Source organism: Phascolarctos cinereus, unplaced genomic scaffold (assembly GCF_003287225.1).
Source record: "Phascolarctos cinereus isolate Bilbo 61053 unplaced genomic scaffold, phaCin_HiC Scaffold_4;HRSCAF=312, whole genome shotgun sequence".
Classification (NCBI taxonomy): domain Eukaryota; kingdom Metazoa; phylum Chordata; class Mammalia; order Diprotodontia; family Phascolarctidae; genus Phascolarctos; species Phascolarctos cinereus.
The window spans coordinates 45,998,293-46,070,381 of NW_027555847.1; the positions used below are offsets into that span (position 1 = coordinate 45,998,293).

Sequence of the window (72,089 nt, forward strand, 5' to 3'; positions counted from 1 at the left end):
GATTGTATAATTCTTAGATCTCCATAGAAAGGCCAATATTTCTCATTCCAGAAACCTCAAGCAAGGTCACATAATAAATTCATTTGTGGTGTCAAGATGACAATATTCCATTACAGTGATAGTGTCGATTTAAAAAACCTAATCCCCCACAAATTAGGAAGGATTTTCAAGGTAAGAAAATGCTTAGTGTGAAAGTTACCGATGGTCATAGCTGTAACATGAATTTCAATTATAAAGGCATCTCAAGCTAAGAGATTAACAGTTACTGTGGATTTTCTAAAATATATGTATATAACTGCATCTTGAGAATTCTGAAATCTAGATTTCAATTAGGAGTAATTAGGTTTCCAGATTCTTTGATTATAGTTTCTCATGAAATGACAAACTTACATCCTCAGAATATTGATCAGCTTCTATTATCCCAACATCCTCGCTCCCTTAAATTCCATCTCCCCTTTTTTATTCTTCACATGAATCAAGCCAATGGACTGCCACCAATTACAACATTTTTCAGAGGACGGTTCAGATTCCAAAGGGGCAGCCCAAACCAGAAATTCCTACAGATAATTCTAATGTGTAATCTAATCCCATGAACTGCAGAATACATCAAGATAGAAAGTTAGACCCCCATCTTCACCTTCAGGTACTTTTCCCTACACCAAGCAGTGATCCAGAAAAAAACATGACTCTGGGGTTAAAACACTTTTAAAAAGAATACAGAATGATGGGAAGCAGAGTCACACAGTAAGAATGCCTTGATTCAAAGGAATTGGGTTAAAATCCCAGCTCTGTAACTTAATATGTGGGCGATCTTGGTCAACTCTTAAAATACTCATCTCATTTTGTAATATGAAGATTTGGTTTTTTTCCAATTCTATGATCATATTATACTATCCTTCTAAAGAAAAAGACAAAAGCCTGTGCCTGGTACTCAGGGATCTCTACCTTGCCAGTCTTATACCCTCTTCATGTATTCTCCATTACAAAGTGGCTGGCTAGCAGTTCTGCCTAAAGGTCATTGAATCTCCCACCTCTGAATTTTTGTATTTCCTCATGCCTAGAATGCCTTCCCTCCTTGCGTCTCACTTTGAGAATCCTTAGCTTCCTTCATGGCACAGCTTGGTGGGAAAATTAGTGAATGGAAGGTTAAAGAAATTAGGTCTCCAATTTCCTTTTATATACCAAGAACATAAGTTGGAAAGATCCTAAGAAAATTGCCAGGCTCCTTTTTCCTATTAACTTGCCTTCTTCTCTCTCCTTTCCCAGTGAACCTATCCCCGTCCTCTGACACATCTGTCTATATTCCTTGGAGGCAGGGAAGGAGATGAAGGCATGTTCTGAAACCATCTCACTGAATAGTAATGCATTTAACTTGTTCTTATACCACTAACTCTGTTTATTCTTTTCTAGCCACCATCATACCAGATGCCAAGTGAGCTCCTTGACTTTGATGGAACTTCCCAGACCCCCCCCTCTTTCCTTACAGTTTGTCTACATCTCTTTATTAATAATACTTACTAGCATTTATATAGTATTCTGCACACACAATCACATTTGATCTTTACAACCACCCTGTGAGGTAGACACTTTTTTTTTTGAGGTAGCAAATAATGAACTGGACTTATAGAAACACCCAAGCCACTGGGGGCAGCGAGGTGGCACAGGAGATAGAGCACTGGTCCTGAAGTCAGGAGGACCTGAGTTCAAATCCCGCCTCAGACACATAACACTTACTAGCTATGTGATTCTGAGCAAAGTCACTTAACTTCAACTGCCTTATCAAAAAAAAAAAAAAAAAGACTCAAGCTTGAGACCTATCTCTGACATTTGCTTACTCTGTGGCTCTGGGCAATTTACCTAACTTCTTAATCTCAGTTTTCTCGCCTGTAAAATAGGGATAATATTAACCTCTACCTCATAGGATCTTTGTGAGGATTAAATTATTTACATCCAGTGCTTTGCAAACCTTAAAGTGTCATATAAATGCTATTATTATTGCTTTGAACCAGACTTGTGACTTAATTTGTATATGGAACTCCAAAAAATAAAATTCCCTCTTCCAATACAGATAAGCACTTATTCTAGAACTATAGTCTTAGAGAAAAGCTTGGAACATTGAAAGATTAAGTGATTTGGCCAGTCATATAGCTAGTATGTATCAAAGATAGACTTGACCCTAGGTTGCCCAGATTTCAAGGTCAGTTCTTTACCACCACATAAACTGCCTTCCACTAAGACAGATAGGCACTATAGATTTTAGGAACCCCATTTCATAGAAAAGAAAGCTGAGTTTTGGCAAGAGTAAGTAACTTAAAATCATAGGATCATAGCTTTAGAGCTGAAAGGGGCCTCTAAAGTCACAGATTCCAATCTCTTCATTTTACAAATGAGGAAACTGAGGCCCACAGAGGTTAAATAACTTGCCCAAGGATACACACATAGTAAGTGGCAGAGTTCGGATTTGGATTTACATCTTCTAGCTCTAAATCCACCTCTCTTTCTTTGCCTTCAGAAGGCTTTAATATGCAGATTGCTTTTGGGGCAAAGACTGATCTTCCAAAGGCATTTATATCATCATCCTCATCATCACTACTTCCAACCCTTTTATTTAATCTCCAAGTCTATCAAGCAGCATCTGCCAATCTATTCTGTATATAGAAAACAGCTTGTCCAGTTTTCAAATCACTTAAATAATTATTGGAAAGGTCTCCTTGTAGGTGCTGGTATTATGGCATGGTGAAATCAGTATTGGCTTTGAAGTCAAGAGATCTGGGTTCAAATCATCACTGAGAACAATAAACAAATGCACATAATGCATACGTTAAATGTACATTTTCTCTGATACGTATGTATCTATATATCTATATGTGTGTTTGTATGTTTACATACGGCTTACAGCATCATGAGAAGTGTCTGTTGGTTTGTTTTGAAAGCCAAGTGCCAAGTCCCTTGCTGACAATTCGTGCTCTGACATATGTATGTTTTCCTATATGTTTCAAAGTGTTTTTTTTTTTAAACAATACATCTTGACCTCTGAGCCAAAAAGTTCTTCCCCAGGAACAGCCGATCTGGCCTCGTGTTCGTTCTCGTTCGTTCTCGTTCTCTCTCTCTCTCTCTCTCTCTCTCTCTCTCTCTCTCTCTCTCTCTCTCTCTCTCTCTCTCTCTCTCTCTCTCTCTCTCTCAAGTGCCTTCCGCTTCACCACCCCCTCCGCCCCTGACTCAGTACCCTTCCCCAAGAGCCGGTACCCCGAACAAAAAGAGTAGCTCACTGCTCTCACCCCATAGGCGACCAAGCTTGGCCAGCCCTCCGCAGGCAGGGCCAACCGGGCGCGCTCCCTTTGTTACCAGCCCCTCCGTACAGATGGTGCCCTGCCCGGGTCTCTGATGTGAGCGAATGGGAAGGTGGAAGGGGGCGCTGAGACTAGGAAGGGGGGGGGGGAGGCAAGGGGCGGGGGACTGGGGGCACAAGGACGGAGGGGGGGGAGCGGCGGAGCAGCCAATCAGCCCTCAGCCCATCAGCTGACCTGTTTTGCTTACACCAGGTGCACGCTGGCTGCGGGCAGCACAAAGCCGAGGGAGAAAGCGAACGAGCGAGCGCACGGGTGGGCAGGCAGACCGAGGCGGCAGCCGCGGCCCCGTCAGCACCAGCGCCAGCCTGGGCATAAGGACCGGGGGCCGGCAGCACCAGCAGCATACGACAGTCACATCCCCGCCACCGCGGGCACCCCATCCAAGGAGCCTGCGGCTAGACTTGGCCGTCACCTAACTGGGGGAAGGAAGCAGCTGTGTCCGCGGAGCCCCACCCCCTCCAGCCCTGCACTTCCCCCCCCAAGACAGCCAGTTCTGGCTCCCCAGCCCTGTCCCCTCGGCTCCAGGAGTCCCTGTGCAGCAGCTGTTGAATGTGTCGCTGCTCCCCGGAGCCCTGCCATCCCCCGGGCTCCCTGCCTCTGGTGCCGGGGTCGGGTGCGCGCTGTTGCTGCGGACTGGGTGGCTCAGCTCAGTCCAGCCTCCGTCAGTCCTCCCCCGCCACTCTCCAAACCCCCCCCCCATCCCTCCACGCACACCCGGCGCCGGGTCGGGCCGGGCTCCTCTGCGCCGGGCCTCTCTGGGTAAGTGCGACGTCCCCTTGGGGACCCGGGGAGGGAAGTCGCGGTAAACTTAGCTGAATGTACCGCAGGAGTCCGGAGGCTCCGGGGACGTGGGTCCTGCTGAGGGATGCAGAGGAGGTGAAAAGAAGAGTGGTACGCCGGGGGTGGCGGGGGGAAAGGGAGAACGAACGGAGGAGGGGTGAGAGGGGTTCTAGATAGAGAATACCCATAAGATTAGAGAGAAGGAAAATGTATGGGGGTAGGGGGAGTGAGAAGAGAGGAGAAAAGATCCCAGCAAAGAAAAGGAGAGCGTTGCGAGTTAAAGAAGAGAAAGGGGGAGAGTGGAACCGGAGAGAAGAAAAGAAAGAGGCAGAGAATAGGGAAGAGGAAGACTGGGTTTCAGGGATGGGGGAGGGAAATATCAGGGGATAAGGAGAAAAGGGGGATGCTGGGATGTGAAGAAGGCAGCAGAGGATGGAGAAGAAAGGAAAAGATGGAGAGAAAGGGAATTAGTTGAAGAGGGAAGAACTACTAAGAAATATGAACTGAGAAAAGGAAAGAGACGGAAGGATGAGGGAAGGAAAGACCGGCGTTTGAAGAAGGGGAGGTCATTATTACAGCCCTAGTTAACACGGGGGAAGAAGGTGCTGAGATGGGGAGGGAAGAGGTTCTCAGCTACGAAACAGCTCAGGATCGGAACAGGCACACCTGAAAATATTCTGAGTATGTTGGAGTGCATTTTTCTCTGTCCTTAATATCTAAACCTAAAAAGGGTAGTTGGGGAGCCCACAGTCTAGGGATGCCTGTGATTTTAGGGAAGCATCTTCTAAAGGAGCTGCATGGACACTGCTGCCAACCCCACTCCATCAGGGAAGTCAGTAAGGAAAGTTTGCCAGCAAGTGTCCTTTGTACTGCCTGGAGAGAAGTGCATAGGAGAGAATGCCAAAGAGCCAAATGAGCATCCCTCCTTTCTTTTCTCTCCAATTCCTTCTCTAAAGAACTGTTTGTCTGGGTGGGATTAGGTATCACAATGTCTCTGCATTGTAAAAAAAAAAAAAAAAGGAGTTCAGCAATAAATGTCATCCACTGGGTCTGTCTGAGGGTCTATGATTACCAAGAAAGTGGGGGGGGGGCGCTGGTGGCTCAGCTTAGTACCTCGGACTGACTCGTATATTAGATCTCAGCGAAGGGTTAACAGTGAAGCCTTACACTCATGATGCCAGTGCATCGGCTTAGACCACAATATAATAGCTGAGACAAACTCACCTGATAAAGTGGGCAAGACTTGGAGAGAAACATTTCTTTTTCTAATTTCAATAACAGAAACTACTCTGCTGAAATAACTTTTTACATGTAGTTTTCTGGAGAAAAAGAAGACTTTTGTTTTTCGTTTAGCCATTATATTCTCACGATTTCACATCATCTGCTTATGCTAGAGAGCTTAGCCACCATACTAGTTTGTATTTTTTTTAAAGAATTAGTTCATCGTGAGAATAGTAAGTTCAGGAACGAAGTCTGAACACCATAAATATAGAGTAGAAGTGATGTTTGGCTACCAGGACCATGTGTGTCCCTAAGTCTCTGATTTGCATGCAAATGTGAGTGTATCCTGGCAGATGTCTTGCCTCATCCATTCACATGAAGGAATTTTAAAAGACAAGGAGTCTTCAGTCAACAATGGTCCTTAAGAAAAGGGAATAAAGGCTCAGTGTGAGTTTTTCTGTTTGGGAATTGTATGGCTTGCTGTCACCTTTATTCAGGAGCCAAATTCTTTGAGTGCTATTGTATTAAAAGCTCAAAAGTAAAGCTCACTCCCTACCTGGCTGAATGTATCTCATGTAATATTTAGACATTACTTTCTGGATCAGTAAATATGGATTTTTATGAAGCAATGTGCACTTAAAGCTGCTTTTGATGCTGGGAAGTGGTTTCATAAACCTGCTTTTTCAGATTAGTTAAATGTATTGTACAAGTATTTAAGTGCATGCTATGTGTAAGGCACTGTCCCAGGTGCTGGGAATGCAATGATCATTCATTATAAGGAAATTGAGCATCCAGGGGGTGTGGTATGAGATCAAACAAGGTTTTATGGAAAAAAAAAGGCAACATTTAGGACGTTCTACCATCCCTACATATACACTCAATAGATAGATAGACAGACAGACGGACACGTGGAAAGATCCCTATTTTGTATAGTTGTGTAGTTACTAACATTGCTGGTGACCTCCCTGGAAACATTAACCATCTGGCTAAAAGAATCTTGCCTCTAGCTTCTCCCGAAGTACAGCTCATGTCCTGCTTGCCAGGTCCTTCCTATAGGGGGCCTTTCCTGATTGCACTACTGCCTTAACCCACCCCAGTTATTAGCACTTCCTCCCTCTTGAAATTGCTGTGTGTGTGTGTGTGTGTGTGTGTGTGTGTGTGTGTGTGTGTGTGTATGTGTATGTGTATCTTCCCTAACCCACAGGCTCCCAATAGTCTGTAAGCCCCATAAGGACAGGTTACCCCCAGGACCTTATATGAACTTAATAAACGTTTGCTGAATGAATGCCTGACTGCCTGATCTGTAGAATAGGTAGTGATATACAATCGCCACACTCTCAGGTCCCTTGGCCATTGTATGTGTCTAGGTGTAAGCACCATAGATTGTAGAAGTTTGTTAAGAATTATGCAATTCAGAGGGACGACAAAGCAAAAGCTTCCCTCCATCTTTGCTAACATTAGCTTGATAGACAACACTCGGTGCACTGTTCACCTCCTGGTATTGTGTAACATCGGGTACAAAGGGTTTGCAGCATGGGCTGCACGTGAGGCTGGATGAATACACCTAGTAATGTGCCAGCACCAGTTGCCTCTTCCTTTGTCGGGTCTCAAACAGTGTCCAAGAGTAAAAGGACCTATTCTATTCATGAAGAAGGGGTTTGCTTCACTATTCTATAGCTTCATTGAAAGGACATTAAAAAAAAAGAAGACAGCATTGTGTTGGAGGGTTCAGTGTTATGAGGGGGAAAAAACAACAGATGTTAGTCTGCTATTCTACATTTCCTTAAAATATTTTGTGCTGGTTCAGTGCCTTTTACCCATAAGACAGGGTTCTCTCAGAGAAAAAAAAATAAAAATTAATCTGATTTAAACAAGAAAAAGTTATAGTCCACAAATGCTCAATCATCTAAGAAAGTGTACATTTGGAGGGAGGTGGGTATCTTAGAGATGTCATGTATAATTTTTAAAAATCAGACTAGATTGCTCATAGGGAAAATAGGGACTACATTCCTTACAGACTGAAAAGATACATGAAATAAACTTGACATTTCTAAACTAAATGATAAGCTTTTTTTGTTGAATACCAAAAAATGGAGGTGTTTGTGAAATAACTCTAGTAGCTTTAAAAACTACCCAAACCCCCTAATTTAAATGAGAACCTGCTTCTAGGATTTAGCCTTACAGAGCAGTTAGGTGATGATGCTGGACTTGAGGCAAGGAAGACATGGATTCAAATTCCAGGCTTATAATAGTCATGTGACCCTGGGCAAGTCACTTAGGTTTCAGTCTCCTTATCTATAGAATAAGGGTAATCATGCCACCCACCTTATGGCAGTTTTATGAGGATCAAATGAGCTCACAGATATAAAATGCTTTATAAATGTGAACTGTGATTACTACCCATTTTCTAGAAACCATTTCTTTAATAGATGTAATTAAGTAAAAAAAGAAGTTCAAAAATCTGACCTTGGTAAGTTGTTAAAGGTAAAACAATGTTAGAAAAGTCACCCCACAAAGCAGAAGAGGATTTATGAAACTAGATCCATCCATTGGCCCTACTTCAGAATCATAATTACAGATAACAATGGCCAGGCCAGAGATTCTGAAAAATCAAGGGACATAGGCAGAACTGAGAGCACCTTGTTGTTGAGGCTAGTCACTTTTTTTTAACCTCACCAGCTATAGTAATTAATGCTGAGTTGTTTAATTGCAGCAATTCTTAACTTTTTTTGTGTTGTGGACCTCTTGGGAAATCTGATGAAGTCTATGGACCCTTTCTCAGAATAATCATTTTAAATGCACAAAATGCATGGGATTACAAAGGAAACCAATCATATTACAGTACAGTTATTGAGTATTAATGATAAACAAGTCCATGGACCATAGGTTGAGAATTCTTCTTTTAGGATCATAGGATTTCAAACCAGAATGGACCTTAGGGATCACTGAATCCAAATTATTCATTTTATAGATGAGGAAATTAAGGGCCAGAGAGATGAAGCAATTTGCCTAAAGTACACACACAAGTAACAGAGCCAGGTTTTGAACCCAAGGTCGTTGACTCCTTAGAAGAAGGGTCATTAAATTCAATAGAATTTTTCTGCAGTTTCACAAAGTTGGCTGGTAAAATAAATTTGTTGATTATAAATGCCAGTGAGGAATCTTACGGTCATGAAGAAAAATATGGTAAATTATAAGGCATGAAATTCATTTCTTTAGACTTTCATAAAGCATTCTTAAAATTACATTTTCAAGTCATGAAATAATAGGCTTTCTCTGATTCGTTTTGAAATTTAATATAAGGTTGTTCAAATATTGTATTTAACATTTTTTAAAATGGTGCTGAACATCTATTTTTGGTGTAAGCCAATCTGGAGATAAAACATTCCATTTTAGAATCATATTTCAGCTCCTAGAAACAATGGAACCATCTTTAACCAGTGAATAGAACTTTGATTAATATTTACTTAGGGTAAGGTTTAGCATATGAAGTTGAAATTACATTTAAGCAGTTAAAATCATGCAAAGCTAAATATGTTTGGTCTCATTTGCCTCAAAGCAGCATAGAAAGAAGATGCCATTTAAGTCTTATGCTTAAAACCTAAATACTTTAGGGATTCAGGGGGAAAATTGCCCACTCTAATGATGGTAAAAGCTGGTCTCACTTAATTTCTCTGTACATGTTTTGATTGAAAGTAATTCATCAGTATACTTCTTCTATGTCTCTAGTAGTACAATTAAACTTATTCCCAGGTATTTTCAGATAATTTTGGTTTTTTCCTGGACCTTTTCCTCAGTGTCTACATAATCATTTTTCAGGAATTTGTGGTTGAGGTACTGCTAGATAACCATTCCTGTCCCTTCCAGATCAGGGATCCTATACTTTATTATTTACCAAAACAATTAACATAATACCTTAATGAATCCATTATGGTTTTAACTTTTTAAATAGTTTTCTAAAGCTTTCTGGAAAGATGTAAGATGTCTAGTTTAAAATTTGGTAAATACCAGGTGTTAGAAGAAAGAACATTGACCCGGGAGCCAGGAATCTTCCATTTAGTACTGAATATGCCCCTACTTAGCTATATGACCTTGGGTGCATCATTGAATCCTATAAATCAGGGGGAAAAAAATGAAGAGATTGGACTAAGTTATCTTACAGGTCTTCCAGATCTAATATTCAGAGATGATGATAAAATATTTCTGGAAATGGAACTTTTAGTAATGTGACTAATATCAAAGTTTAATTTGGAGAGGAGGGAATGGATTTAATACCCTTAAAAATCACTACTGAGATGAATGTATGAAGCCAAACCCAGAAAACGAAATTATGAAATTCAGTATCTACGCGGGGTCCCGGCAACTTTGACTTTGGAACACTCTAGTAAAATGTTCCTGCAACTGCTGAGGGTGCTTATTTTGAATGCTATTGCCTAAAAATTATCCTCCTAATGTTATGTTCCTTTCCATTTCCATTTTGTAGCTCAGAGCCTGGGATGCTATGTGAAAGCTCTGATTAATATAAATGAGTTGTAATTTTCTGACCCAGGCCATCCCTGTTCACATCTATTATTCTATTGGCAGACATGTGGACTCCACAGCTGTCCCCTCATTTGTGTATGAAATGGACACACTGGTGGCATTTGTAGGGTTACCATAGTTACACTAACAATACACGTGTGACACTACAGCCTTCTAAAGCTAAAGATTTTTTTTTATTTATTTTTTTTGTGGCAGACATTTTGTGGACCTCACACTCAAGAAAATCTATTTAAAGTTTGAGGGGGTATATAAATTAGTCTCCATTTGGGAGTAGAAAATTTTAATAGTAGAGGGATAGGCTAGCAGTGCAAATGTAGAGACCAATGAAGGTTAATCATAAGGCTTTAGTTGACTAAGATTTCCAAGGGGTCATCTTTAGAGATGCTTAGCCTCTACAGGATACTATTCATTGAACATTCATTTAAAAAAAATTTGACTTCATATTTATGACTGCCCTTTCTGGAATCATATATTAACATAGCCTTTTAAAATTCAAATAAGGAAAGTGGGAAGTATTAATGCAGCACCTATCACAACATCGCCTAAGAGACAAAGCATCCTCTCCCTCCATTAAACAATAAGCACAAAAAGGGAATCTTCCTGGGGGTGTGGAGGAAGAGCCTTTACCAAGAAAGAAAGGTCGTTTAATTGGTTTCATGTCTATAATTTTCCCCTTTAGAAAAAAAAGTTAGAGTAATAAAGAATATCATTGACCTGCATTGTTATTTCACTATAGTATTGTCTTAATTTGCATTCAAAATAATCACTATAATCAACTCTTGTGTAGAGAGTTAAGATGACTTGAAATCCATGGATTTCTGTCCTGGGTTTTGTTCCAAGCTCTAGCGCATCAGCCTATGACCTTCAGCCTGTCCCTTTAAATCTTATGACTTTAGTTTTCCCCATCTGCAAAATGGGTATTTCTAAACAAAAAGAAAACCTAACAACCTTTGCCTTCCTAGAGAAGTTTTGGAAGGATTCATGGGAGCTGTTAGATACTTTCAACATTATGGCTTCCAAAAGTTTTAATTGTTTGCCACCTGGTATGTTCATCCATAAGCTGGAGGGGAAAAGGATGTCACACAACTGTGATGCTGTTTTTCATACACACACATACATGTATATACACACGTGTATATAAACATGTATATGTATATGCATGTATATATACACACATTTTCTCCATATATACATACATTTTCCCATACATATGTATGTATGTGTGTGTATTTATATTTATATGTGTATATGGATATGTATAGCATCAATAATAGAAAACTGGTCTCTTTTTTTTTTTGCAGGGGAGGGGGATTAGGCAATGAGAGAGAGCTGGTCTCAAAGTCAGGAAGATATTAGTTCAAGTTCCATCTCAGATACATACTAGCTGTATAATTGGCTATGTATTTACACATGTGTACACATCTATGAACACAAGTGTTTATCTTCTTGTGTGTGAATATATACACTCAACACATATGTGTATATTACATAAAAAGTAACTCAACTGCTATGTTAAAAAAACAAAGAACTCTCAACTGCCCTGTTCCCTGTCCCCCAATCAGTAGTACTTCAGGTGATTTATCCAAGAGTAATGATCTCAGTAAACCCCTAGCTGATCCCTATTGAGATCAAAGGCATCCCTTTGTAAGGTGGCTGATTGGAAATAGCTTGTTAAGAACAACAGTTCATATAGCAATCAAGAGCTTGACAAGCGTTTGCAATATTTAATTCAGATCTTTCCAGCAACCTTGTGATGGACACAGGGCAGGTATTTTTATCTCCTTTTTACAGAAGAAGAAGCCAGAACCCAGAGAGAGCTCAACCTCATCAGAGTCACACAGGGAGTCAGTGATCATTCAGTTTCCTCATTCTAAATTCAGCTCTATTTCCACTATGTCACACCCCCATCTCTGCTGGGTCTCTGCTGGGATACACATCCATGAAACACAGGAATGTTAATTTTGGGGGGGGGTGTGATTCGACTCTCAATCCTTCGCTGATGCCAAATAGAGACATGCTGAATCCTAAATGTCAGAGTGGTGCTTATAATAATAGCTGGTATTTACACAGTGCTTTAAAATTTGCAAAGTTTTATACATATGTTATCTTATTTACTCATCACAACAGCTCTGTGAAGTAAGTGTCCCCTAGGACCTACTAGGTGCTAGTATTGTCCCCATTTAGTACCTTGGCCAGAGTCGCACTCCTAGTAAGTGTCAAAGACAGGATTTAAACCTAGGTCTTCCTCTCTCCAGATGCAACATTCTAGCCTCTGTGACATTAGGCTACCTAGAAGACACACAAAAGTTTTTTAGCAGAAGTCAATCTTGAGCTCACTGTTAATTAACTTGAATGCTGTGGATAGCAAAATAGATTCCTTAGGTTGATCAGTCTAGAAAATAAAGAAAGGAATAGGGGAGTAGGGGAAGAAAAAAGTGGAAAGGAACTAAATATCTTTCTTTAATTTGCTTCATATGAATGCTGACAAACTCTTTGTGGAAAGGCATGAGCTTAGATATAAAGGAAATATTTCTTGATATTAAAGAGTGATTCATAATGTCATTGAAAAAGACTGAACTTGGCATTAGAAAACCTGAATTCAAATCTTGGAACTACTATTGACTAATTTCATGACTTTGGGCAAGATATTACTATTCTATGCCTCAGTTTCCATATCTGTCCAATTAGAATATTAATATTTTTATAACTCGATTTAAAGGGTTGGTGTGAGCAAAGCACTAGAGGTGAAAATAAGCTACTTTTATCATAAGGAATTACCTAGTGAAGTCAAATAACAGCTTTTTCTGGATATCTTTAAAGGTGGATTAGAATTTTATTTATCTCAGTTAATAAAAGTGACTCCCTGCTTAGATGGAGGACCATAGGTTGTCAGAACAGAAAGGAGCCTTAGAGATAATCTCATTCAGCAGTCCCCATAATAGAGATCAGAAGATTGATATTAGGTGCATTGAGAAGTTAAATTCCGATGACCTTTCCAGGTTCTTTTAATTCCCATAGTTTTGTAATTCAAGATGATAAGCCACAACATTCCAAAGCTTCAGCAGTGGCATAGTACTTTGGGGATCTGCCTTAAATCTTTCAGAACACTGAAATCACATGCAGCAATTAAATGACCATTAACTTGAGCGTCTATAGTCAGTTAGGTCAGGGGCTGAGAACGCAATGTAAAGAGGCCCAGATCTCTGCATTCCACCTCCCACCAAAGGGCCTGTGAGTCCCTACTTGGCAGATTGTACCAGCAAACCCAGCTAGTCATCCCACAGATTCATGTATGCATTAGGTTTCAAAGGACCAAGTAAAATGGATAGATCACTGCACACCCATTCTCAATATGAGGAAAACTCATAGGTGATGCAGTGGATAGAATGAAGTCCAGTGTGTTTGAATCCCACCTTGTCAGGAACTTACAAGATGTGTAACCCTGAGAAAGTCATTTCATCCTTCTCAGCCTCAGTTTCCTCATCTGTAAAATGGGAATAATAATAGCACCTATGTTGCCAAGCTATATAAGAAGGATCAAATTAGATAATATAATAAAGTACTTTGCCAATATTAAATACTATATAAATCCATTTGTTGTTGCAATTACCGCTCATCAAAAATGTCTTCGTTATATGTGAACTGTCATTTAACTAAATGTCCATCTTTTGATTGTGCATTTCTAAGGAGCACTCATGACTGTGATAGATGAATCCATTGGAAGACTGGCTTGATACAAGATGTTTTAAGATATGTGGGGAAAGGGCTTCTATAAACAAAACAAAAAAATAGAGTCTAAAGAACCCTGGAGCAGGAGTCAGCAAATCTCAAGGTTGTCTCCAACTCCACCATGAACTTACTCTATGACCTTGGGCAGTTTCTTTAGGAGACTAGGTGATCTCTAAGGTCCCTTCCAGCTCTGAACTTCCAGTATTCAATTATTAAGATCTAGTTCTATAAAACAGACCAGCATGTCATGTTATCACTATTAACTTTGGGGTCCACTTATTATTCTTATAACCAATAACGTTATTGAATCACCCTTTAAATTTTTCGAAGGAATCATTTAAGTAATAGAATGCTTTTTTTTTCAATCACATCTCAGCCAAGTAATTTAAATTACATTTTTCTAACCATTGTCATGATACTTCAAATTCATTTATGTAGCTCTTGCCTAAAAGTATCTTTAAATATATAAATCTCATAGTTTATTTTTTTCATTAAACAAGAAACAAGTACCATTCTTCCAAGATTATTGTCTTTAATAATTGCAAAGATAAAACAGATGGCCTCTTTTTTTTTTTTAAAGCAGGAGGTATTGGGGTGGGGTGGAGTTTATGGACCTGTGATTTCGTTGTCATAAGGAACTTCTCAGCCAATGCTGATTAGCAATTCTTCTGTAAATTATGGTCTTAGAGAGTGAAAAGAAAACCCTAAGAAAATGAAATATATAATTTAATTCTTATTATTATCTTTATTTTATTTCACAGGTTATTTTTCAGAGTAGAAAAGAGCTCATTTACCTTTTATATGGTACAATTACCTTTCCTCAGAAGAAAATACTAAATACTTTATGGGGCAAGACTGCTAAGTTCCTACAGCATCATTTGCAATTTCAGAAAGGAATATCTGTGCCTACTGAAAAGTTATATGAAGAAGAACACAATATATAAGAACATCTTACTTTGCTATCATTCTCCTGCCCAGTCTCCTGCCAGAGACAGTTGAGATTCTTTAGCTCTGGCATTCAGGGCTCTGTAGTCTGATACTACTCCACCTTTCCAGTCTTCTCTTCATGTGATCTGGCAGCTGGTGGCACAGCCCATAGAGTACCTGGCCTGCAGTCAGGAAGACCTGAATACAAAAACAGCATCAGGCATTTACTAGCAGTGTGACCCTGGGACAGTCACTTAGCCTCCGTTTCCTCAACTGTAAAATGGGGATAATAATAGTACCTACCTCCCAACGTTATTGCGAGGATCAAATGAGATAATAGTTGTAAAAGAATTTAGCATAGTGCCTGGCACATAGTAGGAGCTTAATAAGTGTTTGTTCCCTTCCACAATCTGGGCCAGCCTGATCCCCATCCCCCTTTCATATCTACTCCATTCACATCTGTGCCTGTCTTCATGCAGTCCCCTGTGTTTGGATGGCTCTTCCTTCCCCCTGATTCCAAAACACTGACTTCCTACTCATCTTTTTTTACCTTTGAAGTCCAGGTCAAATGCTTCTTCCCCCATGAAGCCTTCTCTGATTTCTGCCCCAAGCCAGCCCTAGAGGCTTAGCGCTTTCTACTTCCCATTCATATATAATGTATCCATCTGTATCATAGTTATTTCTGTATGTGGCTCTACCTGTGTGACCTTGGGCAGGTCACTTAACTGATTTGAGCCTCAGTTTCCTCATCTGTACAACAAGGGAGTTGGGCTAAAAGAGAAGGCTCTGAGACCCTTCCAGCTCTAATTCTTTGGTTCTGTGAGCCTCTATTGCCCTAATAGACTGTAATCTCAATGAAGGCAGGGACTGTACAGGTAAGGCAGTCTTTGCATCTGTCCCTGTACCTCTCCCCTTACATACATAGAACATACACATAAACACACATATGTGCATACATGCTTATGTACATATACATGTACATATGTATATAAAGATATATGTATAGACAGGGGAAGCACTAGTAGCTGGAGAGATCAAGAAAGACTTTCTGGGGAAGATGGCACTTGAGCTGAGGCTCAGTTACAAGAGAAGATGGTGAAGAGGGCTTACATTTCCAGGAAGGGGGCTGCCTTTACAAATATTATCTCCTGTGATCCTTACAAGAGCTCCGTGAAGTGGATGTTATTATTTATCCCTGGTTTACAGTTGAGGAAACTGAGGCAGACAGAAGTTATTTGATTTACCCAAGGTCACACAGCTAATATGTTTCTGAAGCCAAATTTGAACTCGGGTCTTCCTGACCCCAAACCCTAGGCCAGAGGTGTAGAACCTGTGGCCTCGAGGCCATATGTGGCCCTCTAAGTCCTCAAGTGTGGTCCTTTGCCTACATTCAAACATCACAGAACAAATCCCCTTAATAAAAGGATTTGTTCTGTAAAACTTGGACTCAGTCAAAAGGCTGCACCCAAGGACCTAGAAGGCCACATGTGGCCTTGAGGCTACAGGTTCCCCACCCCTGCTGTAGGTGCTACATCACCTAGTAGCTGCCCTGTGAGAATCCTCTACTGGACTTCTGGTTTGAGGTCTTGAGTTAGCTGATATACTTCCAAAGAAGAGAATATAGGGAATTCACTCAGAAGTTCTGTGTCTCTATAGCCAATGTTTTTTTCCCAATAAAAAAAAATTCAATTTCCTTACACACTAGGATTATAGATTTCAAGCTGGAAAGGATCTTAGAGGCCTTCTGGTCCAAAAACTGTTCCCCCCCCCTTATTTCACAGAGGAGGAAACTGAAGGCCAGAGATGGAGCACCCAGGTAGTAAGCAGCAGAAGTGAGGTCTGAACCCGGGCCTCCTGACTTCAAATCCAGCATCCTTTCCATTTAACCAACATGCTATATGGGCATGTAAATGTGTGTGTTACATATGTGTGTATATACATATATATGATCTATGACACGTAGACAATTATATCTAATGAATACATATAAAGTATAGCATATAAGCACATGTATGATATACACATATGTACATACATAAAATAAAACCTAGATCATCATAGATGATGAATATATGTAATGTATGTGTCATATGGATTGTCTATAAAATCTATAAATAGAATTATCTGTATAATTCATTATATATATGTAATTAATATGATCATCTATATAATCACACACACACATATATTCATTATATATGATTGCCTAAGTTTTATAGATTATATATAAAACCTGGACCATATATGTGTATATTGGTAATGCACATATTTATACATATATGTATATATGCCTGTGTATGTGTTTACAGACATCTATATTGTATATGTCCATTATGCTTGTACATATATGTTTGTATATTACATATATAGTCTAGATCTTATATATGATTTATCTATAAAACCTAGATAACATAGATAATATATGTGTGAATATATGAAGATGTATATATATAAGTGTATCATCCATATATGTCTATATGTGTCCTACACAATTCTATATATTATAAACCCCAATTCACATATTCTACACTTCTAATAATACCCCTAGAACATAACTGCTATGATTTCACAAAGTCAAAACGGGGTTAGGGATTGACAGTTTTGTCCTCATCACCAGTGGCATCGAGAAGTTTCACTTCACGTTGGTTTAAATTGCCCTTGTCAACAACTTAATCCTTTTCCTGATGTGCCATTCCCCATATTGTGGGTGGGGGTGGGAATTTTGAGAAGTGAGATTGACATCAGAAAATGAGTGCAGAAAGCAATAAAGCCAGGGAAACATGATGATCTCTTGACTTAGTAAATCACAGGATCTCAGAGTTGGAAGGGAACCAAGCAGCCATCTGGGACCAACCTCTCATTTTTACAAATGAGGGTCCTGAAGCCAGCCCAGAGGTGTGTAATGACCCACCCAAGGTCATTCTTCTGTCTTTGATGCGACATGATGCATTGCATTAGCACTTGGCTAGAATGGTTGGTTTTACTTTTGCTTTCATAAAAGTGTGAAATAAAGAGAAGGAATAGGATAAACTGTGACTTCCAGCACCTTCTGTCATTTTAATGTTCTCAGCTGTTGTATTTGAACTGTTTGATTCCACAAGAGCTAAACTACATAACCAAAGTCTACGTTACTAATGCTGGTGTAGGATTTATGGTGCTCAGATCTTGGGCAAGCTAAGCCCTGATAGCATTGGTTTGTTGGTTTCAAATGTACAAATACCAATGTGGAGGGAGAACAGAAGCCTCAAGAAATCATTCCCAAATTTCACTTGATTTTGCCTCTAGGTGTACTAAAACCTCAGTTAACCAGAACTCAGTATCTGAGAAGCCTCCAGCTAATTGAAATTTTACATACTCTACTTTGAATTGAAAATGATGAATTATAAGAAAATAAGCTTATATCAGGGAACTTTTTTTAGTATATAGCATGATCCAGGGATTGTGTATTCAGCCCAGTCTTCCACATCTCCTATATATCAGAGGCCACTAGGTAGCACAGCAGATAAAGTGCTGGACCTGGAGGAAGGAAGATCTGTATTCAAATTCTGCCTCAGACATTCCCTAGCTCTATGGCTTTGAGCGAGTCACTTACCAGCTGTCAGCCTCAGTTTCCTCATCTGTAAAATGAAGATAATAGATAGCACTGACATCCCGGGGTTGTTTTGGAGATCAAATGAGATATTTGTAAAGCACCTAGCAATGTGTGGACTCAGGCCCAAAGGTATATGAACAGTACATATAAACAGATGTCCTCTTTATCACACCCTCTTTGGAAGTTATTTGCAGGCTTGCTCTGGGCGAGATGTGCTATCCCAAGGGGAAGAAAACCAAATGCATTCAGTATTCTAAAGGAACCAATGTTCAAAGGAAAATGACTTAAGAAAGAACCTTAAAGCCAAGTTGATTATTCTGAGGTAGACATGAATCCGAAAATAAATAATATTTCCAAAAAGTTAACATGGTATATTTCTGTTAAAACAATAGTGGTAGTGTGGTGGAGTGGAAAGATGGCATGCTTTTGAATTAGGAAGACCTGAGTTGAAGCCCTGTTTCTGAAACATCCTGGCTCAGTTACCCTGCACAAGACACTTAACCTCTACTCAACAGTCTGATCACTAAAAGGGGCCAGACTTTTAGGGAAGCACTAAAGGTACATAAGGATCCCTGCAGGTCACATATTGACTTAGAAAACCACGCTTTTTCCCCATTAATACATCAGCACATTGAAACCAGCTAAGAAACACATTTTAAATTCGTTTGGGCTGCACTTCAGAAGTATTATGGGCTGGGTTGCATGTTCAATGCCTCTGCTGTAAGCCATTCTCTAAGATTTTAAGTTGTAAAGCAGGCACAGACTCACATTGGTAGAGAGAGTTTCCTCACTGTGAATTTCCTAAAACAAAAACTAGGCAAGTTTATTATAGAGAAATATATTTTGTGTTCATTGGCATAGTGCCAGGGAAAGAAAAAAATAGCAAATAGTATGCTTCGATCTGCGTTCAAACTCCATTGTTCTTTCTCTGGATGTGGATAGCATTTTCCATCATGAGAATTTTGGAAATGTCTAAGATCCTTGCATTGCTGAAAAGAGCTAAGTCTATCAAAGTTAGTCATTGTACAAAGTGGCTGTTACTGTGTACAATGTTCTCCTGGTTCTGCATAGATCTACTTTTGATACTTTCTCAGTCTAAAGTTTAAGCCATCCTTAATCTTCCATTTAACATATTCTGTAAAGAATTATTACCAAATCTAGGCTGAAAGAAAAGGCTCTCATTTTAAAGAGATGGAACATTTTTATATATTTTTTAAATAAGTGTTTTCTTAAAACACTAGATATTTACTCAGATTATCAGTGATTTAAAAAAAAATAACCAGGTGATGCAGAACACTTTCATAGAAAAGCACCAAAATAAGATATGAAATTCCTCCAAAAATATTCCTCCAAAATAAGATATGAAAATATGGTCACTATTATATTAGTGAAACTAACTCTTAATCAATATAAACTATCATATAATTCCTTCTGGAAGCCAAAACAATATGACTCTGCTTAGTGGAACTTGAAGTGGTTGGCTTCCAAATCCATAGCTTTATATTAACAGAGTCTGTCCACTGAAATTTTCAGTGTCTTCCATTGTGAATCTATTTTTATTGGGGTATTTGTACCCCAGGACATTGTATACTTGAATAATTAGAAGCTCTCTTAGTAACTGGTACAATATGACATTTTATTAATATACCATGGAAATCCTACACTTGGAGCACAAATGTTCAGCAGTAGGCTGTGTGGTACCTAAAATGAAGTAATAAAAAGAGGCCTCATAGGCAGATGCTGGTTGTCAAAATAAAGATTTAGCTTTTGTTTAATGTTTAATCATGCTAGTAATTACAAAGTAATTACTTCATATAGACATCTTAGGGAAAGAGAATTAAAACTACAGAAAACGTGATTAAAATTAATTGATTTTACTATTAAGTATACTACCTTACTTGTTGAGACAAAAATTAATAAATATGAGGAAATTATATATATATATATGCTTTTTCATTTCATTTTCTTCTTATTTTTGTCCTTGTTTTCAAATTTTCAATCATGTGAATTTCAATGTCTATTTTGAAATTCCATGATGGCAAATAATTTATTTCTTTTTTGCTCTTAAAAAAAAAAGAGGGGGAAAAATGGTCCTTAGATCTGCTCCTTTAAAAATTATTTTTCTGTGTTGATTCCACTTGGCCTCTGGAATCAACTTCTCTTTGTGCTATATATAGTACATTCTTCCCAGCCAGGGAAAATCTGGCCACATCACCAAATTTCAGTTTTGGGCCAAACTTATGGACTATATCCCATAGAAAAACATTCTTTCTCCCCTAATACTGCTAAGCAGAAAAGCAAAATATCTTACATCAACAGTTTTTCATTGGGTAATTATATTACTGATGGGAATACCAGAGCCTATGGAGAAAAACTACAATTAAGATCTCTTACTTGGGTTATAGACTGACATAAAGGAAAGAGGGCTTCCCTGGTATTTAGGAGATCGGATTCAGGAGGTCAAATCTAGGGACATCTTACTACCTGGGTGATTTTGAGCAAGGGACTTGACTGCTCAGAGATAAGGCTTGGTAGCAAAAGATTATTGGGAAAACCAAATGACTTAATGTCTCTGAAAAATTCTTTGTGAACAAAATCCAGTATATAAATGTTAGCTATTGTTGATTATTTCTCCCCCTGATTTTAACATATAGGTGAGGGGTCTAATAGGACCCTGAAGGGATTCTCTAGTTCTGTCTACTGCCTTTATATGCCTAAGTCTTCTAAGGCAAAGCTTATTCTTCTCTTTCAATTCCAAGTACAACAGTTTCATAAGCTTTTTTGGATAGTCTTTTCAATATGTTCCTCAATCCTTCAAAGAGGTTCATTGATCTTAAATGCAATTCTCCTACTGAAACTTAAGCCCCACAATTCTCTTGTTCTATCTCAAGTGAAGAAGGAAAATAACAGGTAACATTTCTCATGGTGCTGTTGCATGTGTATGTCTTTAAATCCTCGTAGAATGATAAAACATAGAATGTCAGAGCTTTAAAAGAACATGAGAGATCCCCCCTAGTCCAACACTCTCATTTGATGCAAAGGAAAACTAAGAGCTAGGCAGGTGAAATAATACCACCAAAGTTACTGGACCAGGATGAGAACCCAGGGCACCTGCTTCTCAAGTCTGGTATTCTCGCCTCCGCATTACCTCAAAAGTTACTAGATTTCTTAGCTACTCTTTCACAGTTTTCCTTTTTAGGCTAAGGAGTTCCAGCTTCCAAGTTAGAATTTCCAAGTTGGGATTCATCACTTTTTGTCAGGCAATATTTGAACCCCACCACAATGGAGAGAACATTAAGCTCTATAATGGTTGTTCAGTTGTGTCTACATGACCACATGGATTTTGTACATGGGGTTTTCTTGGCAAAGATACTGGAGGAGTTTGCCATTTCCTTCTCCATTGCCCCATTTTACAGGTGAGGAACTGAGGCAAAGAGGGTTTAAGTGACTTGGTCAGAGTTACACAGTTAGTAAGGTCTCAGACTGGATTTGAACTCAGATCTTCCTGTCTCCACGCCTGTTACTCTCTCCACTGTACCACCTAAATGCCCCTAAGCTCTATGATAGTATAATAGATATAGAGCCGGATGGGATTTCAGAGATGTTATAGTCCAACCACCTTACTTTACTGATGAGGAAACTGAGGACCGTGGAAGTTAAATGATTTGTTCAAGGTCACAAAAGTAGGAAGCATTAGAGGCAGGAACTGAATGCAGATCTTCTGATTCTATAGCCTTATTTTTCATTCTACAGTGTTTATGGAAGAAGCTTAACCAATGAAGAATGTCAGGAATGCATTATTGACTCTCCATGTTTTATGAAAACAGGCCACATGACAGTAAATAATATATTGCTGATTCCTTTTCAAGTGTGGGTCCACCATGTTGCTATAATAAGGAAGGCAAAGGTAGTAGCAATTGAGCTGGGCAATTATCAGGTAGGAAGGCAGCTGCTACCATAAGTTTTTGAGAGGGCACCGGCTTCTGTCCCATACCAAGGTCACCGATAATTGATATAAAAAGCTGGAAGAAAGAGGTAGTCTTTTCTAATATTAACAGCTTGGGCCATTATACTCTTCTTACAGATCTAATTGTCCTTAAAAGATGAGAAAGAGCCAGGTAAGAAGTACTCGGTCTCTTTCATTTCAGAAAGGCTTTTGGGCACCTGGGCACAAAGGTGGTGGGTGATAAATGCTGATTGTTTGCCACGGTTCATGTTTCCTCATGTTGTGTGTGTCCCTAGGGGTGTTTTGTATGCTACTTTGTGCTGCCAAACTATTCAAGGGCTGGAGCCCAGTGAATACCAAGAGCCTTATTCTTAGCCCCACCCCTCTTCTCTTAGGAATACCTCTGTCACAAGTCCCAGGAGTCTAGCAAGCTCAGGTCTTGGGAACCTGACATCTATTTCCTTTTGTCCTGGACTCTTGCCTCATTTTTTCCTTTACCTAAAGGTGGCCAAGAGAATGGTGGATTACTCTTACACAAAGATGCTCACCCCTCCTCTGCTGAGTTTCATTATACTTAAAATTGAGTACATCAGCATGATCAGAGTTGTACCACTTAAGATTTCCATAGGCAACTGCCCTGGCCCCTCAGGGATCCCGAGGGGAAACTTTGCTTCTGGAGAAACTGCAGAACTATAGTTGCTGCCCTGGGGAACACATTGGAAGAACAGCATCCATTGCCTCAGGCCCAGTTTTGAAGTTTTGCCAGGCAAAAGCCCTGGATTTTTTGACCTTTGAGGAGCTAAGAGAATAATCCACATTAGAGATGAGATAGCAAACTAGAGGAAGCAGTGGGAAGCCATTTGTGTCACCATGGTGTCCGAGCAGGTGATGGACAGATGACTGTCAAGGTCAAGGGTACAAATTCCACCCTTGTTTGAGTTACTTGGGCCAAACGCTCTAGCATCAGTGGCGTGAGTGTCAACTGATTGGCAGCTGTGTGAACAAAAGTGGGATGGTGTCTTGGGAGCCTTTGGCTGTCTCTCCCACTGCCAAAGTTAAGACTCTAGATAGAGATCAGGGAAGGGGTTTTAGGAGTGAGCCATCCCAGGGAGCATAAGCACTGCATGTGGAGACAAGAGCATCTGGCCTTAAAAGCAGGCTTTTTAACTTGGATTGCTATGTAATATTGGCCAATATTCACCTCTCTGGGACCCATTTCCTTATTTATAACATGAGAACTGGCGTACTAGTGAACCCAATATCTAAGGCAGCTTGTGCATAGTAATAATAATAACAACAACAACAACAACAACAACTTATATAGCACTTGCTATGTGCTACAGAAATGGATCAGGAGATAAAACTCGGGGCTGGGAATCAGAAAGATCTGAGTTCAAATCCAGCCTCAGACACTTATTAGCTGTGTGACCCTCCAACCTCTGTTTGCCTTTGTCCACTGGAGAAGGAAATGGCAAACCACTCCAGTATCCTTGCCAAGAAAATCCGATGGAGAGTATTGAAGTATTGGTGTGTTATGATCCATGGGGTCACTGAGAGCTGGACAGGACTGAATGACAACAACGATGTGCTAGCTACTATGCTGAGTGCTTTACAAATATTATGATGTCATGTGATCCACACACAAACCCTGGGAGGAACGTGCTCATTTTACAGTTGAGGAAACTGAGTCAAAAAGAGGTTAAATGACTTGTCCAAAGTCATACTAGCTAGTAAGGGTCTGAGGCCAGATTTGAACTCAGATCTTCCTCACTCCAGGCCCAGAGCTCTAGCCATTTTACACCTAGCTGCCAGTAGTAAGCCCTTAATAGATACTGATTAACTCACCATCCTCTAGACACTCTCAGAACTCAAATCAATAGATGCTACCTTTGTTTTACTATTTGCCTCCAAACCCACCCATCTTGTTTCTCTAAGATATATCTATTAGAAAAAAAAGAATTGAGACTAGCATTTTTCTCCTCAACATGATCCCCATCATTCCCCTGTGCTTCTGTAGGTGCCAGTTAGTGGGCTGTTTGTTCTGGATATTGAAGCAAAGTTATAATTCCCCAAGATCTCAAAAGTAATATCTAATTTCTCTGCAACAAGATTTGTCTGCCCCATTTGTTTTTACAGGGGCTTTCCACTCTAAATATCTTGTAATTACATGGTACAAGCATATAATCCATAAATAGAAAATATTACTCTTTGAAGCAACTAAACTACCTAGTGTGCATCTTGTCATTATTCAAATCAATGTATGAATATCATAGTCACCTTATAAAAGCTGATTCTTGCTTAAAGGGAAAAATAGTGTAATAGAGACAGCCTATTTATCCCAGAGGTTCAAGCTTTGACAAATCATAGGATTTTTATTTTCATTAAATCATCTACTACAACTACTACTACTACTACAACTACTACTACTACAACTACTACTACTACTACTACTACTACTACTACTACTACTACTACTACCACCACCACCACCACCACCACCACAAAAGTCAGGAAGATGTACCAGAGTTCAAATCCATTCTTATGTAACTTAATAGCTGTGTGACCCGGGCAAGTCTGCCTCAGTTTCCTCACCTGTAAAATATGTGTATTAATAGCACCCCCCTCTCAGTGTTGTTATAAGGATCAAATGAGATAATATCTGTAAAGTGCTTTGCAAACCATAAAGCATTATATAAATGTTATTATTAATATTATTATTGATGGTAGTGATGGTAATAGAAGTAGCTGACATTTACATAGCACTTTAAGGTTTGCAAAGCACTTTGCATACATTGCCTTATGTCATCCTCACAGCAACCTTCATTTTATAGATGAGGAAACTGAAGCTGACAGAGGTTGTGATCCAGGGTCATCCAGCTAATAAGCATCTGAAAACAGTGGCTTGGTGGAAAGGGAGCTGACTCTGGAGTCAGAGGACCTGGGATCAAATTTTACCACTGGTGCCATCTCTGATCTTGAGCGAGATGATTAATCCCTTTCATCTTTTGTCTCTTGATCTGTAAAGTGAGGGGTTAGACCAGATGGCTCCTGACATTCTTCCACTGTGTCACTTAATGTCTGTGAATTTCTCTTTCCTCCTCTGTAACATGATGGGGTTGGAATTGAGGACCTCTGAGTTCCCTTCCATCTCTGTTTCTCATGGCCCTGTGAATCCTGGTATTCCTGATTGGAATCCCTGTATCGAGTCCCCTGGGCTTACTGCCTCTCTCTTCTGCACATCACTTGACAGCGGTGTTTTCGTAGCATTCAACATTTGTGTTTTTCCTATGTGAAATGTTAACCCTGATGAACTACTAATTTATAATAGAGTAACAAAGGCGGCAGTGTTGGGCTTCAGCATCTGGCTTGGTAAACAGGCCCTATATTCTGCAGCATCAACCCTATTATACTCAGGCCGGGATTGTGAATGAAAGCATTTCATTTTCTATCCACTGTGTGAATTTGCCTCAAGATTTAAATAACAAGTGCTCTGCCTGATTTTGAAGACTGAAATATATCTCACTAATAAATCATGCATTTTACAAGAACCATTGGATAAAATGCTCTTTTACTGGGATTCATCGATTAGAAATGTAGCCTTTTCTGAAGGGCTTTTGATTTATCAAGTGTGGCATCCATATTGAATAGGACAGGAGACCGTTATTCAAACTTATCTTGTTAACTGCGTAACCCAAACCATGCATTTTATACCATCCAGAGCCCAAGGGAGTGATAGCAGCATAAACTTAGCCTTGGATCCTTGTGTTGCTTCATTTTTCTGTACTCCTGTGGTGATTATTCCCTTGGGGAGAAGGCACATAACCAGGGCCAGCCATCTTGCTGCTGTTTTTGCCCTTGCTGACCCATTTGTCAAGATCTGTGGGCCTAAAAGAGGCTGGTGGACTTCAAGTCAAGTCAAAATGGCAGACAGATGAGACTTATGCACTAGACCAGAGACAGGGTGATATAGCAGAAATAGCACATTATTTGGAATCAGGGAAACTGAGTTTAAACCCTGCCTTAGTCACTTACTGCAAGTGTGACCTTAAGGAAGTTACTTCACTCTTCTGGGCCTGTTTTCTCATCTAGAAAGTAAGGATCTTGGATTAGATGGCCTCCAAGGTCCCTTCCAACTATCAACCTATAATTATATGATCCTATATGTGTATATGGAATGGGGGCTTATTTCACTTTCTTGGGCCTCAGTTTTCCTCCTCTATAAAATATAAGGATTGGAAGAGATGGCCTCCTAGTACCTGGGAGCTCTACATCTATCATTTCTGAATTGGAGTCAGGAGAGATCTACATTCAAATCCTAACATATTTTCTAGCTATGTGAACAAGTGATAACCTCTCTGAACCTCCATTTCTTATCTATTACAGAAATAGTAGACTATATGGTCCCTTCCTTACAAGGAAGCATTATGGTACCATGGACAGGGCACTAGATTTGGAGTAAAAGGACCAATGTTCAAAGCAGGCCCCAACTCTTTCTGAATTTGTGAGCCAGGCAGCTAGGTAACCACATTTTTTGAACCATAAACTGAGACATATAGTTTGACAAAGGCTCCCCTTTATATAAAGTCTTGAGCCTAATTTCTTGAAGTAGGAGATGGTTCTAGAGGCCTGGGTGGTCATTTGATAAATGACGTTCATTCAAGATAGGCCAGATTTCTTGATGCTCCTAAGCAAGTACTGGAGGGAGAGTCAAGTGCAGCTCTTAACCTGTGGTCTGTGGACCTCCACAGTTCCAAAGATATATTCCATTGGTTTCCATTATAATCTTGTGTGTTTTATTTTATACATTTAAAAACCTGACTCTGAGAAAGGGTCCATGGGCTTTACCAGAACTTAAGAACCCTTGGTATAGTGAGTGTTTTGAGGGAGAACCCAGGCCAGGTAACAGGTGAAAGTCTATAAGTGTAGAAGGGATTAGACTTATTCTGTTTGGCCCAAGAGGACTAAAACAAGATCACACAATGGAAATATAGATTTGATATTTTTTTAAAATTCCTAAAAATTATGGTTTCCCAAAAGTAAAATGAGAGGTAATGATTTCTTCTCATATTGGAAGTTTTCAAGCAAAGGTTGAATGACTTCTTGCCAAGTATATCGTAAAAGGAATTTTATCAGTAGCTATAAGATGACTTCAATGACCAGCAGGGTCTTTTTCAACGTTCAAATCCTCAGGTTTCTAGAAATGTGTTGAGTGTTAGGAAAACAATGAAGCATACCTAAATAAGATGGCTTGGACAAGTAAAGAGTGTGCAATTCGATATAATTTCCAACAAGCATCATTACTGTGTTTTGAGACAGCATCCCAATACCACACACACATAAATCTCACTTTCAAGAGCCCAATCAATTAAAAAATGATGGTTAGCTTTTGTTCATGTTCACAGATTACTATCAGCATCACCAGAGTTCTGGATGAAGCACTGTGAGATGGGAAACTCCCTTTCAGCTACAAAGGCTAACATTGTTTGCATACAATGCCGCCGTCCATGTCCTAAGGACTTAAGCTTGTTTATTCATTTCTATTCCATTACCTATATTTTGTTTACAATATCTTTGCATCCATAGTAATCTCACAAAGAAAAAAAAGCAACTTGTTTCCATCAGTGTTGAAACTGAAATGTATAATTTACTGTAAATACCAAATTTGTGGTAATTTACTGTAATACAGTAATTTACTGTAAATACCAAACTTGTGGATTTGGTTGGGGAGGATGGGATAGTAAGTAGTCCCAACAGGTTCCACTCTCAGACACTTGGTTCCAACTTGTTAAAAGCAAAACCACTTCAGGTAGCAAGGGTCCTTAATGCAGTACTTAAACAAGACTCCCTTAAAGGGGTTCCCCATTAAACTCCCAGATTAAAATTCTAAGTAGGATACAAAGATTTAATTAGCACTGTATCATTATAGCAAATGTGATGCTTTTTTCCCCTTCTTTTTAATGGCATCATCTCTTTAAATACAGGCTGAAAATGTGCTTCCAAGGGGAAAAAATAACTGAACAGCAACTGTGTGATACTCAAAGAGGTACCACATATTGTGCATTCGAATATCCTGTCATGATTTCTTCCTCAAGGGACACAACACTTAGTCATGTTCTTAGGTATCACATTTTTTTTTAATTTCTGTGAACTTGGGAGTCCTTACGTCTCATGAAACATAATGAAAATTATCTCCTCAGGCAGTGAGGAAGGCAAGATGTCCTAAGGAATCTGTGATACCCTTTCTTGGAAATAGAGTGATTCTGTCCATTCTAGTTTCTGTGGCTAGGAAGTCTTAGCTTCCCCAATTCCCCAACCTGTGTCCCTCCTATTACTGATGGAGAAAAAAATGCATCTTTATCTTCAATATTCTTTAACTGCAATTTAGCATTTTTTTCATTGTAAATGGAGACAACAAACATTATTCTAAGAAAAGGGTCCATTGGCTTTACTAGACTGCCGGAGACCTAGCTATGTCTTCATTTTACAAATGAGGAAACTGAGGCCCAGAGAAGTTGTGACTCAATGACGGTCACACAGCTAGTAAGTTGCAGACCTGGGCCTCAAAGGCAGGTCCTCTGAATCCAAATCCAGCTCTGTTTCCACCATAACACATTGCTTATCTTTAGGGTACATGTTGTTTCACCCCACAAGAACATTAAGTTCCTTGAGTGTAAGGATCTTCATTTTTTCCTTTGCATCCCCAGCACTTAAAACAATGCCTGGCTCTCAGTGGGCACTTACCAAATACATTTTAAGTGAATGGTTTAACAACATAGTCACAGCTGACTTCACAGTTTCAGGAAGGGTGCGTGTGTGTCTGTGTGTGCACATTAAGTGTAGTTATGCAACCAACCCTCAAAAAGACTGATCCAGTTACAATAATGTCCCTCCCCTCTTGTTCTTCAGTACTTTTTCAGTCATGTCCAACTCTTCAGGACTCCATTTGGGGTTTTCTTGGCAAAGATCCTAGAAAGGTTTACCCTTTCCTTCTCTAGCTCATTTTACAGATAAGAAAACTGAGGCAAACAGTGGTAAGTGACTTGCCCAGGGTCACACAGCTAGTATGTATCTGATGACCAAATTTGAACTCAGGTCTTCCTGACTCTAGGCCTGGCACTCACTGTATAACCTAGGTTCACAGTCCCTAACCTAACTAAGCAATATTTAGAGAGGGTTTTGGTTTTTGTTTTGGTTTGGTTTTAAATATTGGACTGTTAGTACTTCTAAGACTTTTTTCAACTGTTTCCATACAATCATGAAGTGTAACTGAATCAATGAATCAGTAGGGTTCATAGGATCATAGTTCTAGAGCTGGAAGGGATTTTAAATGCCATCTAATCCAACTCCTTCATTTAAGAGATGATGAAACAGGCAGACAGAGGGTAAGGGAGTAGCCCAGGTTCATATAGCTATTAAGTAGGTAGAATTTGAACTCAGGACTTCTGACTCGACTCTATACACTGTACCACTTAGCTGGCTGCAATAAGGAAGAAGCTACCACCTCCCATTTTGTCGTTCAGTTGTTTCGGTCGTGTCCAACTCTTCATGACCTCATTTGAAGTTTTCTTGGCAAAGATACTGGAGCGGTTTGCCATTTCCTTCTCCAGCTCATTTTATAGATGAGGAAACTGGGACAAACAAGGTTAAGTGACTTGCCCAGGGTCACATATCTAGTAAGTGTCTGAGGCCAGATTTGAACCCAGGAAGAAGAGTCTTCCTAACTCCAGGCCTGCAGCTCTATCCACTATAGCACCACCTAGCTGCCCTGCCACCTCCCAGGGCAGCCCAGTTTTGCTCTTGGACAGCTGTCCTTGTCAAGAATGTCTTCCTGACATCAAGCCTAAAGTTATGTCTTATCACTTCTAACCATTGCTCCTACTTCTGCCTTCTAGGGCCCAGCAAAATGAGACCAATCCCTATTCCATGTGATAGCCTTTCAAATACTTGAAGACAAGTTTCAGAGCTCCTCTTTTCCAAGATATGCATCTATTTCCTCCTCTTGACACCTGATATGGGAAGAACTTGAAGCCTTTCACCATCCTGGTTGCCTTCTTTTGGGCCCCCTTGAGCTTATCATTGGAAATAGGTTATCTAATGCCATTAGAAGTTTGAACCAAAGGCCCTGTCATAGGTTTGTAGGATTCTGAGATATCTAGATCTGGAAGGGAACTTAGAGGTTATCTGGTCTAACTTCTCTGTTTTATACATGAGGAAACTAAGGCACAAAGCAATTGAGTGACTTAATGTCATACAAGTAGTGAGCAGGAGAACTTAGATTCCAACCTAAGTCCTTTGAGTCAGAACCCAAAACTCTTTCTCCAGCAGATGATCTGAGTCAACTCAAGCCCACCCTTCCCCTACCTCAAATTCAAATATTGCTCTTTTCTGTCCAGTGTAGTCTGGCATCACCAATTGCCTTTTGGACATCGCAAACTAATTCCCACAGTCATCTCAAACTCAACCTGTCCAAAAAGGAACTCCTGATCATTTTCCCCTAAACCCATCCCTCTTTCAAACATCCCTTTTCCTGTCACAGATATAGCACCCTTCCTTCTAGTCACCTGGCTTTGTTAAGTCTTATCATTTTCACCTCCACATTTCTCACCTCTGTCCCCACTCACTCTAGTTTAGGCCCTCATCACCTCTTACTGGGACAATGGTAACAGCCTCCTCATTGATTTCCCTACCTCAAGTTTCTCCCACCTCCAATTTATCTTCCACAAGACTGTCAAGGTGATTTTCTTAAAGTGTACACCTGAGTTTATCATCCTCTTACGTACTGACTAAAATCTAGTAACTCCCTATTAGCTCAAGAATCAAATGCAGACTCCTCTGTCTTTTGAAGCTCTTCACCGCCTGACTCCAATCTAACCTTATTTGACATTAGTTTCCTACAGGCACTCTGCAACAGTCTGGCCAAATGGGCTTACTCGTTCCTCACAAAAGACTCCATTTTCCATGTCTGTGCCTTTTCACTGGCTGTCCTTCATGCTAGGATAGATGCCCTCTTTACCTCTACCTCTTAGGACCCTCTGTCATATTCAGGGCTCGGCTTCAGTGCCACCAGCTATGAGAAGCCTATCCTGATCCAGCTGCTTGTACTTCTCTCCACCCCAGGGTCACCTTGCATTTGTTTTATTTGTATCATATGCAGATCAATGCATGTCCCTCTCCCATTAGTATGCAAGTCCCTTAAAGGCAGTAGCTGTGTTTTATCTCTGTCACTTTATCCCCAACAACTGGCAAATAGTAAGTGCTTAATAAATAGTTGATTGACTGGCATAAAGTCAAAATCCTCTTCCTGACATGAGTAGATCACTATCAACTCCATGCATCCAAATTGCAGAACAATAAGACATTTATATAGCATTTTACAGTTTACTAAGCACTCTTATAGCTAAGATCCCACTTAAGCCTTAAAGCTGCCCTGTGTTTTAGGTAGAGTATGTATGCTTTACTGTTGAGTATCATAACATTTACCATGAGTATGACTAGACAAGAAAGAATGATAAGATGATCAATCAGACCCCATCACTAGAAAACAACCACAAATTACTTTCAGTTCAACAATTTTTAACTACCTGCAAAGATTCTCATACAAAGACAAAAATGAAAGATTCCTTGTGCTCAATGATCTAACATTCTACTGGGGAGATAAGTTATATACCCAGCTAAGCATATAAATACAAAATACATGTAGGGGAGGGGAAATTTGATTCACCACCCCAGCTCAGTTGAACTAAACATGGATGACAAGGAATTGATGTGGCAACGAAGTGTTAAAACCCACTGATCTCTTTAGAAATGGTAAACACATGTCTCTGGGTCAGAAGGGACAATATAATTGGCTCCATTGAAAATTGGCCATAACCTTTGAGCCTTTAAGTAGCCATGTCCCAAAGACATCCAGCAGTGGGAGAAGAATCCAACTCTTGGGAAGAAAGTGATTTTGTCCCTTTCCTATATCCCTTACTCAACATGGGTTGTGGCTTCTAGCAGCAGTACTGTTTGCCCAGTAGAAGACCAGCATTCAGTAATTAGTTCCAGGGACAGCTGAAGGAACACACACACATACACACAGAGACCATACACAGATACAGACAGGAATTTACTTGAGAGAAGAAGCAGGACATCTAGCAGCAAAAAGGAGAGCCATTTATGGATTCAAGAGAAATTTAGCTCTAGCAATTGAGAATTGAGCTATAGAAAGGAATAGACCTTGGGATCCCAGCTGAGCAACCTGTCTACCAGAGATGTTGCACCAAGTGGGGGGAGGGTGCCTTTAGAGAAAGGGCTTTGAGTTCTGGTAGCATCATTAGAGGAGGGAGTAGTCTTGGCTACATGAGTTCTTTACATGTGTGCCTCACTACCATTGTTCTACTCCAAGTTGTTACCCTTTTTCCACAGATGCTATGTGTATTTGTGTGTGTATATGTATGTTGCGGGGGGGGGAGATCCAAGGGTATGGGGAAGTGTTTTGTAGCTACTGTTTTTACTATACCATTTTAAAGCATATTTTTGCTAAGAGCTAATTGCACATACTGGTCAATTGTCAATGGGAAGCACACTGATGGGGGCTCAGGATTTATAGTAATAAAAGTATAAACCTACAGGGTACACAAAATTTATTGCAGTACTAGTTACCCTTCACTCAGGAACCACCTTTGAGTGTGAGTACAAGTTGGGAAAGTACCACAGAAGGAATGCTGTACATATGCAAAATTAAAAACAGAGCAATTTTAGGAGAAAGAGAACACCAACAAGGATCTAGAATAATCTTGTGTAGAGGGTGGATCCATGTTGCATACTTCTCAGTTCTTTTCAGTCCCTGTGAGCATGAAATTCATAGAGGATAAGCTCATTTTTAGATGAGGAAAATGAGAAACAGAGTTAATAAATGGATTGAAGTTTCTTAGGGATGCAACATGTCTACAAACATAAAATTAAAATACCTACTTCAATCATTTTAAATACTATCCTAAGACATAAGATTATAGATATTAGAGATAAAGGGGAACTTAGAGGTCCTCAAGTCCAGCCACCTCAGGAAACTGAGATGTATAGAGGTTAAGTAACTGGTCACATACCTAGTAAGTATCTAAGGTGAATTTGAACCCAGGCCTACCCTAACTGCAGTTCTAGCATCTTACTCATCTTACTCATACTATATCCATTCCAAAGCAATATTAAGAATTCACATTTTGGGGGCAGCTAGGTGGCACAGCAGATAGAGCACTGGCCCTGGATTCAGGAGGACCTGAATTCAAATCCGACCTCAGACACATAACACGTACTAGCTGTGTGACCTTGGGCAAGTCACTTAACCCCATTGCCCAACCAAAACAAAGAAACAAAGAATTCAAATTTTTAAGGTTTACAAAAGGATTTCATCACAACAACAACAAAAAAGCAGATAAATAAAATATTATAATATTAAGTAAATAAATAAAATATTATTATAATAAATAAAATATTATTTCCTCCATTTTAGAGATGAAGAAAAAAAGTTGAGATACAAACCCCAGTCTCCTGACTTCATGCCCAGTACTTGATCCACTGTACTTTGGTAGTTTTAAGCACTCAAAAAAGTGATGAAAATTCACTCACAGGGTTCAATCCTGTTGAGTCGCTGACACTCTTCAATAGGTCATGAGTTACTCACAAGTTAAAGCAACTTGAAGGTTAGAGATTCCACCTGTCTAGGTCTAAGGGTCATTCTTAAAATTTAACACAGTCCCCTCCAGACAGAAAGCGCCTGGTCTGTCATCTCCTCTGAGATAAGAATCACCAAATATTCATTCAATAACTGTTCAGTAGGTGATAACTCTGTACATAGCACCGTGCAAGGGACCGTGGAGAATGGAAAGAAGCATACATACTGTATAATCCCCACATTTAAGGAACTGATTATCTGGCTAGGGAGATAAGACATGCATGTGAAAAATTATCAATAAATCACAATATTTAGCTTAGCTACTGTTAAGAATCATCTGAAGAGCAATACAGACACTGTCAGGGAGTAGGGAATCAAAGAATACTGTTGTTGAAAGAAGGGACCTTGAAGGTCACCTCAGCTTCTTGATGGTGGAGACTCAGATGTTTTTCTTCTTAAATCCCCAGCGCAATGCCTTCAAATGATGCTTAAATGCATGTTAAATTCATATGGGAACAGAAATTTCTTCTAGAATATAATTATAACTACTAGAATTTAATATAATTTTAAAGTTTTCACAGTGATATATATGTATATGTATGCATATGTGGATATATGTGGATATATGTATATATTACATATATATATAATGTGCATATATGTGTATATATATTACATAATCTCATTTGATCCTCACAACATCGTGGAATGTAGGTGCCATTATCATCTTCCTTTTACAGGTAGGGATACTGATGCACAAGGAAGATTAACTGATTTCCCCAAGGTCAGACAGCTAAGAAATGTCTACGATAGAATTCTAACCTAGGTCTTCCTGACTGATAAGTCCAGTGCCCTAAACATTCAGCCATGTTTACTTCCTTCCCTGGCCTCTATTTGGAGAGCTCCTCTAACACAGAATTCGCCACCCTCCTTAGGAAGCCCATTCTACTTCTGGATATCTCTAATTACTGGAAATTTTTCCTTATATAAAACCAAAACTGCCTCCCTACGTCCACCCATCTTTCCTGGTACTGCTTATAAGGCCAAGAAAAGCAATAGTAATTCTTCATGACAACCTTTTCAGATACTTGCAGATGACAGCTATCGTGTCTCTATTAAATCTTTTTTTCTCCACGCTAAACATCCCTAGTTTCTTCAACTGCAACGATATTCCAGATGTGGTCTGATGAAAGTCAGGTGGGGTGGGTTATGACCCTATGCCAGTCTTTTCAGCTAGGTGGGACTTGGCTTCCTCAACCATAAAATGACTTAGGAGTTAAACTTAGATGATCCATTCCAATTCTGGGTCCAACAGTCATATGATTGACCCCCCCACACACACACACACACAATATTAACATTAATGGGGGGGTTTGGTTATTTTTCTCAACCTGTGGTCTCATGTTGTTGTCTTATACTAAGCTTGTAGTTGATTAAAACTCTCAGGTCAGCTTTGAAAATGACAAGTAGTACTTATCATATAGTTGTTTTGTTTTTTTAAGTAAACAGTATGAAATGTAAAGTCATGTTTTTATAATGAATCCTCTTTTTAAGTTGTAGTGTGTATGTGGAAATGTTCTTTTTTCTGTCATGGTGAATTTAAGTTCAAAATGAATTAAAAATCAAATTTAAAAAACCCTCAGAAAAAAAAAAAAAAGCTCTCAGGTCTTAGCCAAGTAAACTGTTGCCTAGTCATATCTTACTCATCCTGGACTTGTACAGTTGGGTTTTTTTTTAACCTAAACATAAGAGTTTACATTTTATCCTTATTCCATTTCATTTAACTGCATTTAGAAGATTATTCTAGGCCTTTTTGATTTCCCAATTCTCCTGATAGTGCTAGTGTTGTATATACAAACAACAATGCAAATGAAAATTGGTCATATGGACGTGATCCCAAAGTAGTTGATCTTTACAACTGCATGGGGCCTGGAGTTAGAAAGACTCATTTCTATGAGTTCAAACCAGCCTCACACACTTACTAGCTGTGTGACCCTGGGCAAGTCACTTCACCTGTTTGCCTCAGTTTCTTCATCTATAAAATGAACTGGAGAAGGAAATAGCAAACCATTCCAGTATCTTTGCCAAGAAAACCCCAAATGGGGTGACAAAGAGTTAGACACAACTGAAATGACCAAACAACAATACAACTGCATAGCGTATGATATTATTGTCCCTATTGACCAAGGGAGTTAATGTTACTAGAATGATGGAATAATAGATTTAGAACTGACAGAGACCTTAGAGGTCATCTAATCCAACTCATAGATAAAGAAACAGACCAAGAAATGCTCATTGACCTACCCAAGTCCATATGGGTAAAATGTTTTTTGTCTTTTTATTCGTAATGGTTAGTCCACTACTGTTTCTACTACACCATGTTGCCCAACCCTCTCATTTAACAGATGAGGAGCTGAGGCATAAAGAAATTAAGTGACTTGCCTGTGGAAGTGCAGGTAGTAAGTGACTGAACCAGAATTTGAATGGATATTCTCTGACTCCCAACCTCCTACTTTTCCCACTGTACTATGCTATTGGACCAGGGACTTGGGGAACCTGACTTCTAGTCCCAGCTATGCTACTAACCAGCTCTAGTCACTTAACATCACTGGATCTCCCATGTCTTCATCTGAAAACAGAAGGGTTAGATCAGCGATCTCAAAAGTCCCTTCAAACTTAAAAATTCAGGGGTTCTAAATTAAATCATAGTTAAGATACCTTGATTTTGTTCTTCAGGTGAAACAGCAGTAGGATCTAAAATTTCTTCAGGATTCATTCTCTGATGTTCTGTCAAACAGACCATGAAGCCTCTTCAAAATTTAACTTTTTATTCATTCAGTTGTTTGTTTTTTAACTATAGTTTTCAGACTGATGCTTTTGCTGGAGCCTAGCCAGTGCCACATTGACCCTATTGACTCTGTATGATTTGTCATCATGCAACTTGGGCTTTTAGACTTAGCTTGGAAAGCAGCCACTTTCCCTTTTCTCCCAAAGAATCCATTACTGTACCTGGACCTGGGCTCATCTGCATTGAGCATTGTGCTTCCTCCAGAAGTTCTCTCCTTTCAGCCACCCTCTGTAGGGTTATCGCCTCACCTGTTGCACTGGCAGGGCTCTATCCATGCCATCCCAGAGATGACTGTCTACTCTTTGTCCCCTACAAATCTCCAGAGGAAGGTACTTCATTGTTCCATCATTATATGAAAACCTGCTTTAAAAATTATTACGCAGAATTTCCTTTATCTCTACAGGTCTACCTCATTTTATACAATATCATTGCTCCTGAAAAATTGCATATAAAGAATGAAATAAAAAAATAAAAAAGGAATGAAATCTATTTTATGTGCACCGGAAAAATTTGCTGCACAGTATAGTGTCCAGCCCTAAAGAACATATACTATAATTGAGATTTTCAAACCTAGATTTTCTTAAAATGGCTTACATGAATTTTTAAACATTATCATCAAGTAATCTTCATGTTTATTAAAACCCTTCCTGATTTAAATCCATGGTCCTATTATCCTTTTGCACAATGGCACATAAACCAAAGGAATGTTAAGAAATGAGACATTCTTCTCCAATAGAATATAAGTTCCTTGAGGGCATAATTTTTTTTTGTCTTTTTATTCCTCATGGTTGGCCCAGTCCCTGGCACATAGTAAGCCTTTAATAAATACTTGTTGAGGGGAGCTAGGTGGCATAGTGGATAGAGCACCGGCCCTGGAGTTGGGAGGGCTTGAGTTCAAACACATAAATAACACTTACTAGCTGTGTGACTCTGGGCAAGTCACTTAACCCCAATTGCCTCTCCAAAAAACAAGAACAAAAATAAATAAATAAATATTTGTTGAACTAGATTGAATTCCTAAATCTGAGATTTCCTCTCCTTTACTCTCCCCCCACCACCAAAAAACCCTCCCCCACCAAAGGGGCAGCTAGCTTTTAGAGATGATTAGAATGCCATCAGAGGATGGACAAATTGGATGACTTCCTGAGATCCCTTTGAGCTCAGAGAGTGAGGACATGAAGGCACCGAGTTATGTTATTTGCTCAAGGTCACACTGAAAGCTTTGTGTGGCCAAGCCAAAATTAGGAATCCCTGCCCCACCGTATCATTCATTTGTTTGGCCCACTATCCCATGTTGCTTTGCCTACTGATGAATATGGGCTCTCAGGAACATTTCGTTATGCAAAGGAGTTTTAGGACTTGCCTATGGGCACACGCTGTCTCCATTATGTCCTTGAGAGGGTAGGATATAAACTTTGTTTTATTCATAATGCATCATGGAGACCATTACAGCTCTTGTTCCTGTCACCTCGCACAGTAATCACTAACCCAAACAGTGGCGAGTTTAGCTTGTTACAACGGGTGAACCAGGAACATAATTTGCTAGAAGTGATTAGCAAGAGAAAGATGAGAGTTAGAAAATGGCTAAGGGTAGTATAAGAGTCCAACAATTTTTTTAAAAGATTTTTGCCATAGGGGGGAAAAAATATATTTTGGGGATGAAGGGAAAGTTTGTATGGTAGTACAGTGAGTTGTTATTCACTTATTTGCACCCTCCCTTTTTCTCCCAATTCAATTCAGCTCAACAGACATTATTAAGTTCCTGCTGTGAACCAGGTAGGTGAGATCTGAAGACATAAATGAAAGGAATATACATCCTGCTAGATGCAGGTAGGAGAAGAGGACACAGCATGAGCACTAATTGTCCATTATCAAATGGATACAAAGTAATTTGAAGGAGATTACTTACAACTTAGGTAATCAGGGAAGGCTTCTTGAACAAGGTGGCACCGGGCTGAGGGAGCTGTTAATTCGAATACGAAGAGGTGAGAAAGGAGAGCACGTCAGGAATGGAGTGTAATTTGTACAGACACTGAGAGAAGACATAGATAGGAATAGTAACAACAATAATAATAATAATCACCATGATGATGATGGATTTATAATAGCATTTTAAGTCCTGAAAAAGACTTGATTTCCTTTATCTCATTTGCCTCTTACAACATCCCTGTGAGGTGGGTGCTATGATTATTCCCCTTTTACAGATGAGGAAACCAAGGCTAAGACTGGTCACAGGACTTGCCCAGGATCATAAAGCTAGGAAGAGTCTAGATTTAAACAGAGAATGTGAATGGACAATAGCCAGTAGGCCAAAATGACTGGAATATAGAGTCAACAAAGGGAACCTAATATAGAATCAGTCTAGAAATAACATTTATAGCCAGATTATGAAGAGTTTTAAAAAAAAAGTTTGTATTTTATTCTCAAAATAATAGGGAGTCACTGAAGCTTCTTGAGCAGAGGAGTAACTAAGTCAGACTTGTGACTTAGGAATATAAATTTGGCAGCTTTGTAAATGGTCAGTCAGAGAGGGGAAAGACTAGATACAGAGGGACCTATTAGGAGGCCATTGTAATAGCTCAAGAAGAAGGGATGAGGGCCTGAATTAGGATGGTGGTGTTATCAGTGGAGAGAAGTGGATAGATGAGAAAAGATTTGGATTGATAAGGGCTCATGCTGTGCCCTCTTCTCCTACGTGCATCTAGTAGGATATAAACTCCTTTCATTTATGTCTTCATATCCTCACATACCTGGTTCACAGCAGGCACTTAATAATGCCTGTTGAGCTAGAATGAAGAGTGAAAGACAACTCCTAGGTGCCCTCGGCAGAAAGTCAAGATTCTTCAGGTAAATGGTTCATTTCCATTTTCTATTGGGTAGTATAAAGCCTCCAATGCTGGGGGATAGCTTCTGGCTCCACCCTCTTTCAGAACCCATGAGGGTTTTGATCTCACAGCATGTCTTTCTTCTGCGCTCTTCTCACTCTTTTCACCATAACCACCCTATTGCACACCCTCATCATCACCCACTTGTCTTATCCTGATAGACTTCTAAACAAGCTCCCCTCTACCTTCACACTCTCCTCAGTTCGGTTCATCTTTTACAAGCTTCCAGAAATATCTTCTCATGCATATGGATGATCATAACAGGCCTCTACTAAAATTCTTTCCATGACTCCATCTTGTCTACCCAGTGATACACAAATGCCTCTATCTGGTTTCCCATCCTTCCCCAATCTGGTGCCACTAGGCCTTTCCAGCTTTATCTCACATTATCCCCATAAAAGTAGTCTCCCACTGATTGCATTATTCTCTGAACTCTGTGTATGCATTCATACTCATGCCTTCAGACCCTTCCCAGACTCTTCCTAATACCTGTCATAGTCTTCCTCTCTCTCTTTATCGAGTTCTACTCTTCTTTTAATGGGGGATAGAGGGGTACTAAACCTATCATTTCATTGGTATTGGGAACTCTCTTTCCCAATATAAGTAGGCACCTTCTTTCCTGCTTGTAGTCTTCGAGATATGCCTGGAGTATTGAGAAGTTAAGTGATTTGCCCAGAGGTCACACAATCCGTATGCCAGAGATGATCTCAGATCTTTCTGGCTTCAAGTCTAGTTTTTTATCCACTCTGCCACACTGACTTGACTAATTTTTTAATAATCTATTTAAATGCCTTCTCCTCCATGAAGTCTGTGCTGATACTCTTGGTCAATAAGAATGTCATTTTTATTTCTAATGCACTGAAAATATTCTGGGTTTCATGTCTTATCCCTCTCCTAGATTGTAACCTGCACTAAGGAAGGGCCTTTGTCTTATCTCTACTTCATCTATGCCCCAGGACCTAGAACAAAGCTATGCACATAGTTGTTTCTTAATAAATGTTTGTCAAATAAATTAATGGCATGCCTCCATGACAGCCCCGTGCCCAAGCATGTTGACAATGAACCCATGAAGAAAGTACTGTGACAGGCATTCGTATAAAGATTCACCTCTGTACATGCAGAAAACATGTTATAAATATACCTCAATCAGTCAATAGATCTTGACCGGATGGGATATCTCTCCTCTATTTGCCCTTGTGTGGCTCTTGTCTAAATGAATATGATTTAGCTTCTCTGGTACTGTAATGGCTCTTTGGTTACTGGACAATTATCTCACATTTAGAGTAGCAGTAATTAAATTCATGTTTGTAGGTGATCTCAATACCATGTAATTCTAAGCATCCTTGCTCCCATTTTGTTGTTGTGGCTTGTTTTCCATCGCCCCACCATCACTGGGGAAACAGAAGGGGACTACCAAGGACTGATACTCATTTTGTATTGTCATCAGTCCCATGAGAGGCACTATGGCCTACTAAGTTGGGACTCAGAGTCAAAAAAGCCTGGGTTCAAATCCTCCTTTAAGGCAAAGGAGCCCTGTGACAGCCAGCCACTTAACTTCTCAATGCCCACACTCAAATCTCTTTACACTGTCTGCATCTGTGGGTGGCATTTCTACATGAGAGTTTCTCCACACAAGTGAAATCAAATGTCTGCACCCAAAAATGTGTTCCATAGGTCAAAGACTTTAGTACTGAGTGACCCAAGTCCTAATGATCAAGCCTCTTAGCTGTCACAGACCATCACCAAGACAATGCCCCAGAGCCTTTCCAATGAGGAACCTGGTAGGGCCTATGCTTTGCTGGGGGTCCCCTCAACATGTCAGTGAGACATTAGAGTAGCACTTTGGTGGTGTCACAACTCTAGAGAAATTAATATTTAATAGCCTTTACTCTCTCAATCATCTTGGCTTTCCATCCCATAGTTCAGAGTCTCCATAGGCAAAAATCTCTGTAGTATAATCCTCTGAGTGTTCATACAGGATGGAAGAATTTGGCTGCACTCTCATCAAAGGAGTAGCTAGGGAATGAGTTTCTCTTCTGAAAATGTGTTAAGAGCTAACAGAGTCAAAATGCAAGAGTGGAACTGAGCAAATCCCAATATGCTGCTCTGTAAGCTGGTGTCTCAAGGATCCTAGGGATTTGGAGAAGCCACAATAAATCTTTCAGCCCACTCTGGTGCCGGAAAGTAAACTAAAGGAATAATTTTAGAAAAGTCACCAAGTGTAGACCGACTGAGTGAAGGTACACACAAGAAATGGCACCTTCCCCGGATCCTTCTGTCTCTCTATATGCCCTTCTTGGCCCCCACAATGACAGAGCTAGGAACAAAAAGTGAGAGTTGCAAAGAGGTAAATTGAGGTTTGAGATAAGGAAAAATTTCCTGATGGTTATCACCATCCCCAAGTGGAAGGTGCTGCTGCAGAAGGGGTCATAGGCTCTCCCTGATTAGAGGCTTCAGGCAGAAGTTGAACAGCCACTTATCAAATATATTGCAAAGGAGATTTTTGTTTAGATGTGGACAGAGATAATCTGCCATTTGTACTGTATATATCTTGCCTCTACCTAGATATTTGCATGCTGTCTCTCCTGTTAAAATGGAAGCCAACTGAGGGCAAGAACCCTGTGTTTTTACCAATGTATTCCCAGTGCTTAGCACTCTGCCTTGTGCATGGTAAGCACTTAATAAATGCTTGTTAACTAACTCATTGATATTGCCCTCAGAGGTCCCTCTCAATGCTGGCATACTGACATCCATGACACTTAGCCCTTTGCTTCTACAGACAGATATTTTTCATTTATCAGAGGATCAGAAATAAGAATAAATTATATGAACCTATGTGATGGAGTTTTCCAGGATTTTAATACAGTTATCCCTTCTGCATTACAACTTTCTCCATTGCAATTTTGATATAATGCAGGTCAGCATGAAAAGTTAAATGGGAATTTGGGGGGAGTTTTGTGGAAGCCATAGATGATATGCAAGACCAGCAGATGGCACAGAACCTATGACTAAATACTTAACCCGAATTTTACAGTAAGGTACTGCTACTTAGAAGGAAAAGAAAGCATTCAGACTTCTTCTCTGGTATAAAGGGAAGGGTAAAATATTTTATGCAGATTTTCCTGATCACAGGGACACCATGCCCTGAATGCCCGTGATGTGGGAGGCATAACAGTATATTTACTTTCATCAAGATTATCAAAAGATTATTTCTGAAATGCTTACAATCTTAAGATTTTAAAGTTTAAATTATACAAGGTTTGCTATGAAGACCCTCTAATAAGTGTATATATGTGTGCATGCTTAAGAATTGGACGGTGAAAAGATGCTGACTGAAGTTAATTTAGAATGATGTACAAATAAGAAGGGTAAGAATGAGGGAAAGGAAAAATGCTTCTTGTAGTCCAGGTTAAAGGGGTATGTTTGCATGTGGACATATGCATATTTAATGAAATGTTATTCTCTGAGCCCATAGAGTCTTCATGAGGCATTTGGATCACTGATTTAGGTAGAAGGGACCTCTAGTCCAGCCCCTAATTTTACATGTCTCTGAAATGTGAAATGACTTGCTTACAAGGGAGGTTTCAGTCATGTCTGACTCTTCATGGTCCCATTTTGGGTTTTCTTGGCAGAGATACTGAAGTGGTTTGCCATGTCCTTCTTCAGCTCATTTTACATATGAGGAAACTGAGGCAAAAAGGGTTAAGCAACTTGCCCAAGGTCACACAGCTAGTACTTGTCTGTGGCCAGATTTGAACTCAGGAAGATGAGTCTTCCTGACTCCAAGCCCAGGGCGCCATCCACTGCACCACCTAGCTGTGACATAGAGAGGAGCAAGCAGTAAAGATAGCTTGGAGATCAGGTACTCTGACTGCACATCCATTGGTATTTCAAAGCAACAGCTTGTGTGTATGTTCTGGAAATGGGCAGGAGGGGAGGAGAGAAAGATGACCTTGGTATTTTAGATGAGATCCAACATCCTAGGTGGGTCTTTAACAATAGGTGTGCATAATTCATGGAGAAAGTTAAACATTTTAATATGATTATCTCAAATACTGTTTCTGATGGAATGGGGGCACTGTTCCCAAAAGTTTCTAAGGTAGGTCTCCATGGAAGAAAAGGTATGTGTTTTTGCTGGAAGCCTGGTCAGTGCAACTTCTTGGATTCAGGACACAACCTGAATAACATTTTTACTTCTTGGTTTTTCTCCTTAATAATGTTATCAGTACCCCAATGTTAGGTAAAATTGTATCGCAGATATGGCGGGGGGGAGTAGCCCACAGATTTACTTTATTTTGAATTAAGGTTGATATAGAAACCTGTGATGGAAATTATGGGACCCAGTGAGTTTATAGCCATTTGTACATGTCATATGAAAACTCTGAAAGGAAACAAAAACGGCCTTGGGGATAATTAAATGAAAGCAGTAATATTAAGGATTAGTAAAATCACATACTTTTTCAGTGGGAGAATTTCATTGACCAAAATGTCATAGTATTTGATGGCTGTGAGAAAGTGAGAACAAGAAGAGAGAGGAGAGAAGAGAGAGAGAGAGAGAGAGAGAGAGAGAGAGAGAGAGAGAGAGAGAGAGAGAGAGAGAGAGAAGAGAGAGAGAGAGAAAGAGAGAGAGAGAGAGAGAGGGAAGGGGAGAGATGCATATATATAATAAATATAAATAAATATTATACAGAAATATATAATTTAATTTCTTAATTTAATTTAAACATTTAATTTAAATATATTTGTTTAGTTAAGAGTTTGGTAGGAATGGTTGTACAAAAGAGGCAGCAGAATTACACATAAAACTGGCTGAAGTAAGACTTCCATTGTTTAATTTGGTATGTCCCTGTCAGCTGGGTGGCACAGAAGAGAACTAGGCTTGGAGTCAGGCAGACCTAAGTTCAAATCCAGTCCCAGACACTTCCTAGCTATGTGACCCTGAGCAGATTATTTATCCTCTGTCTGCCTTGGTTTCCTCAACTGTAAAATGGGAGTAATCATAATAGCATCTACTTCCCAGAATTACTGTGAAGATCAGATGAGTTAATATTTATAAAGTGCTTAGCACATAACAAGGCACAGAGTAAATGCTTAATCAATGCTCATTTCTTTCTTCCTTTCCTCACTTCCTTCCTCCCTCCCTTCCTCTCTCTCTTCTTTCCCTCCTTCTTTCCCTGGTGCCTAGCAAAGTGCTTGCACGTGGCCTGTACTTAATAAATACTTATTTAAATGAAAGCTGAGTTTCGATTTCCTTTAGGTACAGAACCTTGATCTGGCTGTACAACCTGAATTATCTCCTGTTTCTTTCTACAGCTGACTTTCCAGAATTGTAATGTGAGACCTTCCTTCCGGACATTCAGTGGAGTAGCTTATTTTGTATTTTTATAAGACAAATACAAGCATTGTTGATGTGTCTACGACAAACACACACACACACATAATACACCTCCACCTTAGCAAAGCATCACTTAGATATATATTTTATAACTGGCTGTTTTTAATGTCCCGTTTCCTGACTGAGCACAGCAGTAGAGTTTCGCAAAAGAAAATGAAGCTTCATGTTTTATTAGTCACTTGCCATCTTATTCCATGCTGTTTTAAATGCTGATGCCCAGGCTGTTACTCAAAGGGGGCACAGTCATTCAAGCGGACTGGGGTGTGGGAAACCAATCAAAAGTTACTTTTTGATTACATTGTATTTTCATTTTATTGTTACATCTGAACTTCCCCAAGGCTAAAACAGATTTAGACATAATATCTAAGTGACTATAAAGAACATCTTCTCTTAAAAAAAAAAAGTTACACATTGCTGTGATAGGAAATGCCTGAGCCAGAGACTGCTGCTGTTGACTTGGGAAGATAATAAAGCACATAGAAATCAGAGGCAGTGCCCAATAAAGCCAGAAATGAATGAGTAGGCCTTGGTTTGGTCCCGTGTCATTTTTTCTTTGCAATCATAAGCTTGCTCAAATTTAAATGGAAATTCCCCTTCATTTCCCTGTGGAGGAAGTGAAAGCTACCACGCTTTCTATCCACAGAAACATAGGTTTTCCTGCAGCACTTAATGGTGACAGAGGGCACTGGAGGAGAGGAAGCATGACATGTTAGAAAGCCTTTCGTTCTACTTTAAATACCTGCTCTTACAACCAGCTCCACTTTGTACGTCCATGTAGGAATTGACAAATATTGGAAAGTTGGGTAAACTCGGAATTCTAAAAGTCCTTAATACTTCATTAAAATATAACACCTAGGACAGTGTAGCCATTCCTATCACCAGCTAAGAAATGCATTTCTGACATCAAGGGAATTCCATTAGAAGTGACAGATAGAGACTAAAAATCAGTGTAAAGATAGAAGATCTCCTTCTTTCTCACTTCTACAGCCAACCACCATTTGTTTAACACTAAAAATGCATGACTCAAACAGGTAACCATATTTCTATGAGATTAATGGAATTGTGTGTGTGTGTGGTACATAATTATTTTTATATATGCATATACATACATCAGTTTTACCAATAGCATGACCTCCCGTCTGAATGAGTAAACAATGTCTTCCAAAAGCTAACATGTAGTTTTGAAGCTATGTATGTGTGTGTGTGTACACATGCACACACATATATATGTATATGTATGTATCTATATGTATAAACATAAACTCAAATATAGTAGTTATAGAGCTAGATAAAAATTGCTTAAATAGATCAATAACATTATACTTAAAAACTTCTCTTTGGTGAAGGTGGGATGAGTTGAAAATGTAAATAATTAATTTCAGTAAGCATTTCTTATGTGCCTCCTATGTGCCAGCCCCCATGGAAGACACTGGGGATGCCACAGCCAAGTTCTTGCCCTCAAGGACCATACTTCTCCTAGGAGTAAACAACATGTATACAAATGAGTGAATTGAAAATATAAGTATATAATATAGAAATGTTTTTCATGATTTCACATGTATAATGCATATGATATTACCTGCCTTCTTAGCAAGTGGGGGAGGAGCTATAGTGAAGGAAAGAATTTGGAACTCAAAATTTTAAAAATGAATGTGAAAAAAGAAAATATAAGCATGATAATTAGCAAATGTTTTTGCAGAAGACATGAAAAATGCTATGAACAAGGGCTATGAACAAAAATTTATTCCAAAGTTTAGGGATTTTTTTTTTATTGAAAATGAGATTTGAATTCTTTTGGCACTTAGAAAAATTGTTTTGAATTCTTAGTTTCTGAGGTCATCAGTCCTTTAAAGAAATGATAGTTTCATGCTTTTCCAAACCTTTCTGCTGACTGTGTTGTTGTTGTTGGGGGTTTTTAAGTGAATTCACCCAGAAATAGTACCAAGAGTTCTAATTTCTATGATGAAGTAAAGTACATCTCAAAATAGTTTGGAGACAGTAAAATGGGGTGTGCATTAGTGGAGCGCCCTACAATTTCCAATCTTGTTTAGCTTCTTTAAATAGAGTTGGAATATTCCATTATTAGATTTGAGAATGATTATGCCTTTTTAGTAAATGAAGAGAAGACTGTAACATAGAAAGCACATGGAAGGAACATAACATGTGTCCTAATCTGCTTTTCAGGCACGTCTCCAGACTTTGATTTGGCTGAACCAATTCACGCTGTGGACCTTTGTGCCCAGGCCTGGAATTGAGAGGTGCTGTTAAAAGACTCCCAATCACTTCCTGCCCTGTGAAAACTCAGAAAATCATCCTTCAGACTCTGGATAGTCACGCATCACAACTGAAACTTTGCTTGAATGTTTACGTTTTGTGCTTGCCATCCTGGATATCTCTTACTAGTGTTTGGACTTTGTTAAATTGGAAGAAAGTGGAGGCGTGAACTTCCTACCAAACCAGCATGGCTAGGATTCGCTTTGCCTTAGTAGCTTGCCATTTGGTGCTGGAATTGCTGATGAATTCATTAACTGAGTCTTCCATCCAGAGTAATGAATGTCCACAACTTTGTGTGTGTGAAATCAGACCGTGGTTCACTCCACAATCCACATACAGAGAGGCCACGACAGTGGACTGCAATGACCTCCGCTTAACAAGAATTCCCAGCAACCTTTCAGGTGACACGCAAGTTCTCCTCTTACAGAGCAACAACATTGCCAAGACCTCTGATGAGCTCCAGCAGCTTTTCAACTTGACAGAGTTGGATTTTTCACAGAACAACTTCACAAGTATACGGGAAGTGGGACTGGCCAATCTCACCCAGCTTACTACCCTCCATCTGGAGGAAAATCAGATCACAGAGATGACTGATTACTGTCTGCAGGACCTCAGCAACCTGCAAGAACTCTACATAAACCATAACCAGATCAGCAGCATTTCTGCTAATGCCTTTTCAGGGCTGAAGAATCTTCTGAGGCTCCACCTCAATTCCAACAAATTGAAAGTGATTGACAGTCGCTGGTTTGATTCGACACCTAACCTAGAAATCCTGATGATTGGGGAAAATCCAGTGATTGGCATCTTAGATATGAATTTTAAGCCCCTTTCAAATCTACGCAGCTTGGTTTTGGCAGGAATGTATCTCACTGACATTCCTGGAAATGCCTTAGTAGGCCTGGACAGCCTTGAAAGTCTTTCTTTTTATGACAATAAATTGGTCACTGTCCCTCAGCTTGCACTTCAGAAAGTTCCAAACTTGAAATTTCTAGACCTCAACAAAAACCCGATTCACAAAATCCAAGAAGGGGACTTTAGAAATATGCTGAGGTTGAAAGAACTTGGCATCAACAATATGGGGGAACTGGTATCAGTGGATCGCTATTCACTGGACAATCTGCCTGAGCTCACAAAACTCGAAGCCACCAATAATCCTAAGCTGTCTTACATTCATCGCTTAGCTTTTCGCAATGTCCCTGCTCTTGAAAGCTTGATGCTCAATAACAATGCCTTGAATGCTGTTTACCAAAAGACAGTGGAATCTCTTCCTAACCTGCGTGAGATCAGCATTCACAGCAATCCTCTGAGGTGTGACTGTGTCATCCACTGGGTTAACTCCAACAAAACCAATATTCGATTCATGGAGCCCCTGTCCATGTTTTGTGCCATGCCACCTGAATATAGGGGGCAGCAGGTAAAGGAAGTTTTAATTCAGGACTCAAGTGAACAGTGCCTCCCTATGATTTCTCATGACACATTTCCAAATCATTTGAACATGGACATTGGCATGACAGTATTCCTAGATTGTCGAGCCATGGCAGAACCTGAGCCTGAAATTTACTGGGTAACACCACTTGGAAATAAAATAACAGTGGAAACTCTTTCAGACAAGTATAAGCTGAGCAATGAAGGCACTTTGGAAATCACTAGTATACAGATAGAAGACTCAGGGAGATATACTTGTGTTGCCCAAAATGTAGAAGGGGCAGATACACGAGTAGCTACAATAAGGGTCAACGGAACCCTTTTGGATGGTACTCAGGTGCTGAAAATCTATGTCAAACAAACAGAATCTCATTCCATCTTGGTCTCCTGGAAGGTTAATTCCAATGTCATGACTTCAAACTTAAAATGGTCATCTGCCACAATGAAAATCGATAACCCCCATATCACGTACACTGCCAGAGTCCCTGTTGATGTTCACGAATACAACTTAACACACCTTCAGCCATCCACTGATTATGAAGTGTGTCTCACAGTGTCCAACATCCATCAACAGACTCAAAAGTCTTGTGTTAACGTCACCACAAAGAATGCTGCATTTGCACTTGACATTTCGGATCAGGAAACTAGCACTGCCCTGGCAGCAGTCATGGGGTCGATGTTTGCAGTGATTAGCCTGGCTTCCATTGCAGTTTATGTAGCCAAAAGGTTTAAGAGGAAAAATTACCACCATTCATTAAAAAAATATATGCAAAAAACCTCTTCAATTCCCCTGAACGAGCTGTATCCTCCACTAATTAACCTTTGGGATGGTGACAGTGAAAAAGACAAAGATGGCTCTGCAGAAACCAAGCCAACTCAAGTTGATACGTCCAGAAGCTATTACATGTGGTAACTCAGTGGATATTTTGCTTCTGGTAGTAAGGAGCACAAAGACGTTTTTGCTTTATTCTGCAAAAGTAACAAAGTTTGAAGACTTTTGTATTTTTTGACTTTGCTAGTTTGTGGCAGAGTGGTGAGGACGGGTGGATATTTCCAAATTTTTTAGTATAGCGTATCGCCATGGTTTGACACAGGTGGCAGCTTCTCCAAGCTTCCAGTTTGTGTTTGATTTTATTATTATTATTATTATATTATGATTATTTTATTTTGTTTTAGTTGTTGTGCTAAACTTAATAATGCTGTTCTAACTACAATGCTCAATAAAATTATTCAAGACAGGTTGGGGTTCCCCTGTGATTTGACCAATAGCATGACCCCCCCTTCTTCTGAAGCCATCAGTAGAGAGTACAGTGTCCTGCAAAAAAGCTAACATACAGTTTTGAAGCTGTATTGAATCATTTGTAGAAGTCTGGTCTATAGACTCTTCACCCAAGAAGCCAAGACTAGACTTGCTATCTTTGTCGAATGCTGTTAGTTGACTGTACTGTAATGTTGTATCAACTGAACTTTGAATGTTTTGACTTTGAACAATGCCTTTTTTTCCCTCTCTTTTTTTGTAATAGTTTAAGAGGCTTAGGTCAAGCTAACAGGCAATAGAAATATGTATATCAATTTTTTAATGTAACAAACTACATATTAATTGTTATCTTATTCTTTTTATTATATTTAGTAGACACTTTTAAAAAGACCAGAATTTTGTTGTGTTTAATCCACCAACGTGTGGTGTATAATGAAGACAGAACTATAATAAATTAGTTTTGTTCTGATTTTTTTAGAACAGTTGCAATAATGGGTCCTTTATAACTATTGTGAGTTGCATGGAAGATGCTTTTTGTGAATAGGCCAAGAAGTTGTGATTTCCTCTGTTGGGAAACTTACTCCCCCTACCCACCACCATGATTGCAAAGAACAGATTATGACTTTGACATGATGGATAGAGAACTAATGGACTTGGATTCAGAGTGACCCCAGTTCAGATCCTCAAAACCTCAAAGACTTACTAGCTTTGTGACACCCCCCCCAGGAATAATAATAATAACACCTACCTCACAGGGTTGTTGGGAGGATCATATGAGATCACACACACACAGTGCTTTGCAAACTTTACAGGTTTATTAGCTATTATTACTAGCTACTAATAGAGATAGGGCAATTCAGTTCAACAAATACTACTTTGATTCATTGGAACATGGTTCTAGAGTTGGAAGGGATCTCAAAGGATATCTGGTCCAATGCTCTATTTTTATAGAGGAGGAATTTGGGGCCCAAGAAGGTTTCGGGATTTGCCCAGGATCACACAGGGAGTAGGCATCAAAGGCAGGATTTGAACCTGGTCCTCTGACTCCTTTATTAAATAACTACCACATTCAAGTAGTGACTGTGTTCTAAGGATACAAAAACAGATACAAAGCTGTGCCTGCCCTCAAGGGGATTACATTCTTTTTTTATTATTATTTTTAATGTACGGAATAAGACAAGTATTTCCATAACATGGTACAATAAAATAGATTATTTTACAGTGAACTGCAAATCTGCTATGCACAACTTGCTATTCCTTTCAAAGAAACAAAAAAATTATCATGTAAATTTCTTTTTTTTCCTTCCCTCCCTCTTTCCACCTCACCACAGCCTAGGGATGGCTACCATTCTGCTGAGGAGAAAATACAAAATTGCAAATTCCTTGGAACCTCCTCAAAGATGCTGATGCTCAGGCTCCATGAAGCTTTATCTTTGTTTAAATAATTTCTGCCACCAAATCAATCAGGCTTGTAAGTTAAGATAGAGGAAAATATTCTGTAAAGAAAGGCCAGAGTTTCAGAGCTAGCAGGTACTCTAAAAGCCATCAAGTCCAATTGCTTCATTTTATAGGCCCCTGAGGCCAAAGGAAATGAAATGACTTGCACATGAGGTTATTTGCCCAAGGTTATACCAAATCATAAGGGTTAGATGCAGGATTTGAACTTGGGTCTGCTGACTTCTAAGCCTATTTTCTTTCCACTGTACCATGACACCCCCATGTACCATGACAGCCTCTTGAGGGATTTAGAAGATAAATGGCCTACACAGGGTCACAAGAATTGAACACATATTGCTGACTCCAGACCACCACTCTATCCAGTAAATGTCAGTGTTTTTTTCGTATCAACAAAAATTTAGCTACAAAATATTAGTTTGTTTATAGTGAAATCCAAAAAATTTGTTTGTCCTTTAGGGAAGAAATCTCTTTTTAATGAGGTGGGTTTAATTAAAAGAATTCTCCATTTTAAATAATCCTATTAAGAATCAAATGAAAAATATTCCATGTTGCATAAAATTCAATAATTCAGCAGCATTTATTGAGTACCTACTGTGTGCCAGAATCTGGGGCATTCAGAGACAAAAATGAAATAGTCCTTATCCCGAAGAAACTTACATTCTACTATATAGAAAGGGCATGTCATTGAATCCTATGTATATCCAAATTTTAAATATTAATTTAAACATTTTAAATATTATATCCCTAGAAGCAAAATCTATCAAAAGCTATACATTCCCTTTCTGATGTTTTTTTTTTATTGCAAACTGAGTTTTTCAGAAGGGTTTTTGTTTTTGTGGTCTTTTTCCCTATAATTTTGCTAATAGATAAGAAGCTAGTTGTCTTTCAAATTATAAAACATAGAACCACATAAATGTGCCCACATACCTTCGTATGTGTTTTCCAATGTAACATGTTGGTATATATGGTTACACCTCTGTGATTCAGACTGAGGCCTAAATCTGTGCTAAATCAAATACGTTTCCCACAGAGATCTAGCAACACCATTTTCCACTGATGGCATTTTTTTTTTAAACTATACTCCTACCTGAGAATAGTCAGCAGAATGGTACTCTACAGGATTACAGTGGGCGCATGGTGCCAACAAATTAAAATAGGAAAAAACAGCGACCCAATGAGTGCCCAACCCCAAGACCAATACCAGGGGCAGAGAGACCTCAACAGGAAAGAGGACACATGTGAAAATGAGAATTGATAATACAGAAAGCTCTCCCAGGTGGCTGCCACTGCAGAACAAAATCTCTTGCCCAAAGAATGATGAGATTGTGGAATGGGACAGAGGAGAAACAGGTGCCTGAAGAGCAGAGAGAGGGAAAGGGGAACCTGATGGTGAAGTCCATGAGATAAGCTGGAGATGTTCCAAAATGACACCTGGAAGGAATGACATTATTTTGCTAGAAATTATGTGGGTGCAAAGGCAGTAAGGAAAGGGAATAAGAAAAGATATAAAACATGACACCTAAGTGGTCTTTTCCTGGAACTGTTCCTATGACAGAGATGAAGGCAAAGGCATAATATAAGTGAGAATAGATCAGCAAGAAGTTAGGGTGCAGTGGAGAGTTCTGGGATTAAAATCAGTGGGTCTGAGTGCAAATCCTAACTGCTGTGTGACTGGACAAATCACTTCATTTCTTTAGGCCTTAGCATCTTCATCTGTAGAAAAGGGCAATGGGGTGAAGATGGGAACATTTACAGGAGATGACCTCTGAAGTGTCTTCGATCTCTAGATCTATGATTCAGAAGATAACAGGATGGTGATAATTTTGTAATGTCTCCAACAGTCTCACTTAGGGTGGTTACATCAGAGCAAAGTGATGGAGTAGTTTGGGGAAGCAACTTTAGATGGACAAGCTCTCTGGCATCCCATCTCCTTTCTTGGTAAGTCAAGTTACCCTTGTATTACTCTTTACTGACCAAGGTCACCATTCACATATTGGCCAGTCATGCAATGTTATGGCTAAAATGGACCTGAAACAGCAGCCAATCCAACCCTCCCATTTTCCTGATGAGGAAACTGAGGCCCAGTGGGGTAAAGCAACTTCTTTGAGGTCATTGGAGCTACTCAATGGCAGAGCTGAGATGAGAACCCAAGTCTCCTAACTGCCATCCTTTCCATTGTATCGGCTGTCTATGAAGCAACAGATGTCCTTTTCTCAACTGCTCAGGAAACCTTCAGTATACTGTTCAGAAGTCTTGATTCTCAGCTTCTAGAATACAAGGTTGCCTTTCATTGATGATACTATTTTGGTTATCGGATAAATTTTAAGCAATATAAACTAGCTATACATTTCCTACTTATTACAAGGAATGTTCTTTTCTCACCTTTGTAGAGAATCCCTAACACCCCTCAAGGCTTAGCTCATTGTTAACTCCTAAAGGAAGCCTTTCATGAACACCACCACCACCACCCCAGTTTCAAGTGATTCTTCACACCCTCAATTTTCCCCAGTTATTTCATATATATTTTTCATTTGCTTATCAGTGGACAAGCAAGTTGTTTCCCACAGAAGAATATGACCTCAGCAAGCCCACATGGGCAATTTATGCCTAGCCCAGGGTCTGGCATACAATAGACACTTTAAATTACCTATTGAATTAATCATGAAAACAAACTAAATGATTAGTGATCATTTAAAATTGCTGCTATTAACAAAAAATGTATGTGTAGAGATTCTAGAGGCTCCCAGAGGCTGTGTATATACAACGCCTGTGTCAAAAGTCATGTACATCATTGAGCGCTTTTGCAAAATAATACACTGTCAGGCCAGTGTAGAAACAGCTAACATCTTATTTTATTCCATGAGCAAAATAATGTCAAAGCTTTCTCCTAGGTGACAGATAGTAAGATGTGAAAGTGTGTGTATGTGTGTGTGTGTGTGTGTGTGTGTGTGTGTGTGTTTTCCCAATGTAATATTCCTCTGAAGGACCTAATGCAACTTGATAAGTTAGACATCTAGAAAAATTACTCATCATACCTGTTATTGGTGGATAATGAAGGTTAAGGCACCTTAACCATTGTGATGATCATTACAATTCACCTCCTGATTTCAATTTTCCCTCTTTTTCTCTCTACTGCCCTCAGGGCATCAACTGTACAGTCAACCTGCTTTTATAAAGATATTTTTGGAGCAGTTTCTTAGAACAGATGTTCCTATGTTTGCCCATTTGATTAGTAGCATATTATATCAAATCATACTAGTGGTCTGAATATCAAAGCAAATGGAGTATTCAGATGCTGATTATTTTTTTTAATTGGATTGGCTAATTGGTAGAAATGCCTGATCATATGAGTGATTTATCAAGCAGAGCAAAATGTAAGTTAATTTTTCCTTTGTTTTTTGTTTGTTTGTTTGTTTCTTAGAAATACCACAGGAAGGATTCTATTGGTAGTGGAATGAGCACTAGATTTAATTAGGAGACAATGCATTCTAGAACCACTTCCAACTCTTATTTGATCTGTGATTGTAGTCAACTAAGTTGTCCTTGAGCCTAAGCTTCCTCACCTATAAAATGGGAATAATGTCTACACCAACTACAACATAGAGTCATGGTAGGGAATGTGCCTTGTCAACCATAATGCACTGTAAAAGTCTGAGTTGTTGTTATTATTGTGGGATCTAGAGCTGTAATAATTTTCTCTGTGTAGCAAAATCTCCATGTGAAAATGTCTTCCACCAGTGATGACTGGCAACTCATATGTAACGTACCTTTTATATGGGGTCACTAAAAGGTTGTGATGTGGTGATGTTCAGGTAGCTAATATGTGTCAAAAGGAAGACTTGAACCCATACCCTGCTGACTCCAAGGCTGGCCCTCTACATTTTATGCCACACTACCTCCTTTTTATTAATTAGAAGTATTATTAATAACAATATTATTAATGTCTATTCTGTAATAACCTTCCAGGCCATTTTCATTACTTTGCTATTGTTTCTGAAATTGGAATAAAACTTTTACTGGAGAACTTCAATGCCAACCCTTCTTTAAAAGGGGACATAGCAGCTTTTGAGGTACAAATGCCCATGCTTTCTTTGCCTCATTTTGGGGGGCTCAAAAGGGGCTAACTAGAAGAAAGAGAACAGTTCTATAAAGGTGGATACCACACTCACCAAATGACCTCTTTCCTATACCATCTGATATTTCAGAAAGACTTTTTGAGTCTCCCATAGGATATCTTCCCAATCAGTGAAGGCCATGCTGTCTACGCATCTTTCCCTTCCTTCTTTTTATCTACATTCTCTTCATCTATTCCTGTTCAAAGAAAGGGCCTCATGTGAGCCAGTGTTCATTCTTCTTCCTCTAAGCTCTATTCCAGCCTCTGTTAAGGGTGAGAAAAACAGAGAGAGCAGAGATATCCCTTCTACTACCACTCCACTATGACTTCTGCTTTCTGCAAAAGCAGGGACCTGCACAGGTTTTTTGCTTTTCCCTATTGTAAAATCCTACTCCTCCCCACTTTTTCTTGTCTCTACAATGCTAAAAATATTGTTTTTTTTCAAGTCCCCTACATCTTTAAAGTCATCATGATTTTATGGTACTCCCAAATTCAATTCTCTTACACAGCTATGTCTGTTTCCGTACAAAGCAGCTGGATCAAATGAAAAACCCTCATTCTAAATTCAGCCCAGCTAGCCTGCCCTGCATGAATAAGAACTTTCAGAATCCCATAGTTGAAGCCATCTTATTATGGGGGCTGGACCATCCCTGTATATATGGGTCCAGTCAGGCCAGTGCTCAGGAATCAGGCCTCTTCATCTTTACTTGGTGCCATTTTTCTATACATGCATATATATGGAGTATATGTCGTTATACCCTTGCACAAAAGCATCGGAATGATCTTTTTGCTCTGGAATATAGTCATTTTCTATGTGGACATTGCTGTGGAGTTTATTCCATTTTGCTTTGATATTTTCTCTATCCAAGTTTTGCAGTCCCTTTCGCCACCTCTCTTCAGAGACCTTGTGGGATGATAATCTGTAAGATCCAGATCAAAAGTATATCTTGCATCCATATGAATTTTAATTCTGACCTTCAATTTCCCCCTCTACTTCTTCCTGTTCTATACTACATAAAACCATTTAATAATAAAAAAAAAAAGACCAAAATAGCATCATGTCTCTGAGGGGAGAAATTGTGGAGGACATCCAGAGCCAAGCTTAATATAATTCTTTTCCCGAGACGGATACAAAATTGGTCATGAAATCTGGCCAAATGATTGTGAATTTCCCATTAGAGGCACTCATGAATTGATTAGGTAGCATTGGGATGTATTGACCTGCAGTTTGTAAGTAGGCTGGTATTTGACATTGAAGAGGATTAGTATGATGTGGTTTATTCATTTGTGGAGGGAAGCCCCAAAAGTATAGCATGCAAAGGAACAGATTTCCCTGAGATTCTCATGGTCCCTCTTTAAAAAGAGTTGGGCTACAAAATAAACACAGACTAACGGTACAAAATTCAAGCCAATTCAGTAGACATTTCTTAAGCACATTCTATGTGCTCAGTGAATAGCTAGGTGGCGCAGTGGATAGAGGATTCAGGAAGACTCATAGTCCTGAGTTCAAATCTAGCCTCAGACACTTACTAGCTGTGTGATTCTGGGCAAGTCACTTAACCCTATTTGCCTTGGCTTCTTTATCTGTAAAATGAGCTGAAGAAAGAAATGGCAAACTACTCCAGTATCTTTGCCAGGAAAACTCCAAATGGGGTCATAAAGAATCAGACACAACTGAACAATAATGACCTGTTCAGAACTTGGAATACAAAGACAAAAAATGAGAGTCCCTGCACTTGAACTTCTAGACTACTGACAGAATATATCATGTGTACATATAAGTATAATGCAAAACATGAATAGGAAGTGTGTGTATATGCATGTGTGTATATATATACATATATATATACATACAAACTCATAGATACATGATAGATAGATAGATAGATAGATAGATAGATAGATAGATAGATAGATAGATAGATAGATGGATGAAGCATAAAAGCTACCCTGCTTACCTGCATGGAAGCAGTGAATGTCACATCAAGTTCAGAAGGTAGCTAACAGTCTCATTTTTTATTGGACTTAGAATGAACTCTAAGATGCTGGAATGAATTTCCAATGGAAAATAGAGATCTCTATTGCTGGAAGATTTTTGTCATAAATTGAGTTAACTTCCACTGGCTTAGGAATCTTCCAAGAGCAATCTTTTAAAAGTCAAGGGAGGAAACGATTCATTGATAATTCAGAGTCTTCCCAAACTTCCATGTTCAATTTTAGTTTACAATCAAGAGCAGTGTATATGAGCAGAGAGTACCTGGGTTCTGTTACTCTATGAGACCCTAGTCAAGTCACTTAACCTCATGTGGGTCCCCATTTCCTAATATGTAAAATGAAGGGGTTGGACTAGATATCCCCCAATGTTCCAGCTCCAAATGTGTGTCTCATGAGCTTAAAAATGGCTACAGGATTATATTTGCCAGTATAGAATTAAAAGTGAAGGAACAAAGTTGGAGGAGGATGAGAAAAAGGGAAAAAATAATTCTTTCTTACATCTTAACCTCATTTCTCACCTTTAAAACTGCATTCTGTAATCCAGTGCTTAAATGTGTTCTGGTGGCCTATTTTCCAGGATCTTAAAATAACCACCCTTTACAACATTCCTTGGGAAAACAATAACTTTCCTTCAGCAAATATATGCTGAAAAGTTGTTCTGCCATATCCCAGTTCTTGATGTCTAGTAAATAACAGTTTATCTCTCATCTACCATAATAACCTTTGGCCTGAAACAAACATATTTCTACTTTCTCAGTGACAAAAGTATTCAAACATGCCCTACTCTGCTGAAGAAATGATATAAGATGGGTGGGCACTTACTACGAAATACACACACAAATATGTATGTAAGAATATCACACATTTCTTCCTATAACAAGGCTTCAATTGGCTAAATTTCACCTTGTTTGCTTTCCATAGGCTCTTGTCTTTAGACAGAGTAGGAGCCATTTTGTTTGATCAGTGTTGTGAAAAGACCACAAATATGCAGCCCAAGCTTGTGCCTATTTGTAGTCGTTTACAGGAAACAGGATGGCCACTTTCTTTGTCACCTGTGACATGTTACACCATTCTAAGTTTATTATGGAACTACCTTCCCTTAAAGCTTAACCAGTTGATTGATCCAGAACCTTGGACAGCTACAAGTTAATAAACCCCCAAAATATCCCAAATCTCTTAGATTCTCCAGGATTTACAAATTAAGGAATCGCTATTTAAAATTAAAGGTGTATATAATACAACAAAATTCAAGTCCAATGGCATAAATAAGGGACAGGCCCTTGCCAGGAGATTTAACCTGTAATTAAGTAGAAGACCAATCAGGAGCCACTAGCAATATTAATTATGTTTTGCCATAATTAATTTAATGAATTATTAACACGGGGTGTCCCAAAAATCTTGGAGCAGTTTTAAGTTTTAATAACTTTGAACTGTACTAAGACTTTTGGGACACATGGCATATTATTACATAAAAATTGTATCTCCACCAATAGATCTGTGATTTCATCAGTGTGGATATTCTTTCCAATCATGCAAATCACCATGCATCCACTACTGTTCATGTTATGTGATTCTTTTCTATTTTCTCCAATAACTTAACGAAGAGGAGGTTTATCCAAGGGGCTATGGGCCTTCTTCATATTCTCTTGATGTTGAATGTACACGGTGTGTCTATCAAGAATCCCTAGCTGTCTATGTGACTGTCTCCTATTTTTCAATCATGCACTTCTTTCATTACATTTTCCCCACTGATGATCCTTTGTAAATTCTGGTTTGAAATGTGTTGCGACCTATTCATGCCTTCTATGTGTGCCTCCATTGTCCTTTGGGTACTCTGCAACCTGAGATCTTTAGAGACTATAATTTATTGGGTGATAGTTCTTTTTTAGGTTTCAGTGAAGTATACATATAAAACTATGAGAAATCTAGAGCATAAGACTTGCCGTGCTGGGATCCATTCTGCCCAAGATTCTATTACCAACACATGCCCTAAGGGATTTACCCTGACAGATCAAGGTTGTTTTCCTTTAAACATTAGGTACAGTCTTTCTTTTTAAGGAGGCGTATGTGGCCCTGGTATCCATTAATTTCTGTAAACACTTTATGAATTAATTTGACTTTCTTTCCTATACGTCCTCTCGAGGTAACAAGTTATAAGGTTATGATCGACTATTGCCTTTACATGGGCATGGAGTCCTTAACATTCATTCCACAATATTCAACAAGCATTGATCCACCGCCAGGCACTGTGCACTGGGAATGCAAAGACAAAAAAGGATGAAACAGCCCTTGCCATCAAGAAGTTTACATCAGAGCCCACATCACTATCAAGGGCAGAATAAAGGAAAATACAGCCAAATTAATAAACTTCGGGCAAAATTTACCTCCTAAACTCCAAGTGGCTCTAAGTCATCAAACACAGTGGGCTTCCCATGAAATCTTCCCGTCTTAGGCCTGGGTCAGCTGCTCACATGTTAATTTCAAACCCTTCCCTGCGGAGAGGATGGTGAGCTAGCTTATAGTAAAATAGAAACAGGGTTCCTGGTCCCTCAAGTAATTTAATGAGATAGGATTATGGACATTACTTATGCTTTCAGTATGACTGTGAAAGGATCTAGCTATTGATGGGCATTTGAGTCTACAATTGCATGACCTCAGCTATGTGGTCATGCATTTCATCCTTGAAAATAGGAAGTTCACTCTCAGTTAATAAAAATGACAACAGTTGTAATTTGAACAGTTTTTTTAAAGTTTTTCAAAATGCTATAGATTGTTAGAGTGATAGAGATAGATAGATATAGATATAGACAGTGGTTCAAAATGTTTTTTTCTAGATAGCTAGATGATAGATCTCGCACCAGATGCTTAAAGCTGGCTATGTGAAAACATATTTGAGCTTTCAACAATATGAGGTAAATACTACTGGTATTATTATAGCCATTTTACAGATGGAGACTTGTTCGTAGTCATACAGCTAGTAATTGATGTAAGCAAGATACAAACACAGGTCTTTTTGACTGCAAGTCCATCAAACCACCAGTGAGCCAATTTCACATTTAACTAGAAGCAGATGCATGGAGCACAAGGGAGTGATTTTACACCATTGCAAGACTATTTTGAACCCATAACCATGGTCCATTGCTCATACACATTTTAGCTTCAGCAAAATGTAAATGGAAAGATGATGGTATGGATTTCTTTTCTTTTCTTGTTCAGCCCTCTGATTTTGTTGAAATAGAGAAGTTCTGCTAAGGAAACACTCTCTACCAATGCAGATCTACACTGGCTCTTCAACTTATATTGTTGCCTGGGAAACTGAGGTTAAGTGACTAATTACAGAGTCAATATGTGAGAGGAAGGTCTTTAACCTAGGTCTTCCTTGACTCTTAAGGTGGTTCCATCTACTACATCGCACTGCCCCTCATGATTTTGTTTAATTTACATTTGAATTACCTAAGGTTGCCAACACCCAGAACAATCTTTCATCAGGCTCTCAGCCAAAAAAAAAAGGGAACACACATGAGAAAGCATTTCCAGTTACAGTGTAATAAATAAGCATCTCACGCTGGTGGGGTCTGTCACCCTGCACAGGCACTGAATCACAGATGTAAGAGCTGATAAGGATTCTAACAAGGACTTTGTTCAATCTGCCCATTTAATTGATGAGAAAATTGAGGTACAGTGAAGTTAAATGATTTGCCCAGACTATGTTGATTACAAAGACTAGAGCCCAAGCTAACTCCCTTTCCAGATCTCTTTAACACTGGATCATGCTTTCTCCATTTACTAAGGCATCTGCATCTTCTTTTCCTCATCTGGGAAAAAAAAAAAGGAATTCTTCCTAACCTGCCCCAGTTTATAGAGTTACTTTAAGGGTCACATCTGTAGTTGTAAAAGTACTTTGAAAAGATCAACATCATATAAAGTTTTGGGTTTTTTTTCTCTTTCCAGGTAAGGTGGCATGCTTCATGTAATAACTATTTGGCATCTACTGTGTGCCCAGTGTTATACTTGACCACCTTGTCTCCACATGCTAGAACCATAAGAACTTTGACTAGTTTGAGCTTATTTGCTATACCCAGGTTGTCCTAAATATACTATGGAAGAGTGTTGCTGCCAGTTCCAAATTCCTTTTGAAGCACTCTTCTTACCTATTGTGCCCATATTCAACCACATATGATAAGTACTTAGGTATTTTCTAAGAAGGACTGACAGCTAGCTACCCACAGAGGTAGGTCCCCCACTGCTATTCACCACTTTGCTTAGGAAAGTCCATTGATTCGGAGGCAAACATATATCCATACAGGAAAAGAAAATAAAGATGGTGAGGCATCCGAAAAACTCAGTGTATGAAGAACAACCAAAGAACCTGAGAATGTTTATTCTGGAAACAAGAAAGCTACAGTGATACGAGATAATTGCTATAGGATAATAGAGCAAAGCTCTAGAACTGGAAAAGACCTTAGAAGTTATCCAGACGCATAGGTTCTTAACCTGTGAACTTGATATTTTTGAATGTACTTTGATAACTGTATTTCAATATCATTGGTTTCCTTTGAAAGCCTTGTGTATTTTATTTTATGCGTCTGAAAACATCATTCTGAGAAGCTGTCCATAGTCTCCACCAGATTGCCAGAGGTGCTCATGACCCACCAAAAATTTATAAAAACTGCCTGATATTGAACAACTTTCTTATTTTACAAATAAGGGAACTAAGAGCCCAAGAGATTAATGGACTTGGCCAAGATCACACAGGTCATAAGGAGCAGAGCCAGGTCCCCTGACTCCACTGTTGACATTTTTTTTTCAACTGAAGCATGCTTCCTCCCTAAATATCTCAAGGGTTAATATGTTAAAAAATTAGTAGAGTTGCTCTCAATGGTTCCACAGAAGGCCAAACTAGGATCAATGGGTGAGAGTTACAAGGAAGTCAGTCCTGAGCCTAAGTTGGCCAAATACTCAGAAAAGTTATCTAACAAATAGAGCTCTCCAGCATCATAACAGTTTGACTCATGATGCAGCAAGTGCCCTATCTTGGAAGTTCAAAATGAGAAAATCTGTGATCTTCACTCAGGTATGCCATATGAGAGCTTCCACCAAGGGAAAAAGGCTGGTTGTAACAGTAGCTAGCCTCCTAGCTTTTTGATAATGTAACACTATCAGTTTTTTAAATAATCATGTGCTCCAAATATGTATATATTTACTTATTTATAAACTACATACATGTGAGACTATATTAATAATTGCATAAATTTAAAACTTAGACAATAGGAGAAATATTAAAAGGGTGAGATAAAGATGAAATAACAATTGATCCTAGAGGTAATAAGAAGCCACTGGAGTTTACTGAAAGGGCATGACATGGTCAGGCCTCGGCCATAGGAAGATCTGTCTGGTTGTTGAATGGAGAATGAACTTGAGTGGGGAGAGATTTGAGGCAGAGACACCAAATGGCTATTGTGATGATCTAGAAGAGAGGCAATGAAGGCCTAAATTAGAGTGGTGGATGAATGGGTAGAGAGAAGGGGGAAGATATGAGAGATGATACAGAGATAGAAAGATTTGGCAACTGAATATGTGGGAAGAGGGAGAGGGAGGAGTCATAGATAACACCGAAGTGGTAAACCTGGGTGAGTGGAAGGAAGGTGGTGTCCTTCAAAGTAATATGAAAGTTTGGAAAAGTTGTGGGTTTTGGAGTAAAGACAATTCAATGATCTTTGCAATACATCACAACCCATCCATGCCTGCTCAACCTATGCCACTCATCCTACCCCACCCAAAATTAAAAAAGATAGTGGGGCTCTTATTCATCAATCACTGCCCCAGAGGGCAGTATCTGCCCTCCAAGGAGTGCCTGTGGCAGCCATTAGATTATCTGAAGGGCAAGGACTAAGTATGCTGAGGTAGGTCCCAATGTCCCAATTAGGTTATACATACTCTGAAGAACTGACACCTGGCTCAGAATGGAGAACGTTGGGAGCCTGTAGAAGGATGGGGGGGAGCGTGCAGCAGGGGAATGTTGGAAATAAGTGTAGATATGTTTGTTTGGAGACAATCTCAATGGTTGGTTTTCACTGGGAGTATGACTGGTTGAGCACACACTTCTTAGAATCAAGCCACTGTCTCCACCTTGGAGACCACTGGGATAGATGACCTCTAAGTCCCTTTCATTCAATTAAACATTTATTAAGCACTTACCATGTTCAAAGAACTATTCCAGTTGCTCAAGATAAAAAGACAAAAAAATGGAACCCACCATGAAGGGATTTACATTCTTTTGGAGGGATACAAATACATCCACAATTATGCAAAGCAATTTCACAAAGCACTGGAGAGTCAGGAAAGGCCTCATCAAAGATGATGGCGCCAGAACTGTTTTTTGAAGGAAACTAGGGAGCCCGTGGAGTGGAGGTGAGATGGGATGCCACTCCAAATATGTATCTCCCAAACTGAGGGTCACCTGTGCAAAGACACAAAGGCTCATGGAATGTCACATACTATGAAACAGTTGGACTGGAACACAGAATATGTGAAAAGAAGTAATAGGAAATAAGACTAGAAAAGAAGGTAGGAGCCAGGTTATGATGGACTTTAAATACCAGGCTGAGGATTCAACTTGGAAATTCCACAAGTCTGTATAAAATGCCTCAACAATGATACATGTGTATAGAAGGGGATGTAAGTCTGCTATAATATCAATCATTTTTATTAAAAAAAAAACAGACACAAACAGAATCATCATGCGGAAATCACCTTCAGGAAGCATGAATGACATATAAACCTCACTTCTCTCCCCTTCTGCTCATCTAGAAAGATGGGACCTATATACTGTGAGCTTAGCTGTAAAATAAAAAGTACATCAGAGCCTAGGGAGTTCAAAATTTGTGATTTTTTAAAAAAGCCTCAAGGGATTATTTGGAAGTCAGCATTGATGTGCTGTGTCTAAACATGTGCTGGGGCGGCTAGGTGGCACAAAGGATGGAGCACTGGCCCTGGAGTCAGGAGGACCTGAGTTCAAATCCAGCCTCAGACACATAACATTCACTAGCTGTTTGACTCTGGGCAAGTCACTTAACCCCAATTGCCTTACCAAAAAAAAAAAAAAAGAATTAAAGATGTGCTGGTAAATGAGGTGGGAGAAGAGGGAGGGCAAATATACACATAACATAGTTTTCATTTTAGTCTTCTTTATTAATACTTTATCACTTTCTTAAGTCTAGACAGTTAAGAAAACAATAAATCAAGTCTTGATTTATAGTACCAAGGCATAAATGATCATACTGAAAAATTCATAATTGGCTCTCTCAAGCCTATATGAGCTGGCTTCAGCCTTAAATAAATTATTTTATTTATCTACATCTAAATCTACATAGATCTAGTTAATTAATCTGGGCAGATTAAAAAGACAAAAGATTCTCTTTGGATCTACAATAATCCATTTGGCCTTCTACCTTGATCACATGGACTATGTAGACATAGTATGATTTGAAATGGAATAGCCTCTGGTTTGGAGTGAAAATGTTAATTAAATACAACAATTCTCCAAGGTGAAACATTTAAATGAAAGGTTCTTAACCTGGAGTTCATGACTTGATTCTTTTTTTTTTCCTTTAATGACTGTATTTCAATATAATTGGGTTTTTTGCTGATCCTATAAATATGTGTGTGTATTATATCATATATATGCTATCTATGTTATATATATATATACATATATACACACACACACATTATGTGTGTTACACATGTGTGTGCATTTAAACACAGTATTCTAAGAAAAGGCCCATAGGCTTCATCAGACCTCCATGGTCCATGATGTAAAAAATTTAAAAAAAAAAATGCTAAGAACTAATCTAAACCAAAGTCTTCTAGAGTAGCAAAACAAACTGTTAATGCTCAGAGCAATGACCTAATTATTATTAACTAGATTCTTGTGGACAAGCAAACATGAGTCCAGGTGGCCTTCATGAACCATAGATTTATGAGCCAAAGGGGACCTTAAAGGTTTTCTCTCTTATATCCTCATTTTACAGGTGAGGAAACATCCCCATAGAGAAGTGACTTGCTGAAGGTCACACAAAAGTGGTATTTGAGCCCAAGTCTTCAGACCCAAATCCAGCATTCATCCCACTGTGTTAACTTTTGATGGGCATGTACCTCCTTGAATGATGCCTCACTATGGAAAAGATAGTGCAGTTTGGGCTACAATGACGGATGGTTTGGCAAAGAAAATAAGGCTGTACATAGCATCATCAGATTTAAAACTGGATTACCTCTAGTCTCAGACATTTGTAGGATGACAGGCCTACATCTGGAAACAATCTTAGAAAGCCTTTATATTAACTTTCTTCATTTTACAGGTGAGGAAACTGAGGCCCACAAAAGTTAAGTGATTTGTCCATGTCACACAAATAGTATCAAAGATAGGATTTGAACCAGCACTCATTCCAATGGCTCACACTATTTCATTTACAGAGAAGGAAACTGAGGCCCAGAGATGTCCAATGACTTGCTCAAGATTTCATAGGTGCTCACTAGCAGAGCCAGGATTCAAACCCAAGCCATCAGATGCCAGGTCCAGTGCTCCCTCCCCTACAAGTGTTGCAAATGCAGACTTTCACTTGGAAAAAGGCAAGTAGGTTGGCAGGGTGGCCAAATTATGGATGCCTTAAGGAAGTTTGTTTAAAAACATCAAAGGGGTGGGTGGGATCACAGGAGGAGTCAAGGAAAGTGAGCCAGCCTGGGGCTCCAGATGAAATTTTGTGCCGGTGGATGGCTTTGAATTTTGTGCCACTACATGTAATCACTTCGAAGAGGGGCTTCCTGCTGAGAGCAGGAAGGCATTGCTCTTAGGAGAGCAGCTTCATAACCCTCCCTAACCCCTAGGGCCTCAATTTGGAATCTCAGTTGTCCTCATCTTCCCCCCACTCATAGCCAAACAGATGGAAGATTGTACTAATTCAGTACTAATACTAATTGTAAATAATCCAGGCTGCTCCAGGCAATGGCCTGCAGTTAGAAGACACTTTGCTTTGTCGGTAGGGTACAGTGTCGAGAAAATAGGAAATGCATGTTGTTCTGGAAAATTAAAACCCATTCTGTGAGGTTTTAAAGCCCACATTAATCCTGTCTGATCCTTGCCTCTTGTCTGCTCTATACAAAAAAAAATAGGACTTCCCTTCCCCTCTCCCCCCCCCACATCAGTTACTTATATGTTTTGGGGATAGGATTGCTTTTTTTCCCCTGTATTTTTAGCATCTTGACAACAATCCAAGCTGAAAGTCTCTGAGAAAGGGAAAAAAGCACACTGTTAAGCATCCATCCCATCCTTCACCCATCACCTTCTAGGCACCCAAAGCAATAATAATAGCTCACATTAAAGTGAAGGGATTATGGCACACTGGAAAGCATGATAGATTTAGGGACAGAAGACCTGGGTTTGAATATTGACTCTGCTACTTACACCCAGCATTGGGCAAATCAGTTACACAGAGCTTCAGTTTCTCATCTATAAAATGGGGTAATCAGGCCTTACATATTTAATCTTACAATGTTGTTATGAGGCTCCAATGAGATAATGCAAGTATTTTGTAAACTTTAATGTGCTCTATAAAGTCATTTATTATATTTACACAATTATCTTACTTGAGTCTGATAATAATCCCAAGTGGGAGATACTATCTTTATCCCCTTTTTACAGATTAGAAAACAGGCTCCTCAGAGATGTTAAGGGACTGCCTGAAGAAGGATTTGTACCCAGGTCTTTCTGACTCAAGATCTGGTGCATTATCCACTGCACCACATTGCCTTTCAAATACAATAGGACAGAAGCGTGATAGGACAGCCACAAAGAGTAGACTCATGGATAGAGGGTCCCATTGTGAGAATTTCAGCTTCAGTTCCTAACTGTCTAATGCCCAAGTTGGGAAATATGACACCAAAAAAGAATGAAAGAGTGAGCTCTTTTCCACTCTCTGCTATTAAGCAGCACCCTGAGGACACTGGGTTTAGTTCTATTGCCTTAAAAAATCATAAATGGTTGATTCTGCCCAATTAAGATAAATTCAGCTTCAAGAGCCCAAATTGTGCTGTTTAATTCTGTGACAGTGAAGAATTTACACGGCCATCTTAGAGTGATTTTGCTTTCAGTTTGCCCCTATGGACTGACAACATAATAGCTAGTACTATATAATGCCTTAAAGTTTACCAAGCACTTCACATACGTAACAGGTTTAGAGAATGATACCTCATGTGTAACCTTGGTGAGGTCTGGAAGGTTGTGTAGTATGCTGTACTGCTAAACACTCATGCTAATCTCCCCTCACTAACTAATTGATTTCCTTATTAATTTTCTTTCTGGGTTCCAGGGCAATCAAGGAGTGTAGTCTGATATTTCATCATAAATTAATAAAAATATACAATGTCTTGATTAGCTCTGAGCCCCCACCCCAATTTATAAGCGAACCATCTCTCTCTCTCTCTCTCTCTCTCTCTCTCTCTCTCTCTCTCTCTCTCTCTCTCTCTCTCTCTCTCTCTCCCTCCCTCCCCCCTCCCTCTCTCTCCCTTTCCCTCTCCCTCTCTCTCTCCCTCTCTCTCTCTCTCTCCCTCTCCCTCTCTCCCCACTCCCTACCTCCCACAGAGGTATTAAATAAATATCAATGTTACTGGCTGTATGATTTTAACAGTGTAATCAACAATACAAAAATATATTTCAATATTTCAACAATTTATGAAATCGATCAAGATCATAAGCAGAGTCACCTCTGACCATTGACTCTTCCTCAACACACAAGCTACACTTATCTCAAAATGACAAAATCTCTCAAGAATTCTTTTCAAAATATCTTTATAGGACAACAGCAAAACACAGCTCTCTCAAATAATTTCTTCAGTCTCTCTCATCATAACAATTAACTTTCTCCAGATGACAATTAAACTCCCCTGAAATTTTATTCTATCTTAAAGACACAATAATACTATTTTTGATTTCTTTGGGAAGCTGGTGTGACATAGGATTATAGTTTTAGAGCTGTAAGGGACCTCAGAGCTCATGTAGTCCAAGTCCCTCATTCTGGAAGTTGATATCATACCATTTAAGACAATTTTATTAATATCTCCATTTTACAAATAAGGGAAGGGAGGCTGAGAAATTGTGACAGGCTCTTAATGACTCAGCTAGTGAAAGACAGAGGAAGGATTTGAGCCCATCTCTTCCTGACTTCTAGTCTAGCATTTTATGCACTGCATAAAATGTCTCTCATAAACTGTATTCATGTCTCTATTTCCTCTCTATACTATCATTTAAATAGCTAGAGGAAAAGCAACGTTATAGATAATGCCAAACCCTGGATAATCCAAAAAGACATCCATACTATGCTAGAGATGGAAATTACTTTGGAAATTACTGAGCACGATCTCCTATTTTTTACAGATGAGGAAACTGAGTTCCAAGAGAGAGAAAAGGATTTACTCAAGAGTAGGATTAGATCCCAGGTCTCCTGATTTTCATACCAGTGTTCTCTCACAAGTGACTTTGGAGTCATACAAGAATGAGGCCCAAGACCCAGGGTCACACAGCTAGTAAGTATCTGAGACTGGATTTGAACTCAGGTCTTCCTGACTCCACACCCAGCATTCTATCCACTGGGCCTCTTATTTGCCTAGGTCTTGTGGGCTCTGAGGCCAGGTTCCTAACAACCTCAGGAAATTGCATGTCAATTGAATGCCCTTTTGTTCCATTCAGCAACTTAATGACTTTTCAGGCCATAACTCCCTTCCCCAGCCTTGACTTCCCTAGATGTGTGTTCTCTCCCATTAGAATGTGATCTCCTTGAGGGCAGAGACCTGCTTTTACTTGACACATAGTAAATGGTTATTGGGCAGCTAGTTGGTGCAGTAGATAGCTGGAGGGCCTGGAGTCAGGAAGACCTGAGTTCAGACCTGACTGTGTGACCCTGGGCAAGTCATTTAACCCTGTTTGTCTCAGTTTTCTCATCTATAAAGTGAACAAGAAAAGGAAATGGCAAACCACTCCACTATCTTTGCAAGAAACTCAAAAATGGGGCCACAAAGATTCAGACAGGACAGAAACAATTGAACAACAACAAAAAACGATTAATGAATGTTTTACTTTCACAGCCATTTGGTAAGGGGAGGGAGGCAACCAGCATTGATTAAGCACCTGCTCTGTGCCAGGCACTGTGCTAAGTGCTTTCCAAATATGATCTCCTTTGATCTAGGCTTGGGAGGCCTGAGAGATATGAGTGACAGACCAGGGAGAGTAGTCCTGAATGGTGATGGGGTGTTCAGGGTAAGTGCTACAGGATTGACTAGGGCAGTCCTTCCTATGGCAATTATCGACCTTCACTAAGAAAATATTTTTATACTTAATTTGTGTTGTTTCATCAAGTTTTACTGAGAGACAGAATAAAAGGATTTCAGGGTTTTATAGCTGAAAAGGATCTTAGAGATCATCTATTCCAAACCCTTCATTTGACAAATCTAGCACTCAAGGGATGATTGTATTCACTCACCCCTATTCCATCCCAGCTCTTGGCCGCTAGCAGGTGCTCTAGCCTGGGTTCAGCTCTGATCATGCCTCTTTCTACCCCTAAGTTTCTACACGGTCACCCAGAAGCAGGAATGGTGACTCTGAGAATGCTCTGTTGGGGGAGGAGAGGGCAATAGGAGAATTCCACCTGTCATACAAGGGGAAAATTAAGGTCCAAAGAGATGAGTTTACTTTGGTCCTAAAACTAATCAATGACAGGGTTAGGACTAAGACAACAACACATTAACCCAAATTTTTAAAATGCCTCAAGGATTACAAAGTGCTTTCTTCACATCAACCCCTTGGAAAAGATAATACAATCAAATAAAGAAACTGAGGCTCCTAGACAGCAATTCAGTTCAATTAGCATTTCTGAAATACCTACTCAGTGTTGAGCAGTAGAGATATAAATCAACAAAATGGCCAAGCTTTTGGTGATAAGCCTCACAAACATAGCTGGCATCATCATCATCATCACCATCATCATCATCATCATCATCATCATCATCATCATCACCATCATCATCATCATCATCATCACCATCATCATCATCATCATCATCATCATCATCATCATCATCATCATCACCATCATCACCATCATCATCATCATCATCATCATCATCATCATCACCATCATCATCACCATCACCATCATCATCATCATCATCATCATCATCATTATCCAGTAAAACTGTCATAAAGGGTCTCATTAAAACTGATATTTAATTACATTGCATCCAATTGTATTCCCCAACCCGCCTCACTATCCCCTACAATGAGTCACAGTGTAGTTCTTTACACCGTAAATGTGAAAAGATCATTCTGTTCACAAGACCGTTAACCATAAATGTTTTTAAAAAGACCCTTGGCCTTCAGTGCCGCTGTTATAAAGAGGTCAATCCCATCACAGTACAATGATGATGATGATGATGATGATGATGATGATGATGATGATGATGATGATGATGCAATGATACTCTAATAAAGGGGTGGGGAACTGAGGCCACATGTGCCTTCTAGGTCCTTGGGTTCCACCTTCTGACTGAGTCCAAGTTTTACAGAACACATTCTTTTATTAAGGGAATTTGTTCTGTGAAGTTTGGATTCAGTCAAAGGGCTGCACTGGAGGACCCAGAGGGCCACATGTGACCTCGAGGCTGCAGGTTCCCCCCCCCACTCTAATATCTTCCTTACAAAAGATGTTAGTGAGCAGATGTCACCCTGTTGATGATCATGACACCTTTGACAGGCAAGTAGGGTTCAAACGTGACAATTTCTCTTAAAAAATAAAGAGATGAAAGGTCTAGAGAATCACACTCTGTGTTGAAGATCATAGAGCTAACACTGTAAGGGGTGTCAAAGGCATCTAGCCTAATATCCTCATTATAAAGATGAGGAAACTGAGGCCCATGATGACCAACCTCACACAGGCAGTAAGCATCAGAGGCAGGATTTGAATCCAGATCATACTCTTTGAACTAGAACAACACAGTGTCTGTCATGAAACAGTCTTCATCTAGGACTCAAAGAGTACTGAGTTCAAAGTCCGCTCTGCAACATATGACCAGTGTGGCCTTGGACACTTCCCTGGGCCTCAGTTTCCTCATCTGTTAAATGAAAGTCTGGACAAGATGATCTCTAAGGTCCCTTTCAGGGAACCTGTGACTCTCACTTCTACAGCTATTTTCCCTAGACCATTTAGTCATTCAGTATAAATAAGAAGCTTCCGTTTGCCCCAGGGATTGATAGACTAACCAGCTGAGGCCCAACTTGTTGTCTTACAGGGCATATTTGTTACACATATATACACACAATGGTTCTCAATATTCATCAGTGGCTTGAAGACTGTTCATCTGTCACATATCATCATAGACATTTACAAAGTGGTCTATATCTAATAACTACAAATGACCTGGAGCATTTTAAGCAATGCTTTAGCTACTACTACCATGCCTTTGCCTTCTGTCTCTCTGTTCATCTTCCTCTTTGTGTATTTCTATGTCTATTTTTGTTTCTCCTTCTTTCTCTTCTTCCCTCCTTCCATCTCTGATTCTCTGTCTCCATCTCCATCTCTGTCTGTCTGTCTCTGTGCACACACACACACACACACACACACACACACACACCCCGCAAAAATTCAAATA

The 72,089-nt window shown here is 39.4% G+C and overlaps 1 protein-coding gene across 1 annotated transcript; it reads left to right on the forward strand.

The window, feature by feature from the left end:
• The first annotated feature begins 3,548 nt into the window (after window positions 1-3,548).
• Window positions 3,549-53,687, forward strand: LRRN1 (leucine rich repeat neuronal 1). Its single transcript, XM_020968447.2, has 2 exons — window positions 3,549-4,109; window positions 47,053-53,687. The coding sequence occupies exon 2, from the start codon at window positions 47,330-47,332 to the stop codon at window positions 49,478-49,480; it is 2,151 nt and encodes a 716-aa protein (XP_020824106.2). The 5' UTR covers window positions 3,549-4,109; window positions 47,053-47,329; the 3' UTR covers window positions 49,481-53,687.
• The last annotated feature ends 18,402 nt before the right edge of the window (window positions 53,688-72,089 follow it).

Bases quoted from the DNA above. Each gene is read 5' to 3' on its own strand.
- LRRN1 (XM_020968447.2), top strand. From the start codon at position 47,330: ATGGCTAGGATTCGCTTTGCCTTAGTAGCTTGCCATTTGGTGCTGGAA.